This window comes from Pleuronectes platessa, chromosome 1, assembly GCF_947347685.1.
Source record: "Pleuronectes platessa chromosome 1, fPlePla1.1, whole genome shotgun sequence".
NCBI lineage: Eukaryota > Metazoa > Chordata > Actinopteri > Pleuronectiformes > Pleuronectidae > Pleuronectes > Pleuronectes platessa.
The window spans coordinates 33,290,503-33,358,982 of record NC_070626.1 but is presented as its reverse complement, the minus strand read 5'-3'; the positions used below and the strand labels follow the sequence as shown (position 1 = coordinate 33,358,982).

The window sequence follows — 68,480 nt, the reverse complement described above, 5'->3', positions numbered from 1 at the left end:
GTCTGAGACCGGAGAGGGCATCGCACACATTTGTATATCCACTCTAGCTCCTCCCCTTTGCTGAGTTTCCTGGCTTTTCTCTGCGTCATTAATTCATCCTACACACTCTCCCATTACAGTTTGAAAACCAACTACCATGGTGTATTATTATGGGTTAGGTTTGGGGTTAGGGTTAGGTTTAGGTTTAGGTTTAGGTTTAGGTTAGGGTTAGGGTTAGGGTCAGGGTTAGGTTTAGGTTTAGGTTTAGGTTTAGGTTTAGGGTTAGGTTTAGGGTCAGGTTTAGGTTTAGGTTTAGGGTTAGGGTTCTGGTTAGGTTTAGGTTTAGGTTTAGGGTTGTCCAGCACCTCGTAGTCGATTCCCTTCTTCACCATCAGCACGTTTCCCTTCAGGTAGAACAGATCCTCTGGGTTCACGCTGAGCGTCAGAGTCACATCAGCTCCACTGAGGATCTGAACCAGCTGCTGGTCCAGGGTCAGGTTCTCTGACACGGTCACAGGCCCGGGAGGAACCGTGCACACTGACACACACAGACACACACACATCAACACACAGATCAACACACAGATCAACACACAGATCAACACACAGATCAACACACAGATCAACACACAGATCACAAACAGATCAACACACAGATCAACACACAGATCAACACACAGATCAACACACAGATCAACACACAGATCAACACACACATCAACACACAGGTCAACACACAGGTCAACACAGATCAACACACAGATCAACACACAGATCGACACACAGATCAACACACAGATCAACACACACAGATCAACACACACACAGATCAACACACAGATCGACACACACAGATCAACACACAGATCAACACACAGATCGACACACACAGATCAACACACAGATCAACACACACACAGATCAACACACAGATCAACACAGAGATCAACACACACATCAACACACAGATCAACACACACAGATCAACACACAGATCGACACACAGATCAACACACAGATCGACACACAGATCGACACACAGATCAACACACAGATCAACACACACAGATCAACACACAGATCAACACACAGATCAACACACAGATCAACACACACAGATCAACACACAGATCGACACACACAGATCAACACACAGATCAACACACAGATCAACACACAGATCAACACACACAGATCAACACACAGATCAACACACACAGATCAACACACACAGATCGACACACAGATCAACACACACAGATCAACACACAGATCAACACACACAGATCAACACACACAGATCAACACACAGATCGACACACACAGATCAACACACAGATCAACACACAGATCAACACACAGATCAACACACACAGATCAACACACAGATCAACACACAGATCAACACACACAGATCAACACACAGATCGACACACACAGATCAACACACAGATCGACACACAGATCGACACACAGATCGACACACAGATCGACACACAGATCGACACACAGATCAACACACACAGATCAACACACAGATCAACACACAGATCAACACACAGATCAACACACAGATCAACACACAGATCAACACACACAGATCAACACACAGATCGACACACACAGATCAACACACAGATCAACACACAGATCGACACACACAGATCAACACACAGATCAACACACACAGATCAACACACACAGATCGACACACAGATCGACACACAGATCAACACAGATCAACACACACAGATCAACACACACAGATCAACACACAGATCGACACACACAGATCAACACACAGATCAACACACAGATCGACACACACAGATCAACACACAGATCAACACCATGGAGGTTCCATCACATCTGAAGTGTCTCGTAAAGTTGGTTTGATTAAAACTTTTGTATTTCATTTGATCAAACTTCTGGTGATATGATACATTTCTCCGACACAAAGATAAAATGTTTGTCAAGAACAACTTTGTGTCCATGAAATAAGAGATTTACAGTATTTTATTAATTCTCCTTCCACAGCAGAACAATATAAACTAAATAAATAAAGGTAAAACGAACTCTGAGTCAGAACCAGCAAGGCGTGGACGTAAAGACCATTAAGTACAGCCTGTTAGCTTAGCTTAGCACAAATACTAGACACAGGGGGAAACTGCTAGCACTGCCCGTCTAACAGTCGCACATCATCACAACAACTGGAGACATCAGAAAATCAATGAAACGACAAAATAACGCAAATCAACTAAACACTTGAATAAACAAGACCCACAGAAACACAACATGACACAATTCAACCAAACAAAATAATTATTGAATCATTAAAGTTCTCGTCTCATTATCTGTAACTTCCACTGTAATCAGATTAATATTCATCATATCTCACAGTTTCTAAACAAACCTGAAGCTAATTAATCAAATGATCAAAGTTTGGACCAAGTTACTCGTGTATGAAAGTTTGTTTAGAATCTAAACAAACTAACAGGAGGGGAGGGAACCGTCATGATTGACAGCTAAGACTGAAACCTCGATATTTAACTCTACGATCACGACACCATAGATTCAAGCTCAAAAAGACGTCGTCACCACAAGGGGGCAGCGTTTAACGAGGGGAACGAGTTCCGATCCTGTGTCAGCTTTGTACATCTCGTACGTTCAAACAGTTGCTGGAGAGGGCCACAACATCTGAGGAGCCACAACATCTGAGGAGCCACAACACCTGAGGAGCCACAACATCTGAGGAGCCACAACATCTGAGGAACCACAACATCTGAGGAGCCACAACATCTGAGGAGCCACAACATCTGAGGAGCCACAACATCTGAGGAACCACAACACCTGAGGACCCACAACATCTGAGGAGCCACAACACCTGAGGAGCCACAACACCTGAGGACCCACAACATCTGAGGAGCCACAACACCTGAGGAGCCACAACACCTGAGGGGCCACAACTAGAAGGCCCAAGATTGTTGGACAGAGCCTGAAGGTCGGGGCCCTTCTCTAAAGAGCGGAGCCTCTCTCTCTGCAGCTCCACACACACACCAGCTCTACTCACGTCTCTGAGCGGCACAGACTGAAGAGAAGAGCACGAGCACCGTGACTCTGAGGAGAAGCTCCACAGGTTGGTTCCTCAGCTCCGGCTCCATGTCGTGAGTCCAGCGGCTCCGGCAGATGAAGTCCAGAGGAGGAAGAGGAGTCGTGGTACCAGCTGGTACTCGAGCACATAAAGACCAGTCTGTGCTGCTCAGCCAGTGGGAGTCGACTACAGTCCCAGTGTGTGACTTCATCTCACTGGAAACAGAGACTCGCCGCCGCCCACTGGAATACTTGCATCTGTTCAGCTGCTCGTTCTGCATCGCGGGCCCTGGTGCATTCTGGGAGCTGAATACATCTGTCCCATTTGAAATCCTCAGGTCAGACTGTCAATAACAACACGTCCAACTCTTCATCTGATTCGGCCCAGATTCATTCTACAGCACGAGAGGGAGAGGGAGAGCGGATCGGCCACTATCCAGGCAGTTGGTGGTTCGATCCCCTGACCTGTGTTCAACTGGGAGAATCTAGAAAAGATCTGGAGTCATTCAGACCTTTGACTCCGAGTCGTGGAGGAGACTGTTGGTTTCTCTTTAGTTTCAAGGTCCTAACAGGAGATCAAGAATACTGTGACCTGATGCTGCAGCGACTGGACTGGGATGAAGATGATGAAGATGATGGTGATGAAGATGAAGATGATGGTGATGTTTGGAGAAGTGAGCTGCACATGTGGAAGGTCAGAGATGTTTTCCTCTTGGACAAAGCCCCACTGCACACACACACAGACAGACACACACCAGAACCACCCCTCCCCCATCTCCTCTGTGTGGGAACAACAAGCTCCCAGTGTCATGATGAAGCTCATACATTACACACACACAAACCCACTAACACACATACACACACACTCACACACGGTATAGTTCAGTCCATTCATAAATGTGCCGCAGACTTTTCCCAGTTTTATTTTAAAGGAGTCATTTCCCCCTCTGACCACCAGGAGGAGCCAGAGCTCCACAGATCAGCTGGGTCATGTTGTTTACTTGTGTGTTGAGCAGTGACTGTGATCTAACACAACATGAGCACAATGAGACAGACACACAACATGAGCACAAACACTACAAAGATCATAATCTTTAGTTTTCTTCCTGAAGACTCGTCTCTCGCTCTTCTCCAGCCTCAACATGTGATCGAGTCCCTCTCAGGTCTTCAGGGTTTGTTCCTGTTGATGTTCATGACAGAAGGTTCAGGTCGTTCTGTGAAGGTGTTTGAAAAGTGAGCAGAAGTTCTCTTGTTTAAAAGTGGTTGTGATCAAATGCTCTGATTGGTTAGTGTTGATCCACCACGTGACGGTGAACTCAGCCAATCACTGAAGCTCCTGCCTCACTGGGACGAGGCTGAGATTCAACATGTTAGAAGGTTTAATGTCGTCAGGTTTTTATTTAGTCAGTTTTCTTCTCATCTGAGTTTAATCTTCATCTTTATCTGATATTAAATCTGATCTCCGTCCTTTTCTCTTTATCTTCTTTTATTTCACTGGTTTATTTTAACATTTTCATCCTGATGTCTCTCATCTGTCTTTTACTATGGCAAGCCGATTTACTATGGCAAGCCGATTGAGTATTTATTCCATATCCTTGATATCAAGTTTCAGTCCCCTCCACTAGTTCGGTCATTGTCAGCACTAGTTGGACATTTGGTCGGACTAGTTCGGCATTTTACTGAACTAGTTGAACAAAAAATCGTACTAGTCACTCTGTTTCAGCAACAAGTGGCACTTTTGTTCAACTAGTTAAACAGAAACCTTACTAGTAACACTGTATGCCGCACTAGTAGAGCCAAAGTCTCTACTAGTGGGCTTTTTGCTGCACAAGTGGCCCTTTGGACCGAACTAGTAATGCTGAAAGTGTTACTAGCTTACTAGTGAGCTGCAAAAGCTCTGACATGTAAGCTAGTCAAACATGGATTCAGCTTACTAGTAAACTAGTGGCCTCCAATTTTCTGCACTAGTAAACTAGTGGGAGCCCAAATGCACACTAGTAAACTAGTGCAGCCAAAAAAACCACTAGTTTACTAGTAAAAAGCCTATTTTGACCTTACTAGCAAACTAGTAAGGTGCAAAATGTGTACTAGTAAACTAGTAGGGTCAAAAAAAACACTAGTTTACTAGTAAACACCTATTTTGCACCTTACTAGCAAACTAGGAGGGTGCAAAATGTTTACTAGTAAGCTAGTGGGCTTGAAATGGGCACAAGTTTACTAGTTGCAGTGTTTTGTGACCTTACTAGCAAACTAGTCAGGCTGAAAGGGCTTACTAGTAAGCTAGTGGCAGCCAAAATGCCGACTAGCTTACTAGTGGCACTTCTGGACACACATGCTAATGAGGGGATTCAAATTGAAGCTTCCTATTGGCTCTCCAGCAAGAGCTCCAGCCAGCAAAATATTAACCCTATAAAGCCTGGTGAGGTTTCACTGCGGTGAACTGCAGCTCCTTGCTTACTATCCAAACAGAATAAACACGTACATGTGTGTGTGCATCAGATTCATTATTGTTTTTGAACAACAATGAAACAAAGGTAAAAATATTTAATCTATTAGGTGACAGGGTTTTCAGTCCGTGAATCCAATAGTGTTCCCTCCTCTCGCTGGAAAGTGAAACATCCAAGCTTCCTCCTCTTGAGAGGAGCGATAGCGTCTCAATCCCGATATGAATTACTGGCATTTCAGCAGCAGCACAAACTGCACTGAAATGATCATCACTAAACACATTACAGGTGTTAGGGTTGCCACCATTGAGGGTTGAATAACCGGGCAGCGATATCCTGGTTTCACGGAGGAATAACACATGCAGGAGTGGAAGTTTTTCACTTTATTGGGCACGCTCCAATCATTTCATAATAAAGCATAGACTTCAGTATAAGGGTACATATTAACAGAAGCCTAACAACAGGTCTAGAATATAGCCCCCTCCTCCATTAATGTTTTGATATTTTCGAGAGTTGTATAATCTCAGGACTCGGGAGCCTCGGGAGTGGCCAGTAGTCCAACCCTGTCTCTTTGAAAACCCCACATCAGTAAAGTCCATTTCAATTTTATTCTGTTACAAAAAAAAAAAAAAAAAATGATCTGAAGGTGAAGAAATGAATTAAATACATGAATATTCCATTGTAGGCCCACTGAGGGTAGTATTATATTATATTATGAACAACTAATCTGACTAATGTTTGGAGGTCAGTGTATGTTGATCTGCTGCAGAATTTACTATCGCCAGTAGATGGCAGTGCTAAATGACCTGAGAAGCTTTTCTTTACTACTTTTCAATTGAAAACTTGCCATATACAAAAGAATAAGGCAATGACTAAATTAGTTATAACATACTGCATTCACTGTTCACAGGAATTACACATCTGTTAACATCCAGAATGTTTTTTCACATATCTAAGGATTCAACCATTTACTGTATCAAAACACATGAGCACACAACGTGCTTCTATTTTTTACCTATGCTCCAGAAATATGGAATTCCAAACCTATGGCCACAGGAGATGCAAGCTCTGTCAGAATTTGAAAATGGCAAATGAAAGGTTATTGATCAGCTGTCACGCTTCCTAAGCAAGCTTTCTTATCTGTTACACATTTTGTTGTTCTTATGTGTTTCTACGTTTCATTTCTGTCTTTTACTTATGTGAGTTTTGTTAGTATACCTGTTCTTGCTATTTGCTGCCTCTTTCGTTTATTATGAATTGTATTGCTTGGTTTTATCTTGCACTATTTGCACCCGTTTTAATAAGTCTGTTTTTATTTTTAGTTGTTTTTATTCTTTATTGTAAAATACTTTGAGCTACTAATGAACCCTAATGAATTTACATTTAATCAAATGTAACATTTTAGGCATGGCTGCTAAAATAACTCTCACATGCCATAAAAGAACATTGCTAAAAGGTTTAGATCATCACAATTCAGAGCGGGCACTTTAAGGCTTTGAAACACAGTTTGAACCCTGACCAATCAAAATCCTTGTCCCGCCTGCCTCATTTGCTTACAGTCCACTAGTTTACTAGTGGACATTTGCGCCCCACTAGCTTACTAGTGGCTGCATTTGCGCTTTACATGTTAACTAGTGAAGCATAATTGTCCACTAGTAAACTAGTTCGGGTCTGTTCGACCTTACTAGTTAACTAGTGCGGCTTAAAAATAGTCACTAGTTAACTAGTAAGAGCCAAAATGTCCACTAGTCACACTAGTGAGGTTGTTTTTTACCTTACTAGTAAACTAGTGAGGCTCAAAATGGCTCACTAGCTTACTAGTGGAGCCTAAAAGTCCACTTGTAAGCTAGTTGGGGTCTTTTTGGCCGTACTAGTGAGCTAGTCACAGCCACATTATTTTACTAGTAAACTAGTAAGGTCCAAAAAGAGCCACTAGTAAACTAGTGGCCCTGATATTGCCATCACTAGCTTACTAGTGGAAGACATTTTGTCTCACTAGCTCGACTCTGTATAAAACATGTAAGGACTTTGACCGAGCATGTTGAACATTTTTCTTACATGTTGGCCATTTTCTTTAACTAGTTCAGCTTTGCTCAGAACTAGTGAACGACTGTGCTCAACTAGTAAGACAGCTGATCGACATGTTGGGCTTTATTTCCAGCTAGTTGGCATTTTGGGCACACTAGTTGACATTATCATCTTACTAGTTTGACAAAACTGCTTACTAGTCGACATGTGCATGCAACTAGTTAGCTAGTGAAATTCTGTATTGTCCTACATGTTATCTAGTGACCTTTTATCACATCACTAGTTAACTAGTTGCGTGCGCATGTCGACTAGTGCGGCATACAGTGTTACTAGTAAGGTTTCTGTTTAACTAGTTGAACAAAAGTGCCACTAGTTGCTGAAAAAGAGTGACTAGTAAGATTTTTGGTTCAACTAGTTCAGTAAAATGCCGAACTAGTGCGACCAAATGTCCAACTAGTGCTGACAATGACCGAACTAGTGGAGGGGACTGAAACTTGATATCAAGGATATGGAATAAATGCTCAATCGGCTTGCCATATTTATCAACCTTCACCTCGTCTTTCTGTGCAGACACACACACACGCACACACACACACACACACACACACACACACACGTTATGTTATGTGAGTGTGATGATTCTTCACGTGTGTGTTAAACATCCTTGTGTGTATCTTCTGCTCTCCAGGTTCTCCTCTTCCTCCCGAGTCTTTGTGAAGATGTGTGAGAAGCTGCTGACGTCACTCTGATGACGTTCAGCTTCACTCGGAGCTTTAAGAGGAACCTTCTGTGTGATGACGTCGTGAACGTCTCTAGTGAAAGAGCCTGTGAAGGTGAACAAAGACAACACAGACCAATAAATGAAGTGTTTTAATTCAACTCATTAAGCCATTAAAGTCGTAGTAATGTTTTATGAGTGTAGTACAGTACCAGAGTACAAGAGTACAATGAGAATAGAACCAGTAAAGTTAAAAAAATACTGTTGAAATGATCATTTAAACTGATTATCTGATCTTCTTAGACCAGTGTCTCCTGGTAATGGTCTCTGTTTCCAGTGTCTCCTGGGGACTGGTCTTTATTCCAGTGTCTCCTGGGGACTGGTCTCTGTTTCCAGTGTCTCCTGGGGACTGGTCTTTATTCCAGTGTCTCCTGGGGACTGGTCTCTGTTTCCAGTGTCTCCTGGTAATGATCACTGTTTCCAGTGTCTCCTGGAGACTGATCTTTATTCCAGTGTCTCCTGGGGACTGGTCTCTGTTTCCAGTGTCTCCTGAAGACTGGTCTTTATTCCAGTGTCTCCTGGGGACAGGTCGGTTTCTTGCAGACACATGATTGGTCTCCACCAGGATGTCCTGACTCGTCCCGCAGAGCAGCGCAGCCTCTTAAGTGGATTTGATGGATTAAGCTCCTGAGTCCTCCTGCAGGAGCAAACTGAGGAGACACGAGGAGGTGCAGGAGCTCGTCACAGTCTGGAGCTCGGAGCGCGCACGGGGCTCGGAGCAGAGACTGACCGGCTCCGAGGAGCGTCTTCACGGGGCGACTCAGCCACATGTCCCCGGAGAGTCTCCAGGCTGCTGGACACGGCTCATAGATGAAAACCAACCCGGAGAGAGACGCTCTTCTTCGGACAAGCAGCGCGTCAGTCCCCGGGGACCATGTGGGTCAACTCCTCGGACCAGAACCACACGGTGCCGCCGGCCCCGCGGTACAACGTGCCCGCGCTCATCCTGGGTATCCTACTCATTGTGCTCATCACGGGAGGAAACGTGCTCGTGTGTCTGAGCGTGCACGTGGAGAAGGCGTTGAAAACCACCACCAACTATTTCATCGTCAGTTTAGCGGCTGCAGATCTGATGCTGGCGCTGATGGTTCTACCGCTGTTCGTCTACTCCGAGGTGAGAGAAGGAGGTCAGAGGTCAGAGGGTCTGAGGTCAGAGGGTCTGAGGTCAGAGAGTCTGAGGGTCAGAGGTCAGAGAGTCAGAGGGTCAGAGGGTAGAGAGTCTGAGGTCAGAGAGTCTGAGGGTCAGAGGTCAGAGAGTCAGAGGGTCAGAGGGTAGAGAGTCTGAGGTCAGAGAGTCTGAGGGTCAGAGGTCAGAGGTCAGAGGGTCAGAGGGTAGAGAGTCTGAGGTCAGAGAGTCTGAGGGTCAGAGGTCAGAGAGTCAGAGGGTCTGAGGTCAGAGGGTAGAGAGTCTGAGGTCAGAGAGTCTGAGGGTCAGAGGTCAGAGGGTCAGAGGTCAGAGGGTCAGAGAGTCAGAGAGTCAGAGGGTCAGAGATCAGAGGGTCTGAGGGTCAGAGGGTCAGAGATCAGAGGGTCTGAGGGTCAGAGAGTCAGAGGTCAGAGAGTCTGAGAGTCAGAGGTCAGAGAGTCAGAGGGTCAGAGGTCAGAGGGTAGAGAGTCTGAGGGTCAGAGGTCAGAGGTCAGAGAGTCAGAGATCAGAGGGTCTGAGAGTCAGAGGTCAGAGGGTCAGAGGTCAGAGATCAGAGGGTCTGAAGGTCAGAGGTCAGAGAGTCAGAGGGTCAGAGATCAGAGGGTCTGAGGGTCAGAGAGTCAGAGGTCAGAGAGTCAGAGGGTCAGAGATCAGAGGGTCTGAGGGTCAGAGAGTCAGAGGTCAGAGAGTCAGAGATCAGAGGGTCTGAGGTCAGAGGGTCTACGCTGGAGAGTGTGTCAGTGTGTGTGTGTGTGCATGTGTGTGTGCGTGTGTGTGTCTGTGTGTGCATGTGTTTGTGTGTGTGTGTGTGTGTGTGTGTCTGTGTGTGTGTGTCTGTGTGTGTGTGTGTGCGTGTGGTCAGCTGTAGCAGCTTCTACACTGACGTTTTATGAGAACAGAGACAAGAGGAAACAAGAGACACAAAACAACCACATGACTACAGAGATGCACAAAAACATCATGGAGACACAAAATAACAAAACTACCGCAAAAAGATAAAAGGATGCAGACTGACTCCAGAGACAAACAATCAAATACAAAACAAGCGACAAAAGACACAAAAGAAACACAGAGACGCTAAATTAAAAAAGACCAGCAGACCAACACTGAAGGGAAACAACATGAAAACAGTGTGACTGTGTTGTTTTGTGTTTCTTTGTGCATCTTGCTCATTTGTAGGAGGGTTGTGCGTCTATGCAGGATCATGTAACACACTAAGCAAACACATTTTCAGATTATCTTGGTTAAAATTATAAATAGGATCAACGTTTGGACTAATCTGGTCTGAGGCCAGAGGCAGAAACAATGGACCAGGTCTGAGCCGAGCTGACCTCTTCACTCAGGGGTCAGCAGGGGGGGGGGGGGGTCAGCAGACGCATCATCATAAAGCACAATATGTCCAGTCAATATAAAGGTTTCAAAGGTGTGATCTCTGTCTCATTAAAGTATTACAGCCGTCTGAACGTCTCCCTGCTGAGGCCTCCCTCCACTCCTCTTTAATCTGGTTACTGGGACCAGTTCATCTGCCCAGTGCCCCTCTGCTGGTTGGTCCGCTGCCCTGGTTCTCTGGGAGGAAAGAGTCAGAAGAGGAGAAAGTGGAGAGAGTTTCTGAAGGAGGAATGTTTTGATCCTAACAGGAGCTGCAGTGGTGCAAACACAAGAGGATTACACACTGGAGATCTGGGGCAGCTAAACAGGGTGTGTGTGTCTGTGTGTGTCTGTGTGTGTGTAGTTTCAGGGCGGAGTTTGGACCTTGAACATGCTGCTGTGTGACGGCCTGATGACCATGGATGTGTTGCTGTGCACAGCTTCCATATTCAACCTGTGTGCCATCAGTGTGGACAGGTATGTGTGTGTGTGTGTGTGTGTGTGTGTGTGTGTGTGTGTGTGTGTGTGTGTGTATGTGTGTGTGTGTGTGTGTGTGTTTAAATCATCACTGGAGAAGGACTCAGAGTTTGGAGGAAATCGACTCACAGTTTCTGTATATAAACAAATAGATGTAAATGATTGATGTATTTCCTGTAAAGTTTGTTAGTGTTTGTTTGTTTGTTTGTTTGTTTGTTTGTTTGCCCATAAAAAATCAGTTTGTCCTTGATGTCAGTAACTAAACAACACCTGATCTTATTGGAACATGAGCAGATCACATGTGTTTCTTCATGATCTCCTCACTGAGGTCAGCAGCAGCTCACAGATGAAGAGCCTCATGTCGGGTGGTGGAGACCAAAACAGATATAAAAGAGAGCGAACACAAAACTCAGTGAGACGACCTCACACGTTTGATTCCCACGTGGGTCCAGTAGAGACACGAAGCTGTGGAGCGATAAACCATGAACTGAGAATGTTGTGTAGCAGGTTAACGGTTGTTTTGTTGTGCAGGTTCATCGCTGTGTCCATCCCTCTGAACTACAACCGTAAGCATGTGGACCTGCGGCAGCTGGTGCTGCTGGCGGCCACGTGGCTGCTGGCGCTGGCCGTGGCCTCGCCCGTCATCTTCGGCATCAACAACGTGCTCGACCGTGACCCCAGCGAGTGCAAGCTGGAGGACAACAACTACATCGTTTACTCCTCCGTGTGCTCCTTCTTCATCCCCTGCCCCATCATGCTGCTGCTCTACTTCGGGGTTCTCCGCGGGCTGCGGCAGTGGGAGGAGTCTCGTAGAACCCGCCTCCGCAGCAGCATCGACGCCTGCAGGAAGCTGCAGCACGCCGCCGCCGCCCTCCCCCCGCTGCCCGGCACCATCCCCGGGCCGCTGCCCATGCCTCTGCCCAGGATCATCGAGAGGGACCTGGCCCAGTCTCGACTGGAGGAATCAGACGACTGCACCAAGCAGGAGCTTCCTTATCCTCGGCAGTACCGAGAGAACTCGGTCCCCACGGTGAACTTCAGCCAACTGCAGCGGAGGAAGAAGAGGGCGAAGATCAACAGCAGGGAGAGGAAGGCCATGAGGGTGCTGCCGGTGGTGGTAGGTGAGTGAAGCTGAGGTCTGCAGCAGACCATGAAACCCATCGGGTCAGGACCTCACACCAAGAGTTCTGTCCTCAGTGCAAAGTGTGGACATGTTTCTGTGTGGTGGTGAGACAGGAGAGCGCCCCCTGCTGGTTACAGCCTCATCTCTTCATTTCTACAAACACGTTTTCTTTAGTTCCTCCTGAGAAACAGATCAGCTGAAACTGTTCTGAACAGCAGGTGAAGAGTAGAAGTGATGAATAATTCAATAAGGTGATTCCACTGTGTTGAGAATCCACACTGCAGCAGCTGGGAGTCATTACACTGAAGTGTGTGTGTGTGTGTGTGTGTGTGTGTGTGTGTGTGTGTGTGTGTGTCTTCTATCAGGATCAGAAGATAAACAAACGAAACCTGCTCATGTTTCCTGGTTTTTCTTCCCGTGTGAACGAGACGTGTTCTGGCGTGTGTGTGTGTGTGTGTGTGTGTGTGTGTGTGTGTGTGTGTTTACAGGTTCATGATTGTTTGTGTTGTGGTTCCTGTCACTCAGGATAACAGTCACTTCTGATTGGCCATCTGTCAACGAGCGGCGCCATTACAGCTTAAAGCCTTCAATCCAATTATTATGCAACAGCTGATCTGAGGTCTCCTGTCCACTGCTCTGGTGTCTTCTCTGTTCTGAAGGATCTCACACGGTGACTCTCACTCTGTGGTTTCAAACCACAGCAGAGTTCAGTCGGTGTCTGACAGGAACTGGAGGTCAAACACAATAAGACCATTCAACCTCCAGGTTCCAGTAAAGCCTCCGGAGCACCAGCTGTCTTCAGAGTCACGTGAGACTGAATCCTGAAACCAGTCCTGTGTCACTGAGCTGGGGTCTGTTTCCTCTCTGGTGACACAGAGGACGACTCACACACACAACACAAACGATTGTGTGTGCAGACTTCACATGTTGCAGAGAAAACGTTCAGAGCTACAAACATGTCAGTGTGAACCGAGCGGGGCGTGAATACTGCTTCCTCATTGGTTCCTCTACAGGAAGTCATCTCTATCTTTTCATTTGATTAATGATCAGATGATAACTCTGATCTGGAAACTCCTCCTTCACCTCTGAGCAGTGATCTCCTGTTTACAGAACAAACCAGTGATCTGGCCTCAATGCATCTTCTGAATAACAAGTGTGTCCCACTGACAGCAGAGCCGGGACACGGGGACCTAGTCCATCTCCTGCAGTCAAAGGACACATGTCCTCCTCTCTCCTCACTGACAAATCCTCAGCAGCAGGAGACGTCAGCCGAGACAAGCGTCCTCAGTTTGGTTCAGTGTCTGTTCACAGGTGATGAAGTGAGTCCTCAGGTGGAGACGCTCTCAGCAGTTTGTTCTGGAGCTGAGCTGTGAATCATCTTTCCACCCGGAGCTGGGACAGAGTGAGACATCAGCTTCTGTCCTGGTTGAGCCTCTGACTCTTCTCCTCCTCTCCTCACAATGAAACAGACCCTGAGCCGAGAGTTCAACGTTCTGATGAAGGTCACAGAACCGTTCTGTGACGTGACGGAGAGATCACAGAGGTGTAGACGGGTTCGGGTCAGCCCCTCCACCCTTACTGCTCCACCAGGTTCCACCACAGACCAGAGTTTCTTTATTTCCTCTCTTTATGTAAAGTGTTTTTGTCCCGTAGACTACAAATGAAACTTGTACAGTTTAAAGGCACAAAGCTAAATTCTCAAACTTGAACAACACCTGTAGTTGTGTGATTGTACCCAGCAGCACATCTGGCAGCAGCTGGAGAGGACGCTGAGTTCAAACTGTTGCAGTAGAAGTGAATTTTGAATTCTAACCTCTGGGAGTCTGAGGTCACAGTTAAAAAGCAGACGGCCGGTGCTTTAGTTTTATTTGTGGAGTGTTCATTATCCAGCAGCTTCTCACGTTGGTGTGATGGAGGGTTCAGAGCTCACTGATCCACATGTTCTCTTTGGATTCAGACTGAGGAACCTGCCTTTTGTAAATCTGGACCTTGATGAGCAGAGCTGCATCAAAATGTCCCTGAACAAACCTCATCTTATTCTTTGAGACCTTTGACATTTCATCCTTCACTGAGGACGTTTGACTGTCAGTTAGTTAGTTGGTTAGTTAGCAGGTTTATACACAGACTCCTGGTCAGATGACCATGAAGCGTGTCAGGGCCGATCAATGAGTTTAACCAGCTACATGTCCCTTCCTGTGTTCTTCAGGTTGCTTCCTGTTCTGCTGGACGCCGTTCTTCGTCGTCCACACGACACGAGCTTTGTGTTTGAGCTGCGCCATCCCGCCTGGGCTGATGAGCACCGTCACCTGGCTGGGCTACGTCAACAGTGCTCTCAACCCCATCATCTACACCGTCTTCAACACCGAGTTCAGGAAGTTCTTCAAGAAATGTTTCCTCAGCTGCTGCTGTCTGCAGCTTCCACCGAGGCGCTGAGAGGAGGAGCCTGGATCCCAGTAGGAGGACGTCAGGAGCAGGGAGGAGCTCGGCTCCAGTTACCTGGATCAGGTGAACCCACTGACTGCAGATGGAGCCGGTCGACGAGGACTGATCTGAGCGCAGATGAACGTTCTGCCTGTTCCTTGTGAAACGCTGCTCCTGCTGATGTTGGTTGGATTTCTGGAGGTTTCTGTCCAAACCAGATGTTTGAGCAGGAAGCTGCGGACTCTTCTGTCTGAGAGGAGATGATTGAGATCTGAGATCCAGTGAACGCTGTGGATTCTACACACAGACTGAAGGAGCTTGAACAGGACTGAGCTGAGAGCTTCACACTGAGGAAGTGAAGTCAGAGCGCTCTTCACCTTCTCTGCTCTCACATCTCATCTTCTTCTTGTGTTCGCTCCGTCTGTGGCTTGTTGGAATATTTGATCCTGTTTTACTCTGAAGAACTTTGCATTACTACATCCTGTCATGGAAGGGGCGGAGTCTCCCTGTACCTGCTGTTTATTGGTTTAGAGACGAGGGCTCGTGACTTCATTACTAATAACAGATGAAACTAATGGTTCAAATTACAATTTAATATTTGGTCTGCTCCTAATGTGCCACCAAGGCTCATTTTGACTTTCTTCTTCTATTGTTGCATTGATGTTGACGTGTTCTGATGTGTAAATAAAGTGAAGAAGGTTCCGTCTGATCCAGGAACAGCTCATCTGACTGATAGACTAACTGGTTTCTGCTCCATATTCAGAAGCTCAGTGTAAACATACCGATATCCAGACTTCATAGAAATGACAAACAGGGTTTTAATAAAAATATAATTTAATTCTGAAATGATTATTATAATGAAAACACTTCCAATTGTCTTTTTAATTTAATTCAGAACTTGAATACAACTTGAATAAACTTGATATGATTTCTGCTCAGATTAATAAAGATCATCAGAACAAACCTACTCAACAGGGCCACTGTGGCTTTTATTTTGAAAATCAGATTGGCTTTAAAACGTGTGTATGATGTTAAACAGATTGGATTGTGTGTTTGTGCTGTGACTGTGCCAGGACCAGGACTTCAGTGGAAGCTTTTCTAATAGAGACGTCTTTCTACTTGTGGATGAAACCTGCTCAGCTCAGTTTCAGCTGCTTTGAGGACAAAGATGGGATTTTACACTTTAAATGAAAAATGTCTCAGACACAGTTTGGTGCCAGTTTCAAAATGTACATGTGGACGATAAGAAGACGACAGAGATGCGTGTTGTAATATTTGTGCTGAGATATTGAGACGAAGTAGAATAATAAAAAATAAAAACCTTATTTAGAAAGTGAGTGTTTGTGAATCTCAAGCCCAAATGTCCAGTCTGTGAGACTGGGAGTGGGCGGAGACAATAAGCTGTGACAGGGGAGGAGACTCGAGAAGGGGAGGTACTATCCGGGCTGGGTGTGTCCTCTTCAAATCCCTGTTTGAGACCAGGAAGTTGTCTTATATGATTTGAGGAGGTTTAAACACAGATCATCCTAATTTAATTCATATCTGAACAGACCAAGCTTTATAGTTACCAAGCAGAGGAACCATGTGTGTTTGGGATAAATAAAATAAATGTATCATAAAAGAGAACCTGTAAATAACTTCAATGAGTAGATGTGGGTTATTGATGTTCTTGTATTTAACAGCCTGAAGCAATACTTCTTAACCTAATGTTTAATATGTGAGTATCCCTGTCACATCTTCATTCCACCATCCTTCCTACCCCTCCTCCATCCCTTCATCAGCCCCCCCACTAACACATGGGTAAAGGCTCCTGGGTCCTTGTGTTAGAACGTGCACACCAGCCAGAGGTTCTATGGTCCAGTAATACCACACAACCGGATCAAATATAGTTTATATTCTTGTTTTCAGTGAGAGAATTGGACTTAAAGGCACAGTATGTCATTCTCTGCCACTAGAGGTCCTCAATGGAACAGAGTGTGTGGACATGGTGCAGCAGTGAGGGATGATGGGAGTTGTAGTCCTCTCCTCAGTTTTGATGGTTCAGGTTTTTTATCTGAATCCTCCTCAGACGTCTCCTCTTCTAAAACAAACAGCTGATCACTCCAGTGAAACCAGTGAATAAAGCAGCTTCCTGTTCAAACTACTAAAGATCATAAAACTGACACGTGCACAGAGGAGATGTGACGCCACCAACAGGCCACCCAACAAAACGCATCTTTACTTTGATTAAAACTACAGATTCTTCCAAAGAATAAAGGTCTGGAAGGTTTTACACATTTTTACATAAAGTCACATGATCAAGTGTGAAGGACACTGAAGAGAAAAGGATAATTTCCCTGCAGCAGAGATTTCATACTGTATGTGATAAATGGACCTTTTCTTATTCCAGAGGTGTCAGCTTCACACAAACAGTTACTGGGAATTAATGAACCTGTAATTTGAAACATTATACACACACGTTGTGATCATGATCTTCCATATAAAGGCCAACACAAAGTGTGTAGATGCACTTTCTATGCAGCACTTTGACACAACATTAAAAAACAAACTGGAGGCAGATAAATATAAATCAATATTGTTCATCTTCATTGTGGGGTCATCGTGGTCTGAGAAGATCTTTTATTGGAGCTACATCAGTTCTCTTCCTGTTGCCAGTGTCTCCCTCCACCATCCAGTTCCTTCTACACATTTCTACAGACTTTCCCCCAGATTCATATTAGGTCCCTGTGACCTTTGACCTTTGAAACGTAATCACTTCCTCTGAGGTGACAACTGATCCGAAGTTGAATAAATTCCCCTTAAGAATTCTTGAGAGTCGCATTAAGAGACCAAAACATGATTTGACCTTTAACCAGATTCTCATCACTTCATCCTCGAGGTCAGTGAATACTTGAGATTTCCTGAAAGCATCATTGAGATGTCCGGCTGATGGAGATGAGACAAACACACAAACTGACTGGCAGAACAAACACACCTGTGCTTCAGTTCATGAGGAAGCGTCTGTTTCACTGCAGCAGGTCATTATTCAAGTCTCCCTGACATGAGCTCCCTTCTGTCAGATCCAACAACCATGTGCACAGAAGGTGATGAAAGGTGAAACCTGGAGCTCCATGAGGTGAGAAGTTCTCACTCCTCGGTCTTTGTTGTCGCCTGCAGAGAAACGTACACACAGTGGAGGAGAGAGGGTTTTAGTGTCGCCTGCTCAGCACGTCTGTCAGAACCCGTCAGACCTGGTGTCCACGTCCGTCCTGAGAGATCCCATGATCCTCTCTGTTCACACCTGAACCTGTCTCCTGGGGTCATGGGATCACATCTCACTTCCTGCTCTACCCACTAAACACGACCCCCCTTTCTGTGAATGAGAGGTCGGTGCAGGTATCTACAGGAGGAGCTTCTTTGCTTTGTTAAGAGGTGGATAAGAGAAGTCAGCAGGTGGTTAGCTTAGCTTAGCATTGAGACAGGAAACGAGATCCAATCAATATCAATAAATTATGCTTTTCTATTATAAGTGATTCTCCTGAATATCTGTATTCATTAATAACCTGTGCAGTTCCGTGTTCTTTCTGTCGTGATGTTCTAAGATCTGTGACTCATCTTGGTTTAAAGACCAAATCCTTTGATCAAATGAAGTCTGCAGAGATGTTTTCTTCAGTGAGTTGTCATCACTCACCTCCTCGGCAGCAGCCATCATCTGGTCTAACTCCTGAGTCCAGCCCAGGGCGCCCACCAGGGCCTGCACGCCGCTGACCACGTCCCCGAGCTGCACCACGTCGTGCGGCCGGCGGCTCCAGGCGAACGAGCCCACCACGTCCCTGTTGATGAGCAGCCGAGGGACGGAGCCGCGCACGGCCCCCGCCAGGCTGGCGAAGGGCTCCACCTGCAGGACAAGAAGGGAACAACAAGTGATGGTCAACATCTACTGGTGAGCCCGGTTCAAGGCTCCACCGGTTTCTCACATGTTCAGTTCATGATCACAGTTAAAGAACATCAACACAATCTTTATTTTAACACCCTTCTCCTCCTTTAATACAAAGCTTTAACTCATCGAGCGACAGGAATGGAAACACAAGACTTAAACTTTAATCGGTTTTTGGCTGTTTTCATTTTTATTCCCTGTTGCATGCTGGTAATTACCAACTTTAAAATGTAAGTGGTGAGTGGAGCGTGTTCCATATCAAAGCAATGCACACGATGGAATCCAGCTGGAGACTGTTTGTGTTTCCATTCAGGAACTAAAAGCTCAAATACAAAAAAACCTACTGTTGAAAATATAAATAATAATATAAATAAAGATTTGACATGAATATATAAAGAAGTATCAGTCCTGTGTTTGGATGCATGTTGACAAGACATGACGAGGTTTGAGGCTGGTGGTGCTGGTGGTGCTGGTGGAGCTGGTGGAGCTGGTGGTGCTGGTGGAGCTGGTGGAGCTGGTGGTGCTGGTGGAGCTGGTGGAGCTGGTGGTACTCACCTCCAGTGACGTGCCCATGATGATGAGCAGATCTGCCAGAGGAAAGTCTGTGAGGTACTTGAAGAAATGCCGTGGAAGCTCCTCTCCGAAGAACACGATGTCCGGCTTCACCACGCCTCTGCAGCTGGGACACTGAGGGACCGTCCCACTCATCACATCTGGCTGAGGACACACAGGAAGATAAAAGATATTATATTATAGACTGATTTCAATTTGACATCTCGTTGAGGCTTCTCGACCTGAGGAGCGGGACGATGATGTGGAATAATGTCAGATGTTGCTCATCAACTCAGATTTAATAAGATTTAGGAATTAATTCATTTTAACTCACGAAAAATTGGAAACACCACGAATGTCTTTACATTGTTATCAGTCTAACGGCAGACGAGCCACACACACGTCCCGTCTCGTGGTGTGATTAAAGTTTAAAACACATTTAAAACATCATCATTCAATTTCAAATCTGGGAGATTGGGCTGGAGCTCACCCTCAGATCATGGCCCTGGTACTTCCTCAAGCAGACGGTGCAGGTGGCGGTGGCGAACGTGCCGTGGGCCTCGACCAGCAGCTCAGGAGGAATCCCTGCCACTGGAAACGCACACACCAGTCAGAGACGTGAGCTGGGAGACAGGGTCAGCGATGTGCAGTGGGTCATACATACGTCTCTCCAGTCCGTCGATGTTCTGCGTGTACATCCTGAGGAGCTGCCCCTTCTTCTGGAGCAGGCGGACGAAGTGGTGGGTCAGGTTGGGCCGGTACTTTCCTGGATACAACTCTTTGGCCAGCGCGAAGAAGGGCTTTGGGTTCCGGTGGAAGAAGCTGATCTCGAAGATGGCCTCTGCGTAGGGCAGCTGGTACTGCTGCAGGTTGTCATAGAGGCCGCTGCCTGGGGACCTGTGAGGGACGACACCGAGGACTCAGAGAGACCCCACATGGGACAGGAGGACACATCGGGACTTTGTACCTGAAGTCAGGGATGCCACTCGGTGTACTGATCCCAGCGCCGGCCATCACCACCACCCGCTGGTGCTGCCGCTCTCTGAGGCTTCTGGCGATGTCCTCCAGGGTCAGCTGCTCGGCCGAGGCTCCGCCCCCGCGGGAGGAAAGTCCTCGAGCTCCATCGCACCAGGAGAAGTTTCTGAGAAGAAGCAGAAGAAGAAGGAAAGAAAGAAAGAAGGAAAGAAAGAAAGAAAGAAAGAAAGAAAGAGAGAAAGAAAGAAAGAAAGAAAGAAAGAAAGAGAGAAAGAAAGAGAGAAAGAAAGAAAGAAAAAAGAAAGAAAGAAAGAAAGAGAGAAAGAAAGAAAGAAAGAAAAAAAGAGAGAAAGAAAGAAAGAAAGAAAGAAAGAAGGAAAGAAAGAAAGAAAGAAAGAAAGAGAGAAAGAAAGAAAGAAAGAAAGAAAGAAAGAGAGCTTTACACTTTAAAATGACAGGAAACAGGAAGATTATCACCCAACAATTTTTACAGATTCAACATTGACAACTGCAAATGTGTTCTCTCACGAACTATTATCATTTCCCTCATGAATGCATCAGAGACTTTATTCTAGATGTGTCTCCGACCTGTGGGACACAGATGTCTCATGTCTGTCGGCTGTTTGTAATGAAAGTGACAATAAAGCTCATTCTGATTCAAACTGTTCAAAAATCAAAAATCTGTGATATTTAACAAAGATGAACTTTTCATTTGAGAAGCTTGAATCAGACCATGTTTGACACTTTGATTCAAATTCAACAACAACTCAGCATTTAACAATAATACTCCTGGTTAATTTAGCAATATGTGTTTTTATCTAAATAACTGAACACATTGTGTAGCTGTGATTTGAAATGTGTGGTTGTGTTGAACATGAACCTGAACCAGAGAGAAGTGAAGCACCTGAACAGAGCAGCTGGATCCAGACCCCCCCCAGCACGACCTGGAACACAACACAACTGTGAGTCTGTCTGTGTGTGTGTGTGTGTGTGTGTGTGTGGGACTCTGTGTGTCTCTGTCTGACTGTGTGTGTGTGTGGGACTCTGTGTGTCTCGGTCTGACTGTGTGTGTGTGTCTGTCTGACTGTGTGTGTGTGTGTAACTCTGTGTCTCTGTCTGACTGTGTGTGTGTGTGTCTGTCTGACTGTGTGTGTGTGTGTCTGTCTGACTCTGTGTTTGTGACTGTGTGTCTCTGTCTGTGTGTGTGTGTCTGTCTGTCTGTCTGTCTGTCGATGTATCTCTGTGTTTATCTGTGTGTGTGTGTATGTGTTGGTCTATCTGTGTGTGTGTGTACTCACCCTGTGCAGAGCAGAGTCTCCTACACACACACAGTCTGACCGTTGACATTAATGAGGAGTTGACCAGAGAAGCCATAATACACAACTACAGGAAACTACACAACTACAGTGACATGACACTTGTAGTTCATAGAACCTAAGCTAGCTGTAGTTTATATAGCCTAAGCTAGCTGTCGCTGGTATGTCCGGTCGCTCGGCTGTTAGCCACCTAGCTGTGTTAGCTAACGGCTCCACTTCACTAGCTAGAGATCTCCTACATTTCCCATCAGCCCCCGCACAGCGTGAAGTGTCTGTCACGTTCACTTCGACATTTAATCACGGACACGCGCAGTGAGAATACACATCATCATTGGACCAGTACATCGTTAACATCCGGTCCGCGCTCCTGAGAACAGACTCACAACTTCAATAGAAGTGTGACAACAAAACAAACCCGCGGTGACTTGGTGAATAAATCACAGGTGTTACAGCAGTTTGTTTTTGTCGCTTTCTGGAAGCAGACCCTGAACGCAGCAGTTCCCATCATTCATAGCGGCAGCAGCAGCAGAGCAGACCCTCCTGGACGTTAGCTTCACATCACACGTTCGAGTCCCGGACCAGACGCGATCTCCACCATGAAGGATGTCAGCGGGTTCCTCAAGCAGCAGCAGAGCCGCAGCTCCACCCCGGAGCTGGCGGCGGAGTGGCACCGCCTGGAGGAGCTCCACAACAAGCGGTGAGCACGGCGGCTAGCGCCAGGCTAGCTGACGTTAGCTCACCCATTCATTGTTGATGCTCGCTGAGTCATGAGCTAACAGCTAACCTGAAGCTAACAGCTAACCTGAAGCTAACAGCTAACCCGAAGCTAACAGTTAACCAGCAGCTAACACACGAACTGTGTTATGAACATCATACCCGTCACGTGCTCCAGCTGTGATCCAGTGTACAGATGTGTGTTTGATCTCCGCGGTCTGTCCTCACGTCAACACGTCCTGTCAATCTGAAGCTGCTTCTATCACCAACACAACAACAGATGCTAAGTTCATCTTCACTGATGTGTTGGACACGAGCCTGAACAACATGGAGATCCTGAGTGAGGCACATGTCCACCAGCAGAAGCTCACATAGAGTTCAGTGAGGAGGAGCTATAGTTAATGAAGTAGTCGTTAACTCTTAAAAGTGTTTGTTTCAAAACTAATCACGAACATGATGTCTGATCATATCCAGGTCAAAGAACATCTGTGTGTCTGGGCCGGTCAGTAGTTACATGAGGCTGTGGTTAATACTACCAGGTGATTCATTAAGTAATGTGCATATTCATATGTATGATGAATATCAAGTGAATATTTAATTAGTTACCATCTTAAAATGAACAGCCAACAAACGATAAGATGAATTAATAAGAAATAACAAGCGGACTAAAGAGAGTAGAAGAGTATTGAAGCCCAAAATTCACTTTGCTGTGATGTGATGTCACAGCTGTGGTCATGTAGTGTATCCAGGTGTGATGTCACAGCTGTGGTCATGCAGTGTATCCAGGTGTGATGTCACAGCTGTGGTCATGCAGTGATCCAGATGTGATGTCACAGCTGTGGTCATGCAGTGATCCAGATGTGGGGACTGACCCTGTGTCCCTCCTGACAGCCTGTGGCACCAGCTGACTCTGAAGCTGACGGACTTCGTGAAGGACCCCTGCTTCATGTCTGGAGAGGGCCTCGTTCCGGTAACGTGACCTTCTTCCTTCTGAAGATGCAACCAGCTCTAAACTCAAACCACAGATTTGATTTATAAGTTTGTTTCCTCAGAGTTGTAACATGTGAAGTTTATCTTCTTCTTTCAGCTTTATGAAAACTTCATCAGTGACTTCGAACACAGGTGACATCATATTTCCAGAACAATCCCTGCTCAGTCTCCTCTGTTGGTTTTGAGTCTAACGTGTTTGACCTTCTTCATGAACAGGATCAACCCTCTGTCCCTGGTGGAGATCATCCTGTACGTCACCAGACAGATCACAGGTAACACACGAGTCCAGTCAGCTTCTCTGCAGGAGTCCTCCCTCGTTTGTGAGTGTTTGAGAAAATGCTTTTTGTTCTCAGATCCTAAAGAGGCCATCACTTTTCTGGAGAAGACCAAGGAAAAGGTAAGTTGACGACAGTTTTGAATCATAAATTCTGTGAGCAGAAAGTGACCACGTGTGTTTCAGGTGAAAAGCAACGACGAAGCCACAATTCTCTGCAAGACGTCTATTGGCAAACTGTCCCTGGAGATCAACGACCTTCCTGCCACAAAGGTGAGAGCTCCTGAGATCTCATGTCTTCTCCAAGCTGCTGACACACACCCAGCCTCACACCTCGTTCAGCTGTAACACTACATGTCCTCAACACACAGGGACAGAAACACTGTCTTGTGTCTTCTGTCTCTGCTGAAGCTCTTTTAAATAAGGATATAAAAGTTGATGTATTTCATCTTTATCCTCCAGAAAATCATTGAAGAGGTCGAGGAGAAGTTGAATAACTTGCCCGGGGTGACGTCGGTCCACGGCCGGTTCTACGACCTCTCCAGCAAGTATTACCGCATCATCGGGAACCACGCGTCCTACTACAAGGACGCCCTGCGCTACCTCGGCTGCGTGGACATTAAAGACCTTCCAGGTGAGCAGAGACATGACGGGGAACCACTTGGCTTTGATCTCTCAAAACCCAGATGGTCAAGTCATATCAGCAGCTTAACGATTTGAATGATATTGATTCCACAGAAACGGAGAAGCAGGAGAGGGCGTTCACGCTCGGACTGGCAGGACTCCTGGGAGAAGGAGTTTATAACTTCGGAGAGCTGGTGGGTTTCTCTCTGTGAACACAGGTTTCTCCTCCATGATGTTCTATTGTCCTCCAGCTGAAGTTCGCTGTGATAACAACCAGGTTGACTCTGTCTCTGCAGCTGATGCATCCTGTGCTGCAGTCTCTGAGGAACACTGACAAGCAGTGGCTCATCGACACTCTTTATGCCTTCAATGGAGGCAACGTGGAGAAATTCCAGGGCTTCAAATCTGCCTGGGGCCAACAGGTGAGAAACAGTGGGGGGGAGGGGGGAGATGATCAGATCATCAGATCCCAGTTACTGCTGGTTTACTGTTTGGATCAGTAGTGACTCCAATCTGAGTTTTAACCACTTCAAATCTTCTAAACGGTGAATGAGTAGAAATGAGGTTTTATTTCCCTCGATCACTTCCTTTAGTTCCTCATCACATGGTCCCAGCCTCAGGTTGACAGTTGGTTTTTAGCTTCTGACACAAAAGAGATGAAATGTACCTTTAATTCATCTTTATAGAGGAAACAGGACAAATGGGGTACTGTGAGTAAAAACAGAAATACTATATACAGTGGTTTTATATTCTCTATACAAAAGGCTTTGCATTAACCACTTGTTTCATTGAGGACGACTCAGGTTTCTATAAATTAGCTGGAATTTAAAACATGAAGGGAAATTAGTATTTGTTCAGTGAGACAAAGACTGAGAAGAGGTTAACATCGGGTTGAACAAACAGATCCAGCAGACGTTCTGTTTTTATATTAAATTTATATATAACTGATGTTTCTGTTTTCCTCTTGGTCGCAGCCCGACCTCGCAGCACATGAAGCCAAACTGATGCAGAAGATCCAGCTGCTCTGTGTCATGGAGGTGAACACACACACACACACACACACACACACTCTGGTTCACACTGCCACCTGGTGTTTGAAAGGTTTATCTGTTGTCTTTTACGACTCGTGTTTTTCTTCACGTACGATTCAGTGTTTTCTCACAGAACTCGATTCTGTTTCCAGGTTTATTCTCTAACTTCTTTTCTTTATCTCCACTTATGAGGACGTGTCTGTGATTCTGGGAATTTATCAATCAAATTTTGTTTTTATAGCCCATATTCACAAATAACAATTATTCCTATAGAGCTTTAACAAGGTGCGACATCCGCTGTCCTTTAATATCCTTCATGTCATAGATCGTCAATTTCATTCATTATAGTCTTAAAGTTTTTAATTTTACTAGTTGAAACCTCCTGGAACTCTGTATGACCCATAACCCCTGGGAATTATCATCAGGCTACACACACGCAGACACACACGCACACACACACACACACTTACACTTACACTTGTCAGAGTATGAATCTCCAGTGACGCGTTGTGGTCTGACGCGTGTGAGCGTGACTCAGATGATCAACTGTCACACACCAACGAACCATCAGTTCTTCATCACGTGTGTGATGTTCTCATCATCTCGTTCTGCATCAGAAGAACACGTGCGTTGCTCTGAAGGTTTAAACACAAAGACTGAATTCACTGAACTCGTGTCCTCCTTCCAGATGACCTTCACTCGTCCTGCAAACCACCGACAGCTGACGTTCACAGAGATCGCTCACAGCGCCAAGATCCCCGTGAACGAGGTCAGTGGCCAGTGGAGGACCAGTTTGATTCACACGCCTCCTTCAGCTTGAACTCGAGATGCTCATTTGAATTGTTGAAGCACTTCAGGTTTGTCGGCGTGAGGATGTAAAGCCTTGTGCGTCCTGCAGGTGGAGCTGCTGGTGATGAAGGCTCTGTCTGTGGGGCTGATTAAAGGGAACATCGATGAGGTGGACCAGAAGGTGCAGATGACCTGGGTGCAGCCCCGAGTCCTGGACCTGCAGCAGGTTAGTGCACCTTGAGTCGTTGTTCTGGTACAGATGATCCACCGCGCCCTCTAGGGGCCTCAGGTGGCGCTGCAGTCGACCTCCACGCTTTGCCTCCAGGGTCGTTGTCACTCGTGTGGTGGGTGTGTCCGAGGTGTCGGCCAATCAGCATGTAAGCCTGACAGTGACTCGCTGGGCTGTGAAGTTCTCAGATGTTTAGCAGCTCTCCAGGTGGAAACAGTGAAACTAGCTTGAATCAGTTGTTGAGACTGAAAGCTGTGGATGTGGAGCTTCTGGCTGCAGGTGGCGCTCTCAGCTGCTGTTTGTGCTTTCAGGTGAAAGGGATGAAGGAGCGGTTGGACTTCTGGTGCGGGGACGTGAAGAACATGGCCATGCTGGTGGAGCAGCAGGCCCACGACATCCTCACCTGAACTGCTTCGCTCCGGAAACCTCACATTTCTGTTTTCTATCGTTTGCCTTTCTTCTGTTTCTGTTCATTACCAACTTGTAAATGACACTTTGGTATTTTACTAATAAACAACTGGTTGTATCCTCTTCACCACATGGATGAGTCATCAGCCACGTTTTAGCTGAAGATACATAATTTCCTCAATGTGACAATAGTTTGATTTATTAAGTTTTATTACCTGAATGTTAAGAGTCGTCACTGAACTTGATTGTTTCTTAATGTTCCTCTGCATTAATCTGATCCCATCATTACATATTCACAATTTACATGTTGAACATTATGTTCAACATGTAAATTATAAGACTATATGAAGAGAATCTATAAGAATCCGACAGAGCAGAGAAAATCCAGTTTCTGTGACTTCACATGAAACAAACACGTTGATAACATGAATCTGCAGATCCTTTGATCCTTTGATCCTCAGCTCTTCTGTTTCACGAGTTAATACAAAACAAATTCCACATTTATGGAGTTTTTAAGAAAATGCTGCACAAACACTTTTTTGTCGATGCTGATGGTCTGAAAATGGTGACAACAATTCCTGCTGCACTTTACACAACTTCAAATAGTTTTAATCAAGTTGCTGCTTGAAATCTCAAAATAATTTTTACAATCACAGAAGTCAAAGAAATAAAGTATGAATCTGAGTGTGGTGAACTTTCTGAAACATCAGCGTCTCCTCGACTCAGTTCATCCAAATAAACACAATCACCAATGTTTGAATATTAATAAATTCAGTACATTTACTTTATGAGGATCTAAACTCTTAATGAATCTGAGCAGCGTGGACACAGGAAACATCCGTCAAGTGGAAACCATGACGATCTGATTCCAGTTCTCACACCAGGGTTCTCTTGTTACCAGTAGGTGGCGCTGTCACTTCACCTGAAGACAAACATCAAGATGAGTGATTTCATCTCGGTTAATCAGAAATGTAGAATAAACATAATTAAACTGATGATTCTCAGAAAGTTATTTACATAATAGTAGAAAAACGTCTCCAAGTTTTAAGAGACTAGTTTGATCAGGTTGATCATTTTAATGACTTTAAAATGTTTTTGTGCTTTTCATGTTTAAAGTTCAGGATCACGTTCCATCGCTGCAGCTCCTCTTTCAGCCTCTGTCTGTCTCAGTAAGACCCCCCCCCCCCCCTTCTGATAAGGTCTGCTGTGGTTGGTCAACAGCTTCCTGCAGTGTAGGAAACTCAGTGTGATAAGAACGACCTTAAATAACAGAAAACAGCTTAGATAAACTTTCATTTAACATTTAATTTGGTCCACTTGATAACATGGAGGAGAGTTTATGAGCTGCAGCCAGACACCAGGGGGCGATGGAGAGGATCTGGCTTCACTTCGGGAGCCGTCATGAACAATAACAATAACACCAACAACAGCAGCTCCTTGGTGTGAGTCTCTGGTTGTGTTTTCATGTTGCACTTGGAGTCGCTCCCTCTCTTTAATTGTAATCGTCTGCACTAAGATCTGATTAGTCTCCACTAAGTGGAACAGTGAGCAGAGACTTAAGAGCAAGCAGGTGAATGTCAAGTTGCTTAGAACCTATCAGTTCCTTTAGTTGTTGAGTTGTGTCCTCAGACGAGTTGTATCACATTGTGCTTCAGAGTCGAGTCCTTTAAAACCTTTAACAACCTCACAGCCATTCTGCCTCATTTGCGTCGTTTTCAGATTCTTTGTCGTGACTGAACAGAACTTTGTGTTTGTTCTCCTGCTTCAGTGAACACGGTCACGCTGCCAGGAACAGAAACATTCTACTTCCTGTTTGGAGACGTTGCTCCGAGATGAATGAATGTGTGTCGTGGTCTCAGAATCAAACTCAGTCACATGTTAATCGTCCTATAGAAGTTAACAAGGAGCAACTTCCTGTTCCTAACTCAACGAGAGGAGGAACTTCACAAACAAGTTCTCACAGGTTCAGTTCCGTCAACAGTTAGTTTTTCACCAACTCAGAACCCAGTGTTAGGGGTTAGGGTTAGTAGGGTTAGGGTAATCCTAACCCTACTAACCCTACTAACCCTAACCCTCATCCAAACTGTGTGTTTGTGTAACAGGTTCATTTGATTCTATTTGATGAGCCGTCCCTAATAAAGTGACACTGTGACCGTTTGAAGGATGATGATGGTGCTTGTGTGTTTTGTGTTCACAGATTGTTTTTAAAAATATCATCACATATAAAAGCTGATTCTGTGTGTGTCTGTGTGTGTGTGTGTTGGTTGTCATTGAACCTAACTGAGACTGTTTGTGTTTCTCACTCTTTCACCACAGAAACAATGATTCCATGTTTCCACTCCTTCCTTCTCTAATCTCTAAACTCCATGGATCTCCAGGAGCAGGGAGCTGCTGTTATTGATCAGAAGGATATGAAGTGTGTGTGTTGGTGATGAAGCTGCCTCACTGGTAATTACTCGTAGGTTTGTGGTCGTTGTGCTGTTTGAAAAGGTCGTTGTGGGTCTGTGGTCGTGGCTCACTCCACTGGTTGTGTTCATGTGAGACAACAGAGTGAAGCTGAGGGTTGAGTGGCAGCGGATCGATGACGAGACAAACCTCCAGTCTTCAGGAGGACGACTGCTGACGACCACTTCTCATTCTGGGAGGAGAGAGAGAAATGAGGCTGGATAATTAGGAAGAGGAGGATGAATCCCCGAAGGGACGGAGAGCAGGGAGATCTGGACATGCAGCTATTAGCTCCATCCCTCCGTCTCTATCTCTTTAAGAGCTCAGAGAAGGAGTGTGCGCTCAGAGAGAGTGTGTGTGTGTGTGTGTGTGTGGGGGGGAGGGGTACTGGCTGGGATGGAGCAGTCCTGTAATGAGCAGATTTCAGAGCGAGAGAGAGAGGCAGTGATAGAAAGAGAAAGAGAGAGCGAGGCAGATGACTTGGTGGATTTAGGAAACAACAACAATCCAGATTCAGACGAGCGTTGAAACGAGGGAGGAGAAAGAGAAGAGGAGAGGAACCGTTTTTCTTCTGCTTGTGTTTTTTCCTCCTCATCTTCAGGTCGCAGCGGAGAGAGGAGAGATCTTCACTGTGTGTTGTGTCTGCTGAGTGTGTGTTTGTGTGTCTGTGTGTCTCTGAGCGTTAGCCCCATCGCTTGTTTCCAGGCTACAGAGAAATCTGCTCCTCTCCTCCTCTCCTCTGATCTTCCATCATTTGATGGGGGGGGGGTGCAGCAGCTTCTCCGGCTGCCGGTGCGGCAGGATGCTGTAACGTCTGACTGAGCCGCGAGCCGCTCTGTGGGCCTCTGGGACTGAAGGCCTCACCCGTCTGGAGCGCCCTGCTGCACGGCCGAGGCCACGGGCCGGCGAGCTCCCGGCTGCCAGGCTGCGGAGCAGGAAGGTGGAGGAGGAGGTGGAGGAGGACGAGGAGCTGCACGGCCATGGGGAGCAGCATGCACGGCAGCTGCGTTGCTCACTCCAGAGCCGTCGCCGAGGCCTAGATCTGCTCTACGTAACGTGATGCTCTCTGTGTTGTGCTGTTTTTAAATCGAGGAGCTGTTCCATCCTGAGCTAAGAGGAGAGGGAGGCCCTGCACCTCCATGGTACCTGAGTCAGACGAGGCCTCCTCCCTCCTCGCTCCCTCGGAGTGAACCGGGCCCTTGTCTCTTTCTGTTTCTTGACGTTCTAAGGATTTGCCTAAACCTGTTTCATGCATGTCCACTGGAGGCAGGTTTGACTTTGATGATGGGGGGTCGTACTGCGGGGGGTGGGAGCAGGGTAAGGCCCACGGCCGAGGGGTCTGCACGGGGCCCCAGGGTCAGGGCGAGTACGCAGGGGCCTGGAGCCACGGCTTCGAGGTCCTAGGCGTGTACACGTGGCCCAGTGGGAACAGCTACCAGGGCACCTGGGCGCAGGGCAAGCGCCACGGCATCGGCGTGGAGAGCAAGGGCCGCTGGGAGTACCGGGGCGAGTGGACGCAGGGGTTCAAGGGCCGCTACGGGCAGCTGGAGAGCACGGCCAGCGGGGCCCGGTACGAGGGGACGTGGAGCAACGGCCTGCAGGACGGATACGGCACAGAAACCTACTCTGACGGAGGTAAGACCCCCCCCCCCCCCCCCACCCCCACCCACATACACACGGAGCCACTCTGCTGTTAACCCCAATATAACAACGTTACTGACACGAGTTACAGGCTCCGGGGCCCGGGGCCCCAGGGGGGCACAGGTTCACTGACATGTGTTGTAGTTGATCGAGTGTGAGCTCAGCTGGACTCAGAAGGTCGTGTGATCGAGACCCTGAAGTCCAGGACGGGACTGATCTGTTTGTTGAGACTGAAAAGAGGCGGGACGTGTGCTCTGATTGGACATCATCAGACCATGTGATGCATGTAACCAGTCCGCAGAGATCAGGTGCTGAGTCAGAACTTTTTAAATCAGGAGATTAAAGTAGAAAATAGATCCAGCTCTGGACACAGATTTTTATCTTAGAAAACAGAACCTACAAATCATAAATTCCCGAATCTTAAAAAGAGAACATGATTGGCTGTGGGACACAACGTGGGCGGGGCTTCCCTCAGGTGAGGGTGTGAACGTCCAATGATCCGGAATCAGGAAGAAAAACTCTTACCTAAAAAATGTGAAGCGCAACAAAGACTGGCTTCCTATTAAACACCGCATTGACTATAAAATCCTCCTCCATACCTTTCGGCCCTCCTCCATATCAATGCCCCTACCGGTCGCTCAGGTCTGCTTCCTCCATCAGCCTGACCCCCCGGGTCCATCTGTCCACCATGGGATCTAGAGCCTTCAGCCACTCTGCCCCTCACCTCTGGAACTCCCTCCCCCCTGACATCAGGAACATTGACCCAAATTCAATCACTCTTTTTAAATCTTGCATTAAAACCCACCTGTTTAGGCAGGCGTATAACTTTTAATGTTCCTGTCTGCTGAAGCTGTTGTTCTGCTGCTGCTCTGCTTTGTGCATTTTTAAATTTTTTAAATGTATTGTTGACTGTTGTACGGCGACCTTGAGTATCCTGAAAGGCGCCTTATAAATAAAATGTATTATTGTTATTATTATTATTAAAGACTGTGAAGCTAAATCTGGAGTGAGTTAGCTAACGATGTGACGAGTTCATGTTAAAGGTAACGCTAAGGCTAACGCTAACGCTAACGCTAACCTTCGCTAACATCTGCTGCTCGTTAGAAATCTATCATCAATAAAGTTCATTAAACGGACGAAGAAAACTCCCCGTAATGTCTTTAATGGGGGGGGGGGGGGGGGGGGTCTCCATGGTAACGGGAGGCAGCAGGTCAGGTGTCACTGGAGACCTCTCTGCTCTCTGATTGGCTCTCTGCTCCGAGGGGTTGAATCTAGGCCGTTTGATGACAGACACCCGCCGCCAGCGTGCACGCGCGCAGGACAATGATAGGGAGCGAGTTCAATAAGTGATGCACGCTCATGGTGTGTGTGTGTTGTTTGTGTTGTGTGTGTGTGTGTGTATTTTTCACCTTTGCACTTCTCAGGCTGGAGTCGAAGACGTTAATGAGGGAAACATAAAAACACTGCGTCACGCGCCTCACTGCTTCCGCTCACGTGGGAGACAGATGAGTTCAGCACGCACGAGCTGACACATTTTCCACAACCCAATAACGCTGCTGTTGACACACGCGCGCGCTCACGCACACACGCAGACAACCAACACACACGCGCAGAGCACCAGCGTATTAAACACGTTTGGCTCATAGAGACGCTCCGAACGCGAGACTTCAGCACCGCGGACAGCTCCTGGATCAGCTGGAGGAGACAGTGTCCACTCCTACAGAACAGGGACATGAGTTAAAGTGAAAAAAAGAGAATAGACGTGAAAATATTGAGCTTTCCATTTTGCTTTCATATGATCATTGATGTAAATGTCAGTGATGCAGCAAACAGCACAAACCTCGACCAATAGAAACTCTCCAGTGAGGAAGGTTTGATCTTCACTGCTGAGACTCACGGTCTGTGTGAACTTCATCACACTGTGCTCCGACCACGCTGGATGGAGGAAACACCTCCCACATCATCATGTTCATTAAAACTGTGATGATACTATTAGAGCCCAGTGAGTTCCTGCACCTCCAGCAGAGCTGTGGTTCACATCCCTCAAGTCCCAGGAACCAGAAGAAACACCTGACGGAGGCAACAGGAACCTGAGCAGCAGTCAGAAACATCTCTGTGGAGAGTCATCAGGAGATTCTCTGAGCAGCCGAGTGTGGTTCATGTTTCACATTGGAAACGAGTTTGGTCTGATCTTGAAGAAACATTTTATAATACTATAATACAACACTTTATAATACTATAATACAACACTTTATAACACCTTAAACCAGCAGCTTGATGAATTGAGTCTGATGTGTGAGTGTGAACAAGAGAAAGTTTCCTCCTTCTCTCCCTGAGCGTCTGTTCTCTGTGAGAACAACTGACTGAGAGTCACAGACACAACCAGCTGCAGCTGAACTGAGATCAGTTCATAACACTCTGAAGTTATTAACAACCAGAGTTTATCTCTAATAATCAGGAAACTTTGAAACATGAAGGATTCTGAACAGAGTTTGGTGGATTTGTTGCAGCAGCAGCTCTTCAGGTTCAGGAAGCAGAATCAATGACCTCATGTGGCTGCAGAGGGCGCTGTTGATCAGTAACTAACAGACACTGTTGCTTTAATGATGAGATATTATGTCGACTGTGCTGCTGTGGTCGAACTTTAGTTTGTGGCAAACTCACAGTGACGTTAAATCCTCCACCTCGGCAGAACCAGCTCAACTGAACAGTTCTTTCAGATCATTGTTTTGGTTTGTGAATAAAGTTGGATTCTAGCTAAAAGACTCCAGCTATAGAGGACGCTATCTTGTGCTTTCAACATCATTCAGAGTCAGAGTCTGCACAGCAGTGATCGTAGCCACAGCATCGAGGTCCGTTTAATACATGCTGTCGACCAATCAGGAGTCAGTGTCAGCTGTCAATCATCACGTCTCAGCCTGTTTTTGTATCATGAAATAACTGAATAAACCAAACTGATCAGAAACTTGAACAAACATCAGAGAGACGAGAACGACCTGAAACGACAGAAACATCTTTAACAAACGTTTCTTTTACGTCTACTTAGATTTTTGTTTGGTCCATGTCCCATCTGCTAACATGGAGGAGGAGGAGGAGGAGGGGTCTGTGGTTTCACATGGATGTATCGACACAACAAGGAGGTGGTCAGGGTGCATGGTGGTCGTACCACACGTCACATGACTGTCACATGACTGTGACACCGCAGAGCATGGGTTCATATCCCTGGTTCAGTTTAGTTAGAGATGAGGTTTTGGTCAAATATTACTAAACAGGTTTAGAGTCACTGAACTTTCTCTGTTTCAGACCTCATAGATTCAGACCTAGTTCCTGTCGAGTGACTCGGTGGCAAAGTGGTTCACAGAGAACGAGCCCAGGTTGATGCCAGATTGCATAAAGGTGTGAGTGCAGCTGTTAAATGTCTCTCGACATAAAACCTCTCCAGCTTTGTGCGGCTCTCCTCCAATGCTCTCCTGCCTGGATCCACGGGCCTGCTTCAGCTCGTGCTCCAGGAGAAGATGGAGGGTGAAGATCTGGACCTGCAGCAGGTCCTGCTCAGTTTCCTGTGGCTGCTCCACCGTCCGCTGCCGTCGATGGAGAGTTGATCTCTGTCGTGGACGGATTTTCATTTGTGACTAAAGATTTTTATTCCTGATCATTTTTGAATGTTTTGAAGAAGATTCACGAGGAGGTTTTTAGAACGTACCTGTGTAAAAGATCTGACTCATACTCCTGCTTCCACACAAACTGTTACACACATGAAGTTTAAAAGCATCTGTTAAAGAGAAAGACTTAAAAACCCACAACTATAACACACACTGAGCTGAGCCGTCAGTTTTCAGTTGTACAACCAAGAAGCTTGGAATGATGAACTTGAAGCTGTTTCTCAGGTGTGTAGAAATGAAGATCTCTTGATCTCGAACACAAAGGGAAATCAGAATGTCTGTAGCTTGTCTTTCCTCCTGATGAAAAGTGACTCATTGTTGAGATACTAGATAGATGTCAACCTGGTGGTGGCGCTAGAGGACAGGTCAGAGACACTAAGCTTCATCATGGAATGTTTGTAATTCAACTAGAAGCTGTTGAGATACCTCAGTCAGAACCAGAGTTGTGGAACCTGACCCCCTTTCATGTGCTTGTCCTCAGGAACCTACCAAGGCCAGTGGTTGGGTGGGATGCGTCACGGTTATGGCGTGCGGCAGAGCGTACCGTACGGCATGGCGGCCATCATCCTCTTCCCTCTGCGAACATCAATAAACTCCCTCCGCTCCGAGCACAGCCACGGCCCCCCCGCTGTGCTGGAGGACGGCACCCCCACCGCGCCCACAGATGGGGTGGTGGCCGGGCTGGCCGGGAGCCCAGTGGGCCGAGGTGGGTTTGCTCTGACGGCGCCGAGTGAAGCTGAACGCCAGAGGAAAAGAAAAGGTCGTTTCCGTCAGTCCATCCTGAGCGGCCTGAAGCTGCGTCGCTCCGAGTCCAAGAGCTCGCTGGCCAGTCAGCTCAGCAAGCAGAGCTCCTTCTGCAGCGAGGCCGGCATGAGCACCGTCAGCTCCGCCGCCTCCGACATCCACTCCAACGCCAGCGAGAGCGAGCAGGGCCCCCCTGTGGACGCCACTGTCACTGAAATGTATGCAGGGGAGTGGCGGAGCGACCAGAGGGCGGGCTGGGGTGTGAGCCGGCGTTCGGACGGCCTCCATTACTCAGGCGAATGGGTGGGGAACAAGAGGCACGGATACGGCTGCACCACCTTCCCAGACAGCACCAAGGAGGAGGGGAAGTACAAGCAGAACGTGCTGGTCAGCGGAAAACGCAAGAACCTGATTCCACTGAGGGCCAGTAAGATCCGAGAGAAGGTGGACCGAGCGGTGGAAGCCGCTGAGAAGGCCTCAGACCTCGCCAAGCAGAAAGCAGAGATCGCCATGTCCAGGTCAGACCTTCACATCTCACCATCGAGGTCCTCTGTGTTCTCTCCACCTTCAGATTAAATCATGATTATTATTATCAACCATTTAAACTCATAAAGAAATTATAAAACAATTCAGACTAAAAAAACTAAATCTTATCAAAGTTGACCAATAAACAAAAATTGACTTGTGTCATCACCGAGAAGCAGAAAATACATTTGGGTCACATGGTGAAAGTTGTTTCTCTTATTGAAGGATTATCGTTCATGCATCGATGTGTAAGAAGCATTTTACTTGAATGAATCGTTTGCTCGCACAACAAGATCAAAGGAACTGAAATGTTCCTGAATCAGTAACGTCTGTAATGATCCTCCCTGTTGGTGCTTTGATCATAAAGAAGGTGATGAAGCCTTCAGGGTGAGAGTGAATGTTTGTCCTTTGATCTTCAGGATGAGTCACGCCCGAGGGAAGGCGGAGGCGGCGGAGGGAGTCGCCCTCAAAGCCACAGAGGAGTGTCGCCTGGCCCGGATCACTGCCAAGGAGCTGTCCCCCTCCTTCCACATCTACGGGAATGGTGAGCGCACACACACACACACAAACACACACTCACACACACACACACACACACACTTACACACACACACACTCGTTTCATTGGTTCTTCTCTCCTACTGTCTTCATAGGGCTCGATTGTCAAAGGCCGTCTCACCAGGACGCCAGGGACAAGGACCATGAGGTCATGTCCACGGGAACAGACAGTCCGGAGCTGTGCACGCCGGACACCACGCCCCCTGTGATAACCCCTGACCTCAGCCCCGTGCTGAGCGTACCCGCCTCGCCGCCCCACAGCCCCCCCAAGCACGCCCATCGCCCCAGAAATGCTTGCTTCATGCGCCAGAGTGCTGTGGATGATCAGGGCGGGGCCGAGATCCAGGTGCTGGTGGAGGGGCGGGGGGTGGACCTGCCGAGCGGAGGGGCTAACAACTGGACCGATGACATGTATCCGGAGCGGGGGGGCAGCAGCCGCTCCACCACGCCCTCCCTTCTGGAGGAGCAGGAGGCCCAGATTAATGGCCACGAGCAAACGCCTCTGTCCAACCACAAACCACGGGAGAAGTCCTCGTCCAATCACAAGTCCCGGGAACACGCCTCCTCCTACAGAGCGTGGGAGCACTCCCTGTCCAACCAAAAGCCCTCCAAGCACGCCTCCTCCAATCACAAGTCGAGGGAGTACTCATCCTCCAATCACAAAACATGGGATCATTCTTCCACCAATCATAAGCCCTGCGAGCACGCCTCTTCCAACTACAAGCCGCAGGTGCACATTTTATCCAATCACAAAGCCTTGGAACATAACATGTCCAATCACAAGACTTCTGAGCATGCTTCTTCCAATCACAAGTCCCAAGATTATATCTCCTCTAATCACAATGCAAAGGACCAGGTGTCCTCTACTTATAACCCTCGAGAGCATGTCTACTCCAACCACCATCCGAAGCAGCACAACCCGTCCAACCACAAGCTGAACGAGCACGCCGGAATCGACCAAAGGCTGGACGGCCTCACCGTGGGCTGGACCGCTGAGAGCACCCTGAGGTGGAGCCCCGCCCACTCGCGCCTCACCGAGCAGGATGAGGAGCGGATGAATGACTATACGGTGGACATGAGGCTGCAGGGTCCGGACTCACACCCGCCTCAGAACAACCGGCTGCGAGCCCGAGGCCTGCGGCCGGTCAGAGAAGGATCCATGGACTCTGTACAGATGCTGGACAACCTGAATGTGGGGGCGGAGCTGGAGGAGTGGCCGCTGCACAGGGACCTCACCCTCTCCCCGCCCCTCAAGTCTCAACCCATCACTCTGGAGCAGGAAGGAGATCATCTCACGCTCAAATCAAACTCAGTGAGTACGCCCACCTCAAAGAGTCTGATCACAGGTTTAATATGAAAAGTGACTAGCAGTCGATTATCACAGGAACAATGTGAAGTGTTCCTCTTTGATTTAGATGGAAACATTCAAACGTGTGTTCAGCCTGATTCACTGGAAATCCTCAAATCTAGAGTTTGATATTTAGGCAGTTTTATTTTTCATGCTCTGATGTTCAGAATCACGTTCCTCACGCTGCAGCTCCTCTTTCAGCCTCTGTCTCAAACACCTGCTCCGACCAATCAGGGCAGACTGGACTCTGATTGGCCTCTTGCAGTTTCAATTGTTAACTTCTCACTTGTTGACGGATGTTCAGAGGCAGCTAGCGTGTCATCATGAGGTCAGAGGTCAGAGGTCAGGTCGGAATGAAGCTGCAGCAGAAACTATTACAATCAGGACTTGATCACTTATTGATTTTTGTTTCATTGTGAAGTGTGTGTTTCTGGTTTGTGTTGTGTACTAACTGCTCTCTCTCTCTCTCTCTCTCTCTCTCTCTCTCTCTCTCTCTCTCTCTCTTTTAGGGCTCCAGCTCTATTCTGGTGGTTATGGTCATTTTACTCAATATTGGAGTAGCCATTCTTTTCATTCACTTCTTTATTTAAGCTTATACAGGTATGATCTACTAAGACTTATTGATAACTACGGTATATTATATTATTACTTACTGGGACGGACATGTTGCTGATTGGACTGGAGGCCGCAGCCGGAGCGACGGACACATCAGAGCCTTTCTACTGTTGCTACCGGACTCTTCACCTCTTCAGCTCCAGCTCCAGGTTCTCTGAGAACTCTCCCTTTTCCAATGCTTGTTTTGAGCTTGTAACCACAGAGAAGGTTTATCGGTGGAAGACGGTGCAGCTTCAGACGAGCGCGGTGCACCAGGACCATGTGACTGGGTGTAGGTCCCGTTCTGCTGAAGGGACTGGAGATGGAACAGGCATCCATTTTATTTTCCACCGCTTTAGATAAGAATATAGCAACTCTTGTTTCCTGGTTATCGTGAGAACCATGACACACTCACTTCATCCACACACAATAACCCCCTTTGCCTTTGCCCCTTCGCCCTCTCAGTTCACCAGCCCCCCCGCACTATGCGCTACATACAGAACTATGCTGCAAGAGTAGATCCATTTTAAAGGGCTCCGTCATTATTCTTTTCTTATTTTTCCACAAACATAAACACACAACCATTGCATGAGGCTGTGTGGGATTTTAAAAGTGCATTTTCTATCCCTTTAACATCACCGTTCTGTCCTCATTTGTACGCACTCATCCCGACTGTCACTTCCTGTCACTGCACCTGTCGGCAGGACATTTGGAAATCACTTCACGTCCACGTCTCAGAATCTGACCCAATCAGATTCACGTTTGATCCGCGAATCAAACGTCCTCGACCGACGCCGGCCAGGACCCGGGGGTCTGACCCCTCGAGGAACATCCACCAGTTCATCGTGAAGTGAAGTGAAGTTTAATGTCGACCCACATGACGCACACATTCGCACGCAAAGAGAAAACCACATAGACACATGTACCTGCTGACATACTGAGGAGGATTCAGCCTTGCCCCTTTGTACAGCCTTGAGACTGTTATGTTATAACTACTAATTCTAATATATATGTGTATGTGTCATTATTATTCAAGTTTCTTACTTTTGCAGTTTGCAAGACAGAGAGAATGCTGAGTGCCTCGTATTTATCCATGTTCCTCCTCAAATTGATTTAACCCACGGCCCCATCAAGCCCCCTCGTGGGCAGTGACGAGGAGACGACCCTTCACCATTAGGGAAGGTGACCCCCCCACCCTCCTACATGCAACCCTCCTCCTCACCCTGAAATGGCATGCACTGTTTGGTCTCTCTCCCACTCCCCCTGGTGGACCAGTCACAAAGGGAGCCACGGGGTTTGTACGGTGTCATTTCCAGGCACTCTTTGGGCCGGATGAGATTTCAGCATGTTTGTTTGGCTGCTCCATCTGGTGTCGCTCTGTGAGTTCCTCCCTCTCTTTGTCCAGCAACACGAGGCTGCGTGAGACGTGGAGGGCGGTGTAAAATAAACGCTAGCTTTTAACTCTCAGTGGAGACTGAACATGTCCCGAGTTTATGAATGATATAAAAAGAAACTCTCTGCTACTGTATGTTTTATACTTCGCACCCAGTGGCATCATCATGTTGTGACATCATTGCATGCCCGAGCATGCTCTTTCTTACTCTTTGGTTTATGAGGTTGTTTCAAAGTTAATGTGGAGAAAATAATGAAATGTTTGAAATTAATGAGTCTGGTGTGGTTATTGATTCCGTCTGTGATTGTTCCACTCCATGAAAGCTGCTGAAGGAAACTGCACCTACTAATACTAATACTACCACTACTACTGCTACTACTACTACTACCACTACCGCCACTACTACTACTACTACTACCACTACCACCACTCCTACTACTACCCCTACTACCACTACCACCACTACTACTACTACCACTACTACTACTACCACTACTACCACTACTACTACTACTACCACTACCACCACTACTACTACTACCACTACTACTACTACCACCACTACTACTACTACCACTACTACTACTACCACTACTACTACTACTACCACTACCACCACTACTACTACTACCACTACTACTACTACCACTACTACTACTACTACCACCACCACCACTACCACTACTACCACTACTACTACTACCCCTACTACTACCACTACCACCACTACTAATACTACCACTACTACTACTACTACTACTACTGCCATTACTGCTACCACTACTACTACTACTACCACTACCACCACTACTACCACCACTACTACCACTACCACTACTACTACTACCACTACTACCACTACTACTACTACCATTACTACTACTACCACTACCACCACTACTACTACTACCACTACTACTACTACCATTACTACTACCCCTACTACCACTACCACCACTACCACTACTACTACTACCACTACTACTACTACTACCACTACCACCACTCCTACTACTACCACTACTACTACCCCTACTACCACTACCACCACTACCACCACTACTACTACTACTACCACCACTACTACTACTACCACTCCTACTACTACCACTACTACTACTACTACCACTACTACCACTACTACTACTACCACTACTACTACCACTACTACCACTACTACTACTACCACCACTACTACTACTACTACCACTGCCACCACTACCACTACTACCACTACTACTACTACCCCTACTACTACTACTACCACTACCACCACTACTAATACTACCACTACTACTACTACTACTACTACTGCCATTACTGCTACCACTACTACTACTACCACTACCACCACTACTACCACTACTACTACCACTACTACTACTACTACTACTACCACTACCGCCACTACTACTACTACTACTACCACTACCACCACTCCTACTACTACCACTACTACTACCACTACCACCACTACTACTACTACCACTACTACTACTACCATTACTACTACTACTACCACTACCACCACTACTACTACTACCACTACTACTACTACCACCACTACTACTACTACTACTACCACTACTACTACTACTACCACCACTACTACTACTACTACCACTACCACCACTACCACTACTACCACTACTACTACTACCCCTACTACTACTACTAATACTACCACTACTACTACTACTACTACTGCCATTACTGCTACCACTACTACTACTACTACCACTACCACCACTACTACCACCACTACTACCACCACTACTACCACTACCACTACTACTACTACCACTACTACCACTACTACTACTACCATTACTACTACTACCACTACCACCACTACTACTACTACCACTACTACCACTACTACTACTACCATTACTACTACCGCTACCACTACCACTACTACTACCACTACTACTACCACCACTACTACCACTACTACTACCACTACTACTACTACCACTACCACCACTACTACTACCACTACTACTACCACCACTACTACCACTACCACTACCACTACTACCACTACCACTACTACCACCACTACTACTACCACTACTACTACCACCACTACTACTACCACTACCACTACTACCATTACTAATACTACCATTACTACTAATACCACCACTACCACTACTACCACTACTACTACTACCACTATCACCAGTACTACCACTACTACTATTTCTACTTCTTCTACTACGTGAGGTCGAGTTGGATGAGGTAAAATAAAACGGGACCATTGATGAGAGAAATACTCTTTACTGAAGTAAAAGTAGAAAAAGCACAAGTCAGAAATAATAAATGATTTTACATATGTTAAAGAACAAAAGTATCAGGTCAAACGAGATGAGAAATATAAATTCCTTTATTAATTACTATATATAAAACAAGACAGTGAATGTATATAGTGTATATAAATATGTAGAATATGTGTAGGTCATTAATGATGATGAGGGCTCGTTCTTAAGTAACAATGGTTTTTAGCTTCTTCTTAAATTTTCTGAATAACAAGAAAACAGGTTATGATGCGAACATATTGAGGAGGATATTATTTTGACTCTTATAGATCCAGATTCCCAGAATGTCCCCTTTAAATACCACAAGTCAGAAAATATACAACAGACAAATTAATTAATAAATGAGTTGTTTAGATAAACTGAAAAGATGGTGAGTATAATAAACCACGTGTTTTCAATGTGTTTTCAAACTCTGCTGTGAAAACAGGTTCAACAAACCACTTCACTTTGTGTCCTGAGAGGAGCTGAATCAACCAGCTGCTTTGTTCCAGTGAAATCAAATCTAGTTAAATATATATATATATATATATATACATATTGTAATAAACACATCATGGTCCCATTCACCAGGTGACTCGTATCAACCAGTGAACTTTGTTCACATCTGGAGCTTCAGGCTGAACCGCTGCAGAGGCAGGGGACTCGAACCCTGCACCAACATGAAGCAGACGAGCTGAAGAACAACTGTCATCAAACAGAAGTTATTGATATTGAATATGAATCTTAAAGTATTCTGAATGCATGAATGAATGGGAGCCACAGCGCCCCCTGCAGCTGCAGTGAGGAACTGCCGGACAGGGTTTTTAAACCAGATCTTTTTCCCTTGATCCGGTTTCTATCTCTCCTCTCGGACTCGGTTCCCCCCGGTTCCGCCCGGATCCCCCCGGTTCTCCCCGGTGAGGCTCCGGCATGCAGCGGCTGTAGCAGCGGCAGCTCGTCGGCAGCTCGGCGGGTCGCTCCGGGGCGGTTTCCGGTGTCCGTCCGTCTGCAGGGGGATGGCGTCCGGCTTCAAGCGCATCCACCGCCGGTCCTCCGAGTCCCACACACACCGAAGGCGGTCGAGCCCAGGCGGCAGCGAGCAGCGTCGGTGAGCCGCTCGGTGAGTTACCGGAGAACCGTCATTGTTCCGGTCGGTCGTGTATTTGTGAGCAGGTTCGCGCGCCTCGGCGGCTCCGGTTCTGGCTCCGGGAGGCCTGCTCCCCGCCGAGCCTCCGTCCGGCCATTAAGCGGCTTTTCTACCGAGGCGCCGCGGCCTGGAAGCGGCCGTCGCCCCGGGCTCCTCCGCCTCGGCCCGGGTCCGGTGAGCAGATTAGTCTCACGGAACCGGCCGCCGGGTGCGTTCGTTCCCCGGAGAGGAAGAAGGAGGAAGTAGCACAGAGGCTCCGGGTGTTTGGAAGCGTTAGCTTTAGCTGTTAGCCCACAAGCTAACGACCGTTAGCCGCTGCGTCCTGAAACCGAAACGGTTCGTGTAGAAAACGACTTTTCGATCTGGAGTGAAGCGTCAACCCGCCGCGGACACACGATCCGCGTGTCGCCGGCTCGTTCCCACCGTTTAACCGGTGAAAGGCCGCTTTACAGCAGAGATACGACCGCTACACACTGAGGTGCGTTTCAGGAGATAGACCGAGCCCACCTCTAGCTCTATAACCGTGATGCTCCAGCCTCCTGCAGCCCGTCACCGTCTATCTGCAGGAGCAGCATCAGCTGAGTGCAACACAAGCGGCTCCTGCAGATGATCTGAGGCTTTCAAACGACTCCAGCTGCTTCTGGTTGTTCTCCATCAGTCTGTGGAGAAGCTGCTCGATGAGACGGTGTCAACGAGCTGTGTGGGGACTCATCAACTAACTGCTATTTAGATTCTCCTTTTGTTCATTGGAACTAAATCGTGAATCAAATTCAATCGTGAGAATTAAAACAGCAGAACCTCTGATTTCAGAGTATTTGGCCATTTGCTCCATTTGTGCTTAAAAACTATTGAAGAAATGAAGATGATGAAAATACTATTATTTTTCTGCCAAGCGAATAATATTGACAGCATCTTTGTATGTTACCTAAAAACTAATAATCAGTCATAAAAGAGTAAAAACAGAAATGTAGGTATACAACTATAATTAAGAAGTACAATGTGTGGATCAGGGCATGAGGTGAGATTTAAATATGAGTGAAGCTGTGGATCAAAGTCTAATTCCTGACGGATCATCAGAGCTCGATTCAGTTTCTTTGAGTCATCGATGTAATTCTGTTTGTTTCTGGACAATAAGACAGAATCCACCTCTTTTATTAATCTGGAGAAACATTCCCTGAGATGAGGCTTCATCTTGTTTTTATCATATCTCATGTTGGAAGCTGCTGTGTTTCCACAGGACTGAACTATTAACTTCCTGTATTTCATTGTATTTACTCGTTCAAATCTTTGCTTCATGTATATTTAATAATGTTGTTTACGTGACAGTTTTTTTTTATGTCCCTCCAGATTTCCTGACCCGTCTCAAGGAGGTGTGTCTCTGCAGACGTAGCACCGGGCTCCTCTCTGTGTGCTCTCAGAGAACCACGTCCCTCAGCTTGGAGACCCCCTCTGCTCCCGGGCGCTGAGTCCCTGCATGAGAAGTGGAGCGATGACGGAGGCATGGCAGCAGCAGCATGCAGTGGCTCCACCCTCTGTAGTGCACACGCTCCCCCAGGGGGCCGACAACCCGCTGGGCTGCACGGTGTACGGAGTGGTCCTGCAGCCGGACGCCTCGCTGCAGCAGCCCCAGCACGGCCAGCAGCACTCGGTTCAGGCCCAGCAGCCCTCCCTGCAGGTGGGGGGCGAGAGAGGCCACAAGTGTGGAGCCTGCGGTCACGACATATCTCACCTGGCCAACCCTCACGAGCACCAGTGCATGGTGAACCAGGACCGCTCCTTCCAGTGCACGCAGTGCATGAAGATCTTCAGCCAGGCGACGGACCTGCTGGAGCACCAGTGTGTGCAGGTGGAGCAGAAGCCTTTTGTGTGTGGGGTGTGTAAGATGGGCTTCTCGCTGCTCACCTCCCTGGCTCAGCATCACAACTCGCACGGCAACGGGAACAACCCGATGAAGTGCTCCATCTGTGAGAAGACCTACCGGCCCGGCTCTGGGAACGTCACCCCCACCTCGTCAGCTGCCAACCCCCAGCAGCCCTCCACCGGGGAGACGTCCGGCGGCGGCGCAGCCATCGGTGCCTCGTCTCCGCCTGCGTTCGAGGCCTCTTCACCCGACCGGCCATACAAGTGCTCAGTGTGCCACAAGGCCTTCCGGCATTTGTCAGAGCTGACCCGCCATGAGAGAGTACACACTGGTGAGAAGCCGTATAAATGTGACACGTGTGACAAAAGCTTCAGCCAGTCTTCTCACCTGGCACACCACCAGCGCACACACAGCTCGGAGCGGCCGTACAAGTGCGCCGTGTGCGAGAAGAGCTTCAAGCATCGCTCCCACCTGGTGCGCCACATGTACGCTCATTCGGGCGAGCACCTGTTCAAGTGCAATTTGTGTGAGATGCACTTTAAGGAGTCGTCCGAGCTCCTGCACCATCAATGCCAGCCCGAGGGGGAGAGGCCTTTCCGCTGCGGCTCGTGTGGAAAGAGTTTCAAGCGGCCGTCCGACCTGCGGCAGCACGAACGCACCCACTCAGAGGAGCGGCCCTTCCAGTGTGAGGAGTGCCAGATGAGCTTCAAGCAGCAGTACGCGCTGGTACGCCACCGACGCACTCACAAGAATCCAGCTGATCGCCCCTTCAAGTGCAACCTGTGCGATAAGGGATTCCTGCAGCCGTCCCACCTGCTCTACCACCAGCAGGTTCACGGTATGGAAAGTCTTTTTAAATGTGCATCCTGCCAGAAGTCCTTCAGCCAATCAGGAGAGCTGCTGCGGCACAAATGTGGAGGTGAAGTGGAGAAGCCGTACAAGTGCGACGTGTGTGGCAAAGGTTACAAAAAGAATTCAACGCTGCAGCGTCACCAGAACTCTCACTGCACGGAGAAGCCGCTGAAATGCTCCTTGTGCGACAAGCGCTTTGTGTCGTCCTCCGAGTTCGTGCAGCACCGCTGCGACCCGACCCGGGAAAAGCCGCTGAAATGTCCTGATTGTGAAAAGCGCTTTAGGTACTCGTCAGAGCTGCAGCGCCATCGCAGAGTTCACACAGGAGAGAAGCCTTTCAAGTGTGCCAGCTGCGACAAGAGCTTCAAGCAGCGCGAGCACCTGGCCAAGCACCAGAGCGTGCACTCGCGGGAGACACAGTTCAAGTGCGTGTGGTGTGGGGAGCGCTTCGTGGACCTCACGGCTCTGCAGGAGCACACGGTGCAGCACACGGCCGAGGGCGAGAGTTTCCCCGAAGCCCCCTGCATCCCCTGAGCCGCAGAGCCCCTCAGACAGCAAACATGACATTTGCCCTCAAAGCAACGTGGGCCAGCCCCTGCTCTCCCATTTGTAGTTTATAATATGCACCCATTAATTATCTTTAATAATTTTTAGTATTCGTAGGACTCGGCTCATCCTCATCCTTCATTGAGTAAAACACCTAAACCGACAGAGGGGGTCAGGATCCCTCTTCTCTTTTTGGAACTCGCGGGGGGGGGGAACAAAGAAGGAAAAAGGCTTGTGATGTAAAGTGTGGGAAGATCTTGGGTTTGTGTAGTGCAGAGTGTGGGACCTTATTCTGTGGTTGCATGTGATCGTCTGTTTCGTAACTGTTGACTCTGTCATGGAGAAGGATGGGAACAATTTGCAGGCGGTTGTCAGATAACGTGTGTGCTCATGTTAAACTCCTCTGAAATCCACGTGCCTTTTTATTTTAAACCCGTCACTCCTTTTGTGTTTTTCTGTTTGTTTCATGTCCAGTGTAGCTGAACCCCCCCACCTGTACTTAGCGGCTGGCTTGTGCAGCAGTATACTTTCACATACTAGATCTTAGGTAGTCTCATCTGTTTGTGCATGAGTATTTATCACACTTAAATATCACTGTTGTATTATAGGTTTGGTTTATTTAGGAAAACATCCTAAGAAGAAAAAAAAATTGATTTGTGAAAATGTATAGCCTGTGTCCTATGAAATCTGTGTTGTTGCATCTTTTTATTAAAACAGTGACATCTAGGTAACTAACCCATACCTATCTTGTCATACATACACTTGACGTGCAATAGAACATGCACAATATAATATTTATGACTACTGATTCATGGCATAGTCTACTCTGTTATATTATAGATTGTGTGTATACGCTTATGTAAACATTGAGAACTGTATAGTGCTTCTGTTACATGCTTTTGTATTCACGATGAATGAGCTTGCTGTATTTTGCAAGCACTTTAGTTTCGGTTCCAGATGGAGCGTCACAAGGTTCCACCCGACAACACGAGCAGTCTCTTGCTAACTTGCCTCATCCTAGTTGTGTTAGTGACTGTGCGATTAGATCTAACACAAGTCATGTTTTTTTATTCTTGATGAATTGGCCTTGTTACATCCTCAGAGGACTCCGCCTCCTGGTCCCAGCCGGGCGCTCGGCAGATGAGTCCACGTAGCCTCAAAGTTACAACCTGCGTGTTGGTTGATACCAGGGACAAAGTTAGAAACGTGTTCTTTAGTTTAACGTGTGGCTTCTTATATTCTGTACCATCTTTGCAGTATATTTAAAAGAAGGTTGTTGGAGTTTCCAAAATCACAGTCAAAGGTAATGAGTGAATTCTGTCCTGGTGAGTCAACATGAAAACCTCCTGCAGGAGGATGAGCAAGTGTAATGAAGTGTTGAATTGACTCATGGATATCGATATAGAGTCCTGTTCATATTGTATACAGAATTCAAATAAACCACCCTTATAAAAGCAGGTGTGCATCGTTTCATCACAGCCAGATATTATGAGAACTTTTATTGATTTTGTTATTAATCGATTATTGTCTATAAAAATATCAGGAAACTGAAAAATATGAGTCCTAGAGGACAGTGTCATATTCTGTGATGTTTACAATGATGTCACTGTTGAGTTCCTAGCTGTTTCTAATCAAAGGGGGGGGGGGGTTAAAAGTTACTCAAATGTTCGATTGATCATACGAACACGTAACGATCATTTTCTGATAAAAGTGCAGTTTCAGTTCTTGGCTTGATAAAGAAATGCAATCATTGAATTCCCTGTAGAATAAGATTAGTTCAGTGAAACTTATGTTAAACTGCAGCATGATACTAAAACACTTAACAAGCTCAAATCAGGTTCTTACCACAACTCAGGTCTTAACAAATAGCTTCATGTTGTGTTTTAATAGAATTACCACGTGTAGAATATAGATTAAGGGATCTCAATATAGAATCTTGTATGTGGAGTATAGAATCTTGAATATAGAGTATAGAATCTTGAATATAGAGATTTGAATGTAGAATGTAGAGTATAGAGTTTAGAATCTTGAATGTAGAATATAGAGTATAGAGTTTAGAGTTTAGAATCTTGAATATAGAGTTTAGAATCTTGAATATAGAGTATAGAGTATAAAGTATAGAGTATAGAGTTTAGAATATAGAGTATAGAGTTTAGAATATAGAGTATAGAATCTTGAATATAGAATATAGTCAAGAATCTTAATGTAGAGTATAGAGTTTAGAATCTTGAGTGTAGAATCTTGAGTATAGAGTATATAGTATAAAGTATAGAGTATAGAGTATAGAGTTTAGAGTATAGAGTATAGAGTATAAAGTATAGAGTATAGAGTATAGAGTTTAGAGTATAGAGTTTAGAATTTAGAATATAGAGTATAGCATCTTGAATGCAGAATATAGAGTATAGCATCTTGAATGCAGAATATAGAGTATAGAGTATAGAGTATAAAGTATAGAGTATAAAGTATAGAGTATAGAGTATAAAGTATAGAATATAGAGTATAGAATATAGAGTATAGAGTATAGAGTATATGTAGAATATAAACCACCACCCGCTGTGAACCACTGTCAGGTCACCGAGGCTGCGGGTTCACTTCCGGGGGATGTTTACCGCAGAGGGCAGATCATCCTGCCGCTAACGAAGCTCCGGCTCCGGCTCCAGCTCCAGCCTCGACCCTGCAGCAGCTGATCCCACAGTGAGTGGCTGTTCCCCGGCTCTTCAGGTACCCAGGAGCCGCTGGAGCCTCGGTGCTACGCGGAGAGAAACGTCCCGCCGGTGCTAACGAGCTAGCTTCCTCTGAGCTCCGGTGTTTCTGCGCTGAGGTTAGCCGGCTAGCTGTAGCCTCCTTACTGCTTCTCCATCTGGTTCCTCTCGGCGCCTCCGGAGCGTCCGCAGCCTGAAGACGATTCTCAATCTGAATTAAATCATTTCTCACGGGAGATTTTTCATCTGTGCGGCCGAGGAGGCTCGAGATTTAGCATTCGATCTGATGCTAAGTAAGCTAGGTCAGCGCAACTAGCAGCTAGCTAGTTAGCTTTAGATTAACTCGTCGTTCGTGATGCTCCCGCTCGCAGACTGGGTTAATTATCGAGCTAACTGGTCGATAACCAGTCAGGTTAATGTGAACCAGTTTAAAATGGAGTGTAACTGGAACCGTGCAGCGGCTGGAAAAGGCCCCGGGTCGTGACACAGGTTCGGGTCTGAGTTCTGGTTCTGCCAGGGGAACGGGATTTACCACCACACCTGTCACACGCTCATGTGTTTCTAAGTGTTTCTTAATGTTTCTTAAGGTTTCTTAGTGTTTTTTAATGTTTCTTAGTGTTTCTTAGTGTTTTTTGATGTTTCTTATTGGTTCTTATTGTTTCTCAGTGTTAATGTTTCTTAGTGTTTCTTATTGTTAATGTTTCTTAGTGTTTCTCTGTGTTTACACGGTGACTAAGTCAAACTCTGAATGTAGATCAGCTGGTTTATGAGTTTACTCTTGTGTCCTGTGAACCAGATGGAGAAAATGAAATGTTGACAGGACTCAGACTTGTATCTGTCTGTAGATTGTGGTGTTTATCTGTTCATTTAGTATAAACAGCGGTTTATGTTTAGAGCAGATAAAAAGCTTCTTTATTCAGTTTGTTTAAATAGACGATAGAATAAATCTTGAGCTCTGAGCAGCCTCCATGTTTATCATACCGTGGCCGGTGTGAGGAAAGAGCTTTTTACAGTCGGGAACTAGAGGAGAGGTTTGTGAGTTCTGGAAAAGGTTGTTGCTCTGAGGGGATTTAAAAAAGACTGGAGACTGTCACAAACTGGTGGTTTGTTCTCTTGATTATTGTCTCCATGTTTAACATGTGTTCATACAAAGCTTATTAATCTGATCTGAGTGAAACTGATTGAGATCACACAGTGACATTTCAGTTCTTTTTCTTTCCATTAATGTCATTACCTTTTAATTATCATGTCATTCATTCAGTAAATATTTCTAACTCCCTGTTCAGACTTCATTGTTTCTGGATCCTTGCTTTAAACTGGTTCCTCTTCATCTCTCTGCAGCTGGCGGCTCTTCATCCCATCCTGCCCAACATCCTGCTCAGGGGCTTCTCACACTCGATCCTCGTAGCTCTGTCGGTCTGCACCACATCTGCGTCAGAACGGCCGGACGCCTTTCACCTGAGGCCACAAGCAGCCGAAGCCAATGGTAAGACCGGCAGTGGGATCTTAGAGCCACGTATTCTGGAGAGTCGCTGCGCTTCCTTCCAGTATCGAGCCGAGAAGTATTCTGCAGGAGGTCCTCGACACGGAGCCTCAAAGCTAGCGATGCCCGGATCCACGCCGGCCAGCAGCAAGGCTCGGGTGTACACCGACGTCAACACACAGAAGAACAGAGAGTACTGGGACTATGACGCACATGTGCCAAACTGGAGGTACACTTCCTTTTGTTGACAGAAGTATCTGGATGAACAGGTTTTGAGATCAAATGTTGAAAAACCATCAGTTAAAAAATTGCAAATCTATTAATGTTATTTCTTCATTACTGAGGAAAAAACTTTGCAGCTAGAATGTGTCACAGCCACAACTATGTGAGCCTGACCTGAACCCGACGAGATACAATGTCTGGTTATGTAGCTTCAATCAAATATATATATGTGTATATGTACAGTGGATATAAAAAGTCTACACACCCCTGTTAAAATGCAAGGTTTTTGTGATGTAAACAAATGAGACAAAGATAAATCCTGTCCAAACTTTGTCCACCTCTAATGTGACCTATAACGTGAACAATTCGGTTGAAAAACAAATTGAAATCTTTAAGGGGGAAAAATAAAAAATAGAAAACTTACAATAACCTGGTTGCAGAAGTGTGCACACCCTAAACCTAATACTTTGTTGAAGCACCTTTTGATTTTATTACAGCACTCAGTCTTTTGGGGTAGGAATATATTAGCGTGGCACATCTTGACTTGTCAATATTTGCCCACTTTTCTTTGCAAAAGGCTCCAAATCTTTCATAATGCGAGGGCATCTCCTGTGCACAGCCCTCTGCAGATCAGCCCACAGATTTTCAATGTGAATCAGGTCTGGGGTCTGGCTGGACCATTCCAAAACATGAACCTTCTTCTGGTGAAGCCATGCTTGTGTTGATTTGGATGTGTGCTTTGGGTTGTTGTCATGCTGAAAGGTGAAATTCCTCTTCATCTTCATCTTTCTAACGGAAGCCTGGAGGTTTTGTGCCAAAACTGACTGTTATTTTTGAACTGTTCATAATTTCCTTCACCTTGACTAAGGCCCTTGTTCCAGCTGAAGTAAAACAGCCCAAAGCATGATGCTGCCACCACCAGGCTTCACTGTGGGCACCGTGTTCTTTGGCTGATGTGCAGTGTTGTTTTTGCGCCAAACAAACCTTTTGGAATTATGGCCAGAAAATTCTGACCATAACACATTTTTCCACATGCTTTTTGGAGACTTCATGTTTGATTTTAAAAAGTTTAGCCGGGCTTGGATGTTTTCTTGGTAAGAAAAGCTTCTGTCTTGCCCCCCCGCCCCACAGCACAAACATATGAAGAACACAGGAGATAGTTGTCACATGTAGTTCACAGCCAGTCCTTGCAGAAGTTCCTGCAGCTCCTTTAATGTTGCTGTCGGCCTCTCTGAAGCCTCCTGACCAGTTTTCTTGTCTTTTCATACATTTTGGAGGGATGTCCAGTTCTTGGTCATGTCACCGTTGTGCCATATTTTCTCCACTTGATGATGATAGTCTTCACTGTGTTCCATGGTTTATCTAATACCTTGGAAATTATGTTGTACCCTTCTCCTGACTGATACCTTTCAACAATGAGATCCCTCTGATGCTTTGGAAGCTCTCTGCTGACCATGGCTCTTGATGTAAGATGCAACTAAGAGAATGTCAGGAAAATCCTCCTAGAACAGCTGAACTGTATTTAGGATTAATCAGAGTCACTGTAAATGATGGCAGGTGTGTACTCACTACTATTTAACATGAGTTTGAATGTGATTGGTTCATTTTGAATACAGCCACATCCCCATTTATAAGAGGGTGTGCACACCACATTATTTTATTTTTTTATTTTTAGTTTCCCCCTAAAAGATTTCAGTTTGTTTCTCAACTGAATTGTTCACATTAAAGGTGTAAAAAGTTCAAACAGGATTTATCTTTGTCTCATTTGTTTACATCACAAAACCCTTGCATTTTAACAGGGGTGTGTAGACTTTTTATATCCACTGTATATATGTGTGTGTTTTAAGGTCATGTGACATTTTGCAGTGCCAGATGAGTTCGCACAAAAGTTGAAACCAGCATGCCTTGTGTTAGGACCAGCATGCGTCACGTTAAGTCAGAGCTGCATCAAGTCGAACCGATTATTACGAGTTTTACACGGTGAAATTGCTGTGAAAATAATAACGTCACAAATCACACGTTTAATGTGCTGATGAGTCTGTGGAGGTAGATTGAGGTGAAGAGTCGGCGGAGGTAGATTGAGGTGAAGAGTCGGCGGAGGTAGATTGAGGTGAAGAGTCGGTGGAGGTAGATTGAGGTGGAGGTAGATTGAGGTGAAGAGTCATCGGAGGTAGATTGAGGCGAAGAGTCTGTGGAGGTAGATTGAGGCGAAGAGTCTGTGGAGGTAGATTGAGGCGAAGAGTCTGTGGAGGTAGATTGAGGCGAAGAGTCTGTGGAGGTAGATTGAGGCGAAGAGTCTGTGGAGGTAGATTGAGGCGAAGAGTCTGTGGAGGTAGATTGAGGCGAAGAGTCGGCGGAGGTAGATTGAGGCGAAGAGTCTGTGGAGGTAGATTCAGATGGAGGTAGATTGAGGTGAAGAGCCGGTGGAGGTAGATTGAGGTGAAGAGCCGGTGGAGGTAGATTGAGGTGAAGAGTCTGTGGAGGTAGATTGAGGTGAAGAGTCTGTGGAGGTAGATTGAGGCGAAGAGTCTGTGGAGGTAGATTGAGGCGAAGAGTCTGTGGAGGTAGATTGAGGCGAAGAGTCTGTGGAGGTAGATTGAGGCGAAGAGTCTGTGGAGGTAGATTGAGGCGAAGAGTCTGTGGAGGTAGATTGAGGCGAAGAGTCTGTGGAGGTAGATTGAGGCGAAGAGTCTGTGGAGGTAGATTGAGGCGAAGAGTCTGTGGAGGTAGATTGAGGCGAAGAGTCTGCGGAGGTAGATTGAGGCGAAGAGTCGGCGGAGGTAGATTCAGATGGAGGTAGATTGAGGTGAAGAGCCGGTGGAGGTAGATTGAGGTGAAGAGCCGGTGGAGGTAGATTGAGGTGAAGAGTCTGTGGGGGTAGATTGAGGTGAAGAGCCGGTGGAGGTAGATTGAGGTGAAGAGCCGGTGGAGGTAGATTGAGGTGAAGAGTCGGTGGAGGTATATTCAGATGGAGGTAGATTGAGGTGAAGAGTCGGTGGAGCTAGATTGAGGTGAAGAGTCTGTGGGGGTAGATTGAGGTGAAGAGCCGGTGGAGGTAGATTGAGGTGAAGAGCCGGTGGAGGTAGATTGAGGTGAAGAGTCGGTGGAGGTATATTCAGATGGAGGTAGATTGAGGTGAAGAGTCGGTGGAGGTAGATTGAGGTGAAGAGTCTGTGGGGGTAGATTGAGGTGAAGAGTCGGTGGAGCTAGATTGAGGTGAAGAGTCTGTGGGGGTAGATTGAGGTGAAGAGCCGGTGGAGGTAGATTGAGGTGAAGAGTCGGTGGAGCTAGATTGAGGTGAAGAGTCTGTGGAGGTAGATTGAGGCGAAGAGTCGGCGGAGGTAGATTCAGATGGAGGTAGATTGAGGTGAAGAGCCGGTGGAGGTAGATTGAGGTGAAGAGCCGGTGGAGGTAGATTGAGGTGAAGAGTCTGTGGGGGTAGATTGAGGTGAAGAGCCGGTGGAGGTAGATTGAGGTGAAGAGCCGGTGGAGGTAGATTGAGGTGAAGAGTCGGTGGAGGTATATTCAGATGGAGGTAGATTGAGGTGAAGAGTCGGTGGAGCTAGATTGAGGTGAAGAGTCTGTGGGGGTAGATTGAGGTGAAGAGCCGGTGGAGGTAGATTGAGGTGAAGAGCCGGTGGAGGTAGATTGAGGTGAAGAGTCGGTGGAGGTATATTCAGATGGAGGTAGATTGAGGTGAAGAGTCGGTGGAGCTAGATTGAGGTGAAGAGTCTGTGGGGGTAGATTGAGGTGAAGAGCCGGTGGAGGTAGATTGAGGTGAAGAGCCGGTGGAGGTAGATTGAGGTGAAGAGTCGGTGGAGGTATATTCAGATGGAGGTAGATTGAGGTGAAGAGTCGGTGGAGCTAGATCGAGGTGAAGATTCGGTGGAGGTAGATCGAGGTGAAGAGTCGGTGGAGGTAGATCGAGGTGAAGAGTCGGTGGAGGTAGATCGAGGTGAAGAGTCGGTGGAGGTAGATCGAGGTGAAGAGTCGGTGGAGGTAGATCGAGGTGAAGAGTCGGCGGAGGTAGATCGAGGTGAAGAGTCGGCGGAGGTAGATTGAGGTGAAGAGTCGGCGGAGGTAGATTGAGGTGAAGAGTCAAATGTTCGCTGGTTTCATCTTTTCCCTTTTTATTAAGCAGCCATAAGAAATCTCAACTTTACACAAACATCTTTCACAATCGGTCTTCTCATCAATTAGCTGGTTCATTGAAGAAACAGATAAGATTACAATATAATTAGAATGAGTTTCCTCATTCTTGTGTTTACACTGAACCGGACTCACTGTGTAGTTTCTGCTAATTGGTTCTGCTCCTTCTCTTCAGCAATCAAGACAATTATCAGCTGGTTCGTAAACTGGGTCGAGGGAAGTACAGTGAAGTGTTCGAGGCCATAAATGTGACCAACAATGAGAAGGTGGTGGTGAAAATCCTCAAGGTGAGTTGCTGCCTCGCTCTTCTAAGTTGGACCGAGTTCATGTCGGGTTTTTGAAATGAAGGGGCTTTTTTAGTCAACGTTCGGGTTCTCCTGATCGACGTGTCAGGAGCTTCGTGATTAGAGCCAAAGAGTCTGAACCGGTGGTACGTCTTCTTGTCTTCAATGAGAGAGCAAAGAGGAGAAACCTCCACGAGTCCAAAGGTTCTCCTGGAGGCAACAAGTCGGTTTAAGAACAAAATTCACCACAATCACACTTCTCACGAGTACATCTGCAGCTTAAAGAAGCAGTGGACCGTCTGAATGGTGATCTAGCAGAGAGCTCAGCTCACCATCAGCTCACCAGTAGATAAAAGGCCTAAAGAACATCATAGAACCGTGAAGCTCCTCTATTCCCTGAATGTGGATCATCATTTCAAACACTTTGTTCACAGCCCGTCAAGAAGAAGAAGATCAAAAGGGAAATCAAAATTCTTGAAAACCTGCGTGGAGGAACCAACATCATCCGCCTGGTGGACACAGTGAAAGACCCCGTGGTGAGTGGGCGGAGCCCCGAGCTGCACGTCGGCATGTCAGCAGCGGTAATCCAGTCATGCTTGTAACTGTGTGTGTGACGTGTGCGTAATGACCTCCTGCTGTTCTCCTCAGTTAAGTTTGTTGTCCTCTCTTTGCAGTCCAGAACACCAGCGCTTGTCTTTGAGTGCATCAATAACACAGATTTTAAGGTACTTTCTGTTTGGCCGACATCACACATGCAGGACTAGCAGCAGTCACCATCCATGCAAACTTATTGATATCCATTATTAACCCTCCAGTTGATGTACATGTGTAGAAACCTGCTGCTGTCAGCTGACGTAACGACTCTGATCTGTTTGACAGGAGCTTTACCAGAAGCTGACAGACTATGACATCAGATTCTACATGTATGAGCTGCTCAAGGTAAAACCTCCAGTTTCATCACGTGTGCGCTTGTTGCTCCAGAAGAATCATGTCAGTTTAATGTTGCATGAAATCATCACATTCAGAAGCTGGAAGCAGAAAATGTTTCTCATTAAAATAGTCATTGATTATCTTGATAGTTGCCAATTTACCAACTGTTGTGTTGACTTCAAAGTAAACAAAGGTTTATTGTTTATTGTGAAAGATCTTGGGCTGTTTTTATTTACTGAAGAAGATTGAACAGCTTGGTCCTGATTCCTGAAGTTTGCTCAGACTGGAAACAGAACCGGTGATGGTCTCAACACGTGTGCGTCTCTCCCCTCAGGCTCTGGACTACTGTCACAGTATGGGGATCATGCACAGAGACGTGAAGCCCCACAACGTGATGATCGACCACCAGCTGAGAAAGGTACCAGCGCTCTACTGGTTTGACTTTGTTTTAAGAAGTGGTTCAGTCACCATAGTCCTCTTGTATTCTGTAAGTGAACGTGAACACATCTATCTCCAGTATATTGACTAGGTGTTCAAATCAAGGAATTTATTTTACTGACAATAATGATCATTTTAGAGACTTTATTGTCTAGAGCTGGATAGGAAGTGTCAGGCTAGCTGTTTCCCTTCACTTGCAGTCTTTATGCTAAGCTATTCTGACAACGTGAAGGATGCATGTGATAGAATTGGTGTGAAAGTTTTCATCAAGGTCTTTGCATGAAAGTGAATATTCATGTGGCTGCTGTTTCCAGTTCAACAAGCACCAGAGACGGTTTATTATAAATACAACTAGTTTCCACTTCCTTATGTAGAAATCCTTTAAACATTGCTAAACGTCTCAGTGTATGTTCGACGCTGTCTTCTCACATCAAAGTTCATCAGCATCTTTTGTCCCTGTGTCCTGGGACAGGATCCTCACATGGGACTGTGGTTCTAGGTTGAGTGTCTCCTCTTGGTTGAGGACAGGAAGTCTCACCTTGTCTGTTCTGTCTTCGTTGCAGCTCCGTCTCATAGATTGGGGTTTGGCAGAGTTCTACCATCCCGCTCAGGAATACAATGTCAGGGTAGCGTCTCGCTATTTCAAAGGCCCTGAGCTGCTAGTGGACTATCAGGTACCGGCTGCTCCAGTGATTCCGCCCTCGTCTGGTTCAAAGCTTCTCTGTGTTGATTCTCCGGTTTCTTTCCAGATGTATGACTATAGTTTGGACATGTGGAGTCTGGGCTGCATGTTGGCCAGCATGATCTTCCTGAAAGAGCCGTTTTTTCATGGCCAGGACAACTACGATCAGGTAACGCATCATAAACTGTCGCTTCCTCACAACTTGTGTTGCATCTAAACACAAATGACACAGTAACAATCCATGTTCCAGGTTGAGTCCTGTGTGTCTGTGTTGACTGTCACACTTCAGAATAAACACCGATCAGCCTCCACAGCTCAGTTAGAAGAATTTCCTCTCATTGGGTTTTGATCAGTTCTACTTATATTACAACTTTCCTTCCTGTCCTGAAGCTGCGTCTTGTTTTCCAGCTGGTCCGCATCGCTAAGGTCCTGGGCACCGACGAGCTGTTCGGCTACCTGCACAAGTATCACATAGAGCTGGACACGCGCTTCAAAGACCTGCTGGGACAGTGAGTACCAGCTCCTCCTGGAGGAGCTTCTTACTGAAGGACTCATCATTTTAATCTGAAGAAAAAGTGAATCTGAGTTGGGACTTTGTGAACATGAATATTAATCAATAACCATACTTGAGTATTGACTGAATGAGTCTTGTACACGAAGCTTGAGGTTCTTTCATTTGATCGTGGATTTGCCTCCTTCCACTGAGAGGATGCTTTTCTCCTCCACAGAAGGAGTTTCAAAGCACAGATATTATTGATAATATTCAGAATATACTTTATAATAATGTATCTGCTGTAGTTTCCGGCTCCTGGTGATGTTCAGGACTCCCTGGGAGGCTTTGTTATTTACTGGGGTTAATGTCCAGTCGTCAGTATTCACTAGCAGCTGAAGGAAGCTGGACTCGGTTCAGTCACGTTAAAGTTTCTCTGTGTTCAGACAAACACGGAAGCGTTGGGAGCAGTTCATCCAATCAGAGAACCAGCACCTGGTGAGTCCAGAGGCTCTGGACCTGCTGGACAAGCTGCTGCGCTACGACCACCAGCAGAGGCTGACGGCGGCCGAGGCCATGCAGCACCCGTACTTCTGTAGGTCCCCCCCCCCACACTCATTAACAGCAGACGTCTGTGATTGTAAAACATCTGTTAAAAGAGCGATCTGATTGTCTGAATCTACACGTGGTGGTTGAAGTGAAGGTGTTGATGCTGATGTGTGTCCATCAGATCCTGTGGTGAAGGAACACGCAAACGCCAACACCGACGGCACAAAGGCATTAAGCAGCTCCAATGCAACATGATGAGCAGAGAGCAGGTAACACACACACAACACACACTGAACTGAAAGTCACTGTTTTAAACAACATGACTTGAGTCATTTTTATTGATCACTGAATTATTTTAAAGAAACTCTAATCGTGTTGTTTTAATCTTTGATGCTGTGATGAACTTTGATCAGAAACACAGTTCTTATCATTCTATCTGACGGTTGATGATTTTTCCTTTTTCCCTTCGTGCTTTCAGGAAGAATCTTTGTTACCTCAACTTGTGACCTTTTCGTGGCAGAAGCCTCCACATCAACCGCCATACTGGAGTAAGATGTCAACACACAGAACCATGCACAGATTAAATGTCTCCACAAAAAACAAAGCCCGGGGAAACTACGCCGCTCGGTCCAAGTCGCAAATAAATCAGATCTATAGATCTGACTCCCAACGCTCCTCCTCCTCCTCCTCCTCCTCCTCCCAACACACCCCTGTTTTTAAAATGAGCTAAGTGACTGTTGTTGGATCCGTATCGAGCCGCTGTCGTCGCTGTAAAAACGTTTGTGGTCACTCCGACAGTGACCTGAGCTCCAGTCCCAGGTTTTAGCACTGAGAGGCACCGAGGCTCTTTTCTGCTATGGATAGAACAAAAGCTATATTGAAAGAGAATAAACCGTTTTTATTTAAACTCCAGTGTCAGACTTTTTTCATTTGATTCACAAAAGTCCCAGAATGTTTGACTTGTAAATGTTTGTGTGTCTGTGGTGTCACATGGTTCAATGTGTCAGTCGGACCCATCAGCTCAGATCAGTGAAGAATAAAAACTCCTTGATTTGGTTAATTCATCTTTTATATAAATGCTGCTGAAGAAATATTTAGTTTCATTCCGTTTAAAGTTTTGAATTGAACTTTAACTTCTACAGAAACCTGTAATTTAACGGAACACGTGTTTTCTTTTCAGAATAAAAGTAGTTGTGTTCAATTAACTTGCAGTTTTATTTTTAAGCCCAAACTATTTGATTAATGAGGATTTTCAGATTTAAACAGTTTAATTTAGGTCCACGTGAGCCTGATTCTGACTTTTCTACTTGATCGAGTTTTCAGGCCAAGACAATGATCACTGAGCCTTAATGGGAAAGATGATATTTAAAGAAGTGATATTTGAGTGTGTGATGAAGTTTGATTGAATTGAAGGAGGTGGAGAAACGAACTCAACCCTTTTTATCATAGAATCATTGACACATGAAAGTTAATGTGATGATCGTTGATGCATCATGAAACAAAATCACCACAGAGCTCATTCACCTTGTGCACTTTTAATAAATAAACTGGAAATTTCCCAGAACATAAAACACTTGTGCAACATTCGTGCGTCACAGACAGTGAGTGCAGTGGTTCAGGCGAGTGGGCGGAGCCGCTGAGCTCAGACGAGGGCTCTCCCTCAAACCCATGGATTCAAAATGCATCAAAGAAGAGGGCTTCACATTTCAGTCGAGGTTTTGAAGTTACAAACTGGCGACTTCAACAAATGTGTGATTTCTTCAGTGAGTCATTGCTGATGCTGCTCACACCCGACCGACATGATGAGTCACAAACAGTAACAAGCAGCAACAGATACACGTCTAACTACAGCAGCTGTTCACCCATCGAAGGCCCCCCCCCCCCAGCCAGTCGGGCGCTTTAGAAAAGATGCCACTCAGGCACTTCTGTACGTTTGAGGAACAGTTTGACACTTTGGGAAATGTGCTCATTCAACTTCTTGGTGGAGAAGACTAAGAGTGAAGCTGAACTGAGATCAGTTACAAATTTATCAAAAACCACAGTTTATCTCTAATATTAATTATATTAAAACATGAAGAATTCTGAACTGAGTTTGGTGGATTAGTCTTCAGGGTCAGGAAGCAGAGGATCATGGGTAATAACCAGCGGTACGACCCAGTCAACAAATTGAGACCAGTGTGTAGAATCACCATGATTGGCTGCAGGGGGCGCTGTTGATCAGGGTTGATTTGAAGCAGGGATCTGACTTGACAGAATAACAAACTAAACACTGAGTCACATTAGAGTTGGGTGTCGCTCCGGAGGTAGAAACCAGGAGGCTGCCGGTTCGATCCCTGACTCCTTCCGTTTGCTTGAGTGTCCATGAGCAAACTGACCCTGATGCACGTTTCCCAAAACACTGAACTGTTCCTTTAACGTTGCAAAATAAAAAGCGTTTGTTGCGCAGAGGCGGGAGCTCGGTCACATCACAGAAGCATATTGATATTCAAATCTCTAAAGGGCACCAAGGACTCTGACCTCACAGAAATAACTCCACTGGCTTTAATAACACTGATATTTGAGAAGCTCCCAGGGACAAATGGAAGATTTGAAAGGTTCCTGTCCTCAGCTCCTCGGGGTGGGACGTGGTCCACGTGTCCTTGGTGTCCTTTTTCAAATGCAAATAATCTAAGGCGTAAAAAACGGGGACTATAAAAGAAGCTATAAAGCTAAAGCAGAGACATTCAGTTTGTTCTGTCAAAGTAAAAAACCTGTGTGATTATGTAGGTTTAAATATGTACATGAAATGTGGATATTATGTTTATTACATTGTAGCTCCGCAGTGTTGAGGTAACGTTATAGTGGGAGTAAAGGGGGCGGGGCTTGTGGACATGCATTAGACGAAAGTGAACATGTAGCTAAGAGGTGTTAGTGTGTTCGTCCCTTTTTGTTTGTATCATTCAAGTTTGACAAAGACCGCCCACATGTCACATGACACTCAATGAGTCACGTGACCCAGTCGGTGTCCCAGCATCCTTCAGGGGCGTCGTCCTCCTCTCGGCTTCAGACGCTGCCCAGACGTCACGGCAGCAGATGTTGCAGAGCGGAGTCGTCCAGCTCGTTGACGGCCACGATGTGATCCAGATGTTGCAGGTAACGCTCCTGGTCTCGCATGAAGTGAGGGACTCTGGTCCTCTGGAGCACGGCCAGGTGTCTCAGCCGCTCCACGTCCTCGTAGGACACCTGAGACCAGGAAGAGGACGGTTAGTGGGCGGAGGTCACAAAGTGTGTGTGTGGTGCAGATGTTCATTGTGTTATTCTGAGAAACAATCATTCACACCGACCTTTCCTAAACACGTCAACATCTTGAAGTCGATCGACTTTCGATGCCGAAGAATCCGAAGAATTCCGTCTAGATACACCTGATCCTTGCTGAAGCAACCTGAGAGACACACAACACACACAACACAGGACACACACGACAACAGGCGACACAGGGAGAATAAAAGTTTGAGTGAGTTTGTGTGTGTGGGGGGGTGTTAGTTTGTTAGTGTGTTTGTAAGTGTGTTTGTGTGTCTGTGTAAGTGTGTGTGAGTGTGTATTAGTGTGTTTGTGTGTGTTAGTGAGTTTCTGTGAGTTTGTGTGTGTGTCTTAGTTAATGTGTGTGCCTGTGTGAGTGTGTATGTGTTAGTGTGTGTGTGTGTGGATGTATGTGTGTGTGTGTCCCACCTGGCTGCGAGGTGTCCGTCTGTCCCCTCTTGGCTCTCAGGCAGTATTCCCAGCGCACGTCGGGGTCCTGGACGTATTGTGCGATGTGTGTGAAGAGTTGTGTGAAGCTCATGTGAGCGGCGTGCTGCACGGTGAAGTAGAGCAGCGCGGCCCTCCAGAGGTACGGCTGCTTCCGGAGCAGCACGCTGTGCAGGCTGGCCAGGCCCTCCTCCGTGGGGTTCGCCGGTTTGAGTCCGAACTGCTTCCTCCCGTCCGAGGTGGCCCACGGCTGCAGCTGGTTGTTGACGCCTCGTAGGTAATGTGTCCCTGAGGAGACACCAGAGACAAAGATGGACGACGTGACAAGAAGCCAAGGTGTCCTGATCGCCCCCTGGTGTCTGGCTGCAGCATAGGTCCTAATGAGGCACAGCTCCAGTTAGTATGTGAACAGAATGAAGGTGGAAGCGTTGGTGGTTTCTTCTGGAGGAAGTGATCACTTCTAACTGACCGTCTGTGATTCTTCCTCTTTATGGAACTGTGTCTGTGTCCTGCTGTAACTGACACTGAAGCTCGGAGGCAAACTGTCGTCTGAATTATCACCTAAAGGGGACAAATTATTAAATTCTACTTATGTAGAGCTTCTACACGTTAATTTGGTATCTGACATGTCGACGTCCCAAAAGCTCTGGAAGAAAACAGCTCCCGTGATTTGTTGTGGTTCCTCTATGACAGAGACGATACGCTGGAGTGCGTCCACTGGGATTACGACTGAAATAAACCTCATAGTCACACCATGCCCATGTAGGGAGTCTCACTACATGGCCTTGGACGAGCGAGCTAATACTAGCGTTAGCTCACAAGCTAACTCTAGCGTTAGCTCACAAGCTAACGCTAACCGGGCTCCACCAGCCCGGTTAGCTCTCTGTTTTAAATGATCCTTGTGGTATTTTGACCAAAATATGCTATCGACATTTCATTAAGACCCCAAGGAACCAGATCACCTGTGGTAGAATGGGTTTAATATGGGTCCTATAACTGAAACCAAGGAGAACCAATCAGGACAAATGCCCCAGAAGAAAGATACACACAGGTTAGTGGAGCCCCGCCCCTGAGCTCCTCCTCCGAACCCCTTACCTCAGCCCCTCCCCTGGCCCCTCCTTTGAGCCCCCCCCCCTGAGCCCCCTCCCCTGAGGCTCTGGACACGGCGTCCTGAGGCCTCTAGCGTGAGCGGCAGCGTACCGATCTCATGTCGCAGCATCCCCTCCAGCCAGTGCTGCCGAGCCCTCGCCAGGTTAATGGTCAGAGTGGGACGACAGCTCTCCACCACCATCACCGCCTGAGACAGCAGCTCGTCAGACAAACGCACAACCACCTGAAGACACAAGCACACAGACACAACATCGTGCTCATCATCTTCATCATCTTCATCTCTGGTGACACCTCATCATCAAACACTGACAGATAATCTCAGGAAACACGTTCCAGGAAAATGACGCCCCCTGCTGGTCAGTCCACAGAAGACAGGTTTTAGACAATTCCTCATTGGCTTCACGCTATGGACATGGAGTCCTTCACTTTCTACAATGTATGAGTATATATTGTGTTTATATATAAACTCATACATCAGTAGAAACTTACTTAAGATTTTAACATCAACATCTGGTTCTTTTCTCTAATCTACATCATTTTAAAAGAGAAAATCTTATGCACATGAAAAACGGCTTTTATTATCGTCATCATTTCTGAGATTCTGTGCAGGAAATAAATTGATCAGCTGTTTAGCTTTTTCAGATTTTTAAATGATTGAAAGTAAAAAATGTTTTTAATGAGTTTCTCTGTGAGAACTCATGAAACTGAGGATCCAGAGGCAGCGTCATTCTGTGGTGATTTGTTAAAGCCACGCTGATCTGGGGTCTGTGCACTCACCTCTCCCACACAGCCTTCTTTCTGCAGGTATTTACGTACAGCCGCCCAGACCTGACACTTAGGAAGCACGTTACCACCCGTCACCTCCTCAAAGTTCTCGTAGGAGCCAAACTTCCTCAGGACGCACTCCATGATTCCAATGGCCTGCAGAGAAACAGAGAAGTCATCATCCTTATCATCACCTTCATCATCATCATCATCATCATCATGGTGTCTCAGGTGTTGAACCTGATGAGCCCCACCTGCTGGAGGAAGAGGCCCGAGCCCTCCTGGTACTTCTCCAGCATGCTCCTCGGCTCAGGCTGGGCATACTCAAATTGAGGCTCGTACTTGTAGTCGGACTCAAAGAACATCTGCTTCTCCTGCTCCAAGTTCAGAGGTCTGAGGGCAATGAGCAAACAGGGCCTGGTGGAGGGGGGCAGCGTCGTGCCCCCCACCTGTTTGGCTATGTGGGGCAGTGACACGGCAGGTCGCAGTTGCCCCTTGCTGGCCCGGTAGCCCAGGGAGTAGTTGACTGAGCAGGTGCTTTCACTCCGCCGCATCCAGCCGCCGGCCCCCAGGCTGGGGCTGGTCAGGCTGCGTGCCGGGGGCGAGGGGACCACAGACCCGCTGCGCCAAGGAGGCTTCAGGACCCGCCTGTCCACAATCTGCTCCTGAGAGGCTCGTAGGCGCTGGGGCGTCATATCCAGGCTGAGGGGCCGGCGGAGCGGGGGTCTGGCCGTGGCCCCACCTTTTAACGATGAGGATGACCTCCTCTCTACCAGGCTGCTGGTGGACTGGGCTGGGACTCCGTTGTGGGACACCTTCTCCTTCTTGGCTACATTGCTACTCTTGGCCGACAATCTGGTCGCTGCAGCGGAGCCGCTGGTGGTTTTCCGTGGATCTGCTGGGACATCTGGCTCCAACACGTCCCCGCTCCTCCCAACACGTTCACCCTCGACCGGATCCATGAAGACGTCACCTGAGTTCAACACCATCACCACGGCGGCTGCGCCTCAGGCTGGGCCCGGCTCCGGCCTCCACACTGCTGACAGACACATGTTCACTGCTTAGCGTGGGAACCAAGATTAGGAAAATTCATGGCTGTCATTTTTTACTGGAAATTCAAACATGCATTTGAACAGGAAATCGGAAGTACTTTGCCTCATGATCCAGCAGAGGGCGCTCACTGTTGGATTGACTTATTAATAAAGCAGGTCAGAAAGGTTGCGTTGTTTTTCTTTGGACACGCTAGCAGCACTGAGCAGAGGAACACGACGGCAGAGCGACTGAGAAGAGTTGGAGGTTCCACAGTAGAAAGAAAAGTAAGAAACTCATCTGTTAACTTAAGTCGTGCAGCCGAGAATTTAAATATTCAAATCGCTCAGTAACAGGAGGACACAGCTCCACAGAGTGAGAGTGAATTCTCATGAGAGACACAGAACAGTTTTAAAACCACAAGCACAACTTCAGCTGGAACACTGAGGTACGACTGTCTGCATGGACGACGACAACTTTATGAAACAGCCCTGCACACAGCTACACAACTACACAACTACACCACACAGCAACGCAGCAAAACACCAACTGGAGATCTCTTAGGTTTCGATGAAAAGTGTTTTCTGGTTCATTATGTTCACGTTTTCAGACATGACCTCCGGGGAACATCGAGTTTATCCAGAGTTTTGGTTTCACAAATGCTCACCACACAGCGGGAGGTCCTCTGCACAGACGGGTTCACAATACGCTAAAATTAAGATAACATCAGGCTATCGTTCAATTCAATTCAAGAACTTCATTGTCATTCTAACCAAACAGCATAACTGTGCAGTGGAGAGTGAAGATCCACTGGCCTGGAGTGTTTCTCCAGGCCAGTGCAATTTCAATAGAAGCTTAAAAATAAGACAATTTAATCAATAAACAGTAAGATTATAAAACAAAGTAATAAGCAGTATACATCAGACATTAACATAGAACCAGGCTAACATCAGGATAATATCAGTTTAATATCAGGCTAACATAAGGCTAACAACAAGCTAACATAAGGCTATCAACAAACTAATATCAGGCTAACATTAAGCAAACAATAAGCTAACTTCAGGCTAAATATCAGGCTAACATTAAGCAAACAATAAGCTAACTTCAGGATAAATATCAGGCTAACATGAATCACTAAAGTCACTAAGATCACTAAAGTATCTCTCTCTCTATTTATGCACTTATCTCTATCTATTTTCTCTCTATTTATATATTTATCTATCTATCTCTGTCTGTCTGTCTGTCTGTCTGTCTGTCTGTCTCTCTCTCTCTATATAAATATATATATATATATATATATATATATATAATCCTTGTTAATTAACTCTCTCTCCCTCTCTTTCTCTATGTATATTGTGTATATATATATTTCCTCTCTGTCTCTCTCTGTCTGTCTGTCTCTCTCTCTCTCTCTCTATATATATATATCCTCTCTGTGTCTGTCTCTGTCTGTGTCTCTATGTCTGTCTCTGTCTGTCTCTCTCTCTCTCTATATATATATATATATATATATATATATTTCCTTTCTGTGTCTCAGTCTCGGTCTCTGTCTCTGTCTCTGTCTGTCTGTCTGTGTCTCTGTCTGTCTGTGTCTCTGTCTCTGTCTGTCTGTCTGAGTCTCCAGTGGTAAATCACCTGTCCCCAGCAGCAGCTCTCGGTCTTCTTCATGGCGCCATCGCAGCTCCAGCTCCGCACTGTGGGAGCGGGGGACCGGTGAGTGTGTGGCCGCGAACAGACGCTTGTCTCCGGGTAACGGTTCTCAGCAGCGGCAGGAGTCTGGAACCAGGAAGTAGCGGTCGAGTTGGAAGATATGACGCGGGACGTACGCACGTACGTCTTGACGTCGCAGGGGAGCGTCATGACGTACGTGCATACGTAGAGTCAACAGGAAGACCACTTCCGTTTGATTTGCAGGAAATTCATCTCGTTGATGACGCTTTGAAGCTACTTGAAACCTCCGCGGGTCACGTGTGCTGGAGTCATTGGAAATGGGCGGGGCAACGTGGCTCGACAGCGCGCAGCATCCCTTCTGGTTTAACACGTGTATCATGACCGGACGAAAAAAGAACTCCAGGCACCAACACAATTAACGCAACAGGAAGTCGGCCATTTTGGATTTAGTGGCCATTTTGGCCATTGTACATGTTGTGTATTTTAACAAATTCCTCGTAGAGCTTTCCACAGATCAACTTCAAAATCGGTGAGTGTCACCTCAACAAGATGGAGATTAAAACTTCTTAGATTATTAAGTTTTCGTCTCACGGTGTGACCGTGGCGTCCATTTTGAATGAGTCTCCATCCAATCACAAGGTGGAAGTATCTCGGACATTGAAGGTCCAATCTACTCCAAACTGGACATGTAGGACAAGAGTCCCGGTCGGAAGACATCTACACAGAACTCACAACCACAGCGCCCCCTGGTGGTGACAGAAAATGAATAGTTTTTTAGCACTTCTTACATGCTGACTAATTTGTCTTCGTCCATTGACCACAACCGTGTCAAACTCTGTCCGAAGGGTCTCGAGACATTTGTGATGTCGTCATAAGGAAACTGAGTTTTCGTCGAACACCATTTTAGAGGCGTGGAGTCAGATTTCAACAAGTCGCCATGACACACGGAACTGCTGTAACTTCAGTGTTCATTGTTCAATCTCCCTCAAACAATGGGTGTAACCCCCCCGAAGGAATGGCCAAATAGCTGAGCAGCGCCCCCTAAAGAGCAGTCATGTACAAATATCTGCACTGTTCTGTGCAGATCTGGCTGCTTTACAATATGCAGCTCAAATGAGTTCAGATAAGTCATGTGACCAATGGTCAGAATTGTGATATTTCCTCAAACCGTGAAACATTGAGCTGTGGAGGAGACGATGTTGTCATAACTCCACTGTCCATTGTCCTATCACCACCAAACATCTGTCTCATGATCACAGTCCCGGCCTGAACAGCTCTATGGGTCATTAATAACTCAGGGTCATAGCGCCACCTACTGATTTGTCATGAAACAGGAAGCATTTTTAACTCTAAATCATAATGTACATCAAACTTTCAGCGCGTACTCTGCACTTGAAAGCTTGGACCATAATAGTTTGTGTTTGTTTGATTCACTTTAGAGTTTATGAGACACAAGTAACGTAACATGACGCACAAAGTCAGGACTTCAGTGACAAAGTGAGCGGAATGATCCGGAGTCATAATCCGACATCACTGATTAATAACTACACTGTACACATAACTGTAGTTTCTACAGTAACATTTTACAGTAACATTTTGTTCTGTCGCTTTACGAAGTTTATCTGTATATCGCAATGCATCATGGGCCAAATATAATCACAGTAGCTGACAGCATTTTTCCACAATAAAATGACAAGTTGAATGCTGACTGTAGATGGTGCATGTTCCAGTTAAACACTGACCTGAGAGCAGAGGAGCAGAGCAGCAGCCACCACCTAACACTGAAGTGGAATATTAATTACCCACAACATTTATATGAGCTTCAACTTTGTTGGGATGTCATTGTATAAACATTGTTGAGATCTTAATTAAACCAATGCTATGTTTGTAGATACTTGTTAACAGAGTTGACGCAACGATAGACTGACTATGAACACACAGCAACAGCTGCGCTCAATCAA

The 68,480-nt window shown here is 46.5% G+C and overlaps 8 protein-coding genes across 14 annotated transcripts in view; 5 read left to right on the top strand and 3 right to left on the bottom strand.

Annotated features, from left to right (window-relative positions):
• cdhr5a (cadherin-related family member 5a) overlaps positions 1 to 3,140 on the bottom strand; it is an 11,559-nt gene extending 8,419 nt beyond the window's left edge. The window contains exons 1-2 of the mRNA XM_053419174.1: positions 3,050 to 3,140; positions 345 to 517 (exon numbers count right to left, since the gene is read on the bottom strand). Coding sequence (XP_053275149.1) covers positions 345 to 517; positions 3,050 to 3,140 — 264 coding nt within the window. The remainder of the gene's footprint in view (positions 1 to 344; positions 518 to 3,049) is intronic.
• A 6,047-nt stretch (positions 3,141 to 9,187) lies between these two features.
• On the top strand, positions 9,188 to 14,867 carry drd4b (dopamine receptor D4b). Its single transcript, XM_053419071.1, has 4 exons — positions 9,188 to 9,433; positions 11,199 to 11,311; positions 11,843 to 12,432; positions 14,641 to 14,867. Exons 1-4 carry the CDS (start codon positions 9,194 to 9,196, stop codon positions 14,865 to 14,867), a joined length of 1,170 nt encoding a protein of 389 aa, XP_053275046.1. The 5' UTR covers positions 9,188 to 9,193.
• Positions 14,868 to 17,053: 2,186 nt separating this feature from the next.
• Positions 17,054 to 22,176, bottom strand: sirt3 (sirtuin 3). The gene is made up of 8 exons (XM_053420200.1): positions 21,597 to 22,176; positions 21,203 to 21,242; positions 20,291 to 20,464; positions 19,988 to 20,220; positions 19,814 to 19,914; positions 19,327 to 19,488; positions 18,526 to 18,732; positions 17,054 to 18,005 (listed from the first exon to the last, which is right to left on the bottom strand). The coding sequence occupies exons 1-8, from the start codon at positions 21,670 to 21,672 to the stop codon at positions 17,982 to 17,984; spliced, it is 1,017 nt and encodes a 338-aa protein (XP_053276175.1). The 5' UTR covers positions 21,673 to 22,176; the 3' UTR covers positions 17,054 to 17,981.
• On the top strand, positions 21,889 to 26,800 carry psmd13 (proteasome 26S subunit, non-ATPase 13). The gene is made up of 13 exons (XM_053420189.1): positions 21,889 to 22,311; positions 23,220 to 23,298; positions 23,416 to 23,450; positions 23,535 to 23,590; positions 23,672 to 23,715; positions 23,779 to 23,865; positions 24,055 to 24,226; positions 24,331 to 24,410; positions 24,513 to 24,638; positions 25,191 to 25,253; positions 25,936 to 26,016; positions 26,146 to 26,262; positions 26,577 to 26,800. The coding sequence occupies exons 1-13, from the start codon at positions 22,211 to 22,213 to the stop codon at positions 26,670 to 26,672; spliced, it is 1,137 nt and encodes a 378-aa protein (XP_053276164.1). The 5' UTR covers positions 21,889 to 22,210; the 3' UTR covers positions 26,673 to 26,800.
• A 3,571-nt stretch (positions 26,801 to 30,371) lies between these two features.
• jph3a (junctophilin 3a) lies at positions 30,372 to 39,638 on the top strand. Of its 3 annotated transcripts, XM_053440810.1 has the most exons (6): positions 30,372 to 30,753; positions 34,903 to 35,683; positions 36,110 to 36,234; positions 36,344 to 36,824; positions 37,212 to 37,560; positions 38,106 to 39,638. In XM_053440810.1, the coding sequence occupies exons 1-6, from the start codon at positions 30,372 to 30,374 to the stop codon at positions 38,184 to 38,186; spliced, it is 2,199 nt and encodes a 732-aa protein (XP_053296785.1). In that variant the 3' UTR covers positions 38,187 to 39,638. The 3 variants fall into 3 exon arrangements, with proteins under 3 accessions (XP_053296785.1, XP_053296714.1, XP_053296643.1); XM_053440739.1 differs by having other exon boundaries at positions 36,344 to 37,560; XM_053440668.1 differs by having other exon boundaries at positions 36,110 to 36,240; positions 36,338 to 37,560.
• A 3,226-nt stretch (positions 39,639 to 42,864) lies between these two features.
• On the top strand, positions 42,865 to 47,746 carry LOC128456640 (zinc finger protein 319). Its single transcript, XM_053440929.1, has 2 exons — positions 42,865 to 43,003; positions 44,378 to 47,746. Exon 2 carries the CDS (start codon positions 44,505 to 44,507, stop codon positions 46,275 to 46,277), a length of 1,773 nt encoding a protein of 590 aa, XP_053296904.1. The 5' UTR covers positions 42,865 to 43,003; positions 44,378 to 44,504; the 3' UTR covers positions 46,278 to 47,746.
• A 1,132-nt stretch (positions 47,747 to 48,878) lies between these two features.
• Positions 48,879 to 59,125, top strand: LOC128456842 (casein kinase II subunit alpha'). Of its 4 annotated transcripts, none has more exons than XM_053441342.1 (13): positions 48,879 to 48,983; positions 50,333 to 50,703; positions 55,021 to 55,132; positions 55,564 to 55,710; positions 55,804 to 55,854; positions 56,009 to 56,068; positions 56,394 to 56,477; positions 57,061 to 57,171; positions 57,247 to 57,348; positions 57,588 to 57,688; positions 58,116 to 58,264; positions 58,400 to 58,487; positions 58,697 to 59,125. In XM_053441342.1, the coding sequence occupies exons 2-12, from the start codon at positions 50,597 to 50,599 to the stop codon at positions 58,471 to 58,473; spliced, it is 1,098 nt and encodes a 365-aa protein (XP_053297317.1). In that variant the 5' UTR covers positions 48,879 to 48,983; positions 50,333 to 50,596; the 3' UTR covers positions 58,474 to 58,487; positions 58,697 to 59,125. The 4 variants fall into 4 exon arrangements, with proteins under 4 accessions (XP_053297317.1, XP_053297400.1, XP_053297484.1 ...); XM_053441425.1 differs by having other exon boundaries at positions 48,885 to 49,010; XM_053441509.1 differs by having other exon boundaries at positions 48,894 to 49,110; positions 55,564 to 55,665.
• A 612-nt stretch (positions 59,126 to 59,737) lies between these two features.
• On the bottom strand, positions 59,738 to 66,762 carry LOC128456715 (microtubule-associated tyrosine carboxypeptidase). 2 transcript variants are annotated; one of them, XM_053441139.1, is made up of 7 exons: positions 66,484 to 66,762; positions 64,074 to 64,858; positions 63,832 to 63,975; positions 63,145 to 63,277; positions 61,927 to 62,232; positions 61,542 to 61,639; positions 59,738 to 61,440 (listed from the first exon to the last, which is right to left on the bottom strand). In XM_053441139.1, the coding sequence occupies exons 2-7, from the start codon at positions 64,806 to 64,808 to the stop codon at positions 61,279 to 61,281; spliced, it is 1,578 nt and encodes a 525-aa protein (XP_053297114.1). In that variant the 5' UTR covers positions 64,809 to 64,858; positions 66,484 to 66,762; the 3' UTR covers positions 59,738 to 61,278. The 2 variants fall into 2 exon arrangements, with proteins under 2 accessions (XP_053297114.1, XP_053297028.1); XM_053441053.1 differs by having other exon boundaries at positions 64,074 to 64,855.
• Between the last annotated feature and the right edge of the window lie 1,718 nt (positions 66,763 to 68,480).

Coding starts and splice junctions, on each gene's coding strand:
- jph3a (XM_053440668.1), top strand. CDS start 30,372: ATGTCCACTGGAGGCAGGTTTGACTTTGATGATGGGGGGTCGTACTGC. Junction 35,684..36,109: donor GCAGAGATCGCCATGTCCAG/GTCAGACCTTCA, acceptor TTTGATCTTCAG/GATGAGTCACGCCCGAGGGA. Junction 36,241..36,337: donor CATCTACGGGAATGGTGAGC/GCACACACACAC, acceptor CTCCTACTGTCT/TCATAGGGCTCGATTGTCAA.
- sirt3 (XM_053420200.1), bottom strand. CDS start 21,672: ATGGCTTCTCTGGTCAACTCCTCATTAATGTCAACGGTCAGACTGTGT. Junction 20,465..21,202: donor GATCCAGCTGCTCTGTTCAG/GTGCTTCACTTC, acceptor GCTTCTTCTCAG/AAACTTCTCCTGGTGCGATG. Junction 20,221..20,290: donor AGTGGCATCCCTGACTTCAG/GTACAAAGTCCC, acceptor CGTCCCTCACAG/GTCCCCAGGCAGCGGCCTCT.
- LOC128456640 (XM_053440929.1), top strand. CDS start 44,505: ATGAGAAGTGGAGCGATGACGGAGGCATGGCAGCAGCAGCATGCAGTG.
- psmd13 (XM_053420189.1), top strand. CDS start 22,211: ATGAAGGATGTCAGCGGGTTCCTCAAGCAGCAGCAGAGCCGCAGCTCC. Junction 23,451..23,534: donor ATCAGTGACTTCGAACACAG/GTGACATCATAT, acceptor CTTCATGAACAG/GATCAACCCTCTGTCCCTGG. Junction 24,227..24,330: donor GGACATTAAAGACCTTCCAG/GTGAGCAGAGAC, acceptor TTGATTCCACAG/AAACGGAGAAGCAGGAGAGG.
- drd4b (XM_053419071.1), top strand. CDS start 9,194: ATGTGGGTCAACTCCTCGGACCAGAACCACACGGTGCCGCCGGCCCCG. Junction 9,434..11,198: donor CGCTGTTCGTCTACTCCGAG/GTGAGAGAAGGA, acceptor GTGTGTGTGTAG/TTTCAGGGCGGAGTTTGGAC. Junction 11,312..11,842: donor TGTGCCATCAGTGTGGACAG/GTATGTGTGTGT, acceptor TTTGTTGTGCAG/GTTCATCGCTGTGTCCATCC.
- LOC128456842 (XM_053441342.1), top strand. CDS start 50,597: ATGCCCGGATCCACGCCGGCCAGCAGCAAGGCTCGGGTGTACACCGAC. Junction 56,478..57,060: donor TCGACCACCAGCTGAGAAAG/GTACCAGCGCTC, acceptor TCTTCGTTGCAG/CTCCGTCTCATAGATTGGGG. Junction 57,172..57,246: donor AGCTGCTAGTGGACTATCAG/GTACCGGCTGCT, acceptor GTTTCTTTCCAG/ATGTATGACTATAGTTTGGA.
- LOC128456715 (XM_053441139.1), bottom strand. CDS start 64,808: ATGGTGTTGAACTCAGGTGACGTCTTCATGGATCCGGTCGAGGGTGAA. Junction 63,976..64,073: donor CGGGCCTCTTCCTCCAGCAG/GTGGGGCTCATC, acceptor GTTTCTCTGCAG/GCCATTGGAATCATGGAGTG. Junction 63,278..63,831: donor AAGAAGGCTGTGTGGGAGAG/GTGAGTGCACAG, acceptor TTGTGTCTTCAG/GTGGTTGTGCGTTTGTCTGA.